Source organism: Sorex fumeus, unplaced genomic scaffold (genome assembly GCF_029834395.1).
Source record: "Sorex fumeus unplaced genomic scaffold, SorFum_2.1 ptg000019l, whole genome shotgun sequence".
NCBI lineage: Eukaryota > Metazoa > Chordata > Mammalia > Eulipotyphla > Soricidae > Sorex > Sorex fumeus.
In genome coordinates, this window is record NW_026606076.1 from 13,026,601 (window position 1) to 13,080,892 (window position 54,292).

Here is a 54,292-nt window from a genome sequence, read left to right on the forward strand (position 1 = left end):
CCTGAGGGTGACCCCAGGTTCTGTCTCATCCCCATTTCTACCCTGAGACCCAGCTTGGGGGTTTGGCCACCCTCAGGGCACCCCCACCCCAGGACTCAGTATCTTCCCCAGCAGCCTGGTCTCCCTTTGCCCTCACACACACCTTGGTTCCAGACTGACCCTCCTCACCCAACACAGGACGAGGAGGGCGCTGACCTTGACCGGGGCTCACCCAGGTTTAATTCCCAGGATTTCCTAGGGTCCCCTGAGCACAGAGTCAGGAGTAAACCAAAAGCCCTGAGCACTACTATGTCCCCCTATCCCCCCCCAAAAAAACCCTCCCACCAAACCAGCAGGGAGATGTCCCAGCAGATTGTGGGGGGGGGGAGGCTTCTTCTGAACACTGCAGGGCCCCCCAGTGTTATCAGCACAGAGAAAGGGGTTGCCTGGAGCACCTAGGCACGTGGTCGCCCCTAAACAAAACAGAACATTTCCTCTGCTCCAGCCGGAGACACGCAGGCCAGCAAGGGCGAGCAGCTGACCCTTCTCTGCACCCGGCCCTAAAGCAGAGCCCCCGCGGGGTGGGGGAGGGGGGCGACCTTGGCGAAACCCCACATCTAGATCCAGAGGATTAGCACGTCGCAAGGGGGCTGTGGGGGGCTACTCAGGAACCGGGGCTCTGCCCAACGGATCCAGAGGACAGAGGGGATATTTATGGAGTTGTTTAGATCCCTGGGCCAGAACCAGTTTATGGGTGAGGGTGAATAGATTTGTGGCTGGCGATATGGACACCACGTACAAACACACACACACACACACACACACTCACACACACACACACACACACTCATGTCCAGGTGTGTGATCTGCAGGCAAGATGCTTTGCTGAGACATTCTCGACTTTGGGAGCAGTTTTGAGAATTTGGAGAGAGGTCTGGATGACAGATAGGGAACTCCCCCCACCCAAGGCAAGTCAATCACCCTATAACCCATTGAAATGCCTCCGTCAAGATATTGGCTCCCCAGGCAGGGGCGAAAGCTGGGGGAAGTCTGGCCCAGCTGTCTCATTGCAAGAGAGAAGGCATTTCCCCAGCTCCCTCTTCTGCCTCTGGGCTCCGCACCCTCCTCCCCGGGCCTCCGTGCCCCCCTCCCCAGCAGGAAAGATCAAGGTCGCAACTTCACAGCGCCAGAGGTGTCTGGGACGGCCTGACCCGCACCCTCGCTCCCAACTGCACAGCCCCGGTTCCTAGACGATATTTTAGGATGTGGATGTGGGTTGTTTTTGTTGTCTTTTTTTTTTCTAAAGGAAAAGGCTGAGAAGCAATCTTGAGACCCAGGATTGCTCAGACCACCTTAAATCAGCCTCCCCGCCCCGGCTACTGTGGAAATTCCTTTCTCCGCGGTGGTTGGCTGGGGGCGCCAGCCAATCCGCGCGCAGCGCTCCCACATGGGCTCCTGACGTCAGGACGGGCACCGACCAATAGCGAGCGGGGAACGGGCAGCCAATGGCAAGAGGGCTTCGGATCGGCTGGACCAATGAGATGAGGGTGAGGCGAGTCCCCCGCCCGGTTAGGGAGCGAGCGCGGCTCCCTAATGAGCACCCAGGACGCTCGCGGGCACCTGCGCCCGGCCGGGGTGGGGGCGGGGCGGGGTGGGATGTCCAGCCCAATTCGTCTCCCAAACCAACGAGACACCCCGGGGGGTAAAAAAAAAAAACCCGTCCAACGTACGCTTACCCGGGCTGCGCCTTACACCCCATGTCAGAGGTAGGTAAACTGAGGCAGGGGGCCTCTCAAGACTCGCGAGGACTTTAACACTTGGCTGGGACGGTCAGCAGAGCTTGGAGCACGACTCCATCTGGTCCCCAAGGATGGGGGGGTGGGGAGCAGCACGGACCCCCCCACACACACACACCCGGGGTGCGTTTTGGCCAGTCCCGTGCCTCAGTTTCCCCCGAGCGCGCCCCAGTTCCGGGAAGGACTACGATTCCCGGCAGCTCGCGCGCAGCGGCCGGCCAGGCTGTCAATCAAAGTAACGTGGGTGCCCGCGGCTCCCGCGCTCCCCCGCCCGCCGCGGCCGCTGCCAGCTCCCGCTCCCTCCCCGCCGGCTCCGGGCCCGGCGCGGTATAATTACAGCCCATTGATCCGACCCGGGCCGGGAAAGCGGCTCCCTCGGGGAGGCCGAGCCTCTGGCTTCCGACATCGCCAACCTCTGCCTACCGGCCCCCCTCCCTTGGCCCCCCTCCGGTCCAACTGCTGGGCCACCAGCCAGGCCTGCCCCCTCCCGCCAGCCCCAGGGCTTGTGGGTGACCTCCGAGCCTCTGTTCCCTGCCCAGTTGGCAGGGAGCTCCCTCGCCTCCCCCCTGGCCCCCGGAAAATTTGCACACACGTTTCCTTCCACCCAGCAACGCCGGGGTTTCGTTCCACCCTCTCAGCCCGGGACTAGCAGGCCACCCCTCCCCTCCCCATCTTCCCACATGACCTTGAGCCTCTGCGAGGCTTCTCCTGGGCCTCAGTTTATCCCTCCTGTCTACCGAGATGTTCAGACAAGACTCGTTTAGGAAAGCGACGTTCCCTGCTGCAGCCAGCAGCTGGTGCTGGGGGCGTGAAGGGGACTCAGTTAGGAGCCCCTCCTGGGCTAGGGAGTTCCCAGCTCAAAGAGATGAGGGGAGGGGTGACGAGGGGGGCACCAGGGCTGCAGGTCCCTGGAGGCAGGCCAGAGCAGGCAGTGAGGAGCCTCCTGGGGAGGTTGGAAAGCCTTCTTAAATGCCCCTGGAGGGCATTCACACAAGGGTTCTGCAGAGACATAGGAGTTTGCTCACCTTCACCCTGCATACCTGTCAACCTACACCAAAGGACCAGAGGAAAGAGGTAGTGGCTTTCAACCCTTCCCTAGGCTGGAGGAGCCCTTGAGCTCTGACATCTCTCTGGGGGGCAGGGGGCTGCTGTCACTTGTCACATGGATCAGGCACAGGTTCAGGGGAGAAAAGAATTCCTGCTCATTCTTTTTTAGTTTTGTTTTTGGGCCACACCTACCTGGTGATGCTTAGGGGATGATGACTCCTGGCTTCCTACTTGGGGGGCTCGCTCCTGGTGGTGCTCTGGGGACCCTGGAGGAGGCGGGGACTCGAACCCAGGTGGGCAGCATACAAGGCAAACGCCCTCCCCACTGTGCAATCACTCAGGGTCCCAGACCTCCTGCTTAATCTTAATGGAGCAGGAGTGTTTGGTCTGCTACCCCTTCCCACGCACCCCTGAGCCTAGAACTGGGCTGTGAGTTTATTCCTGCCCCCCAGAAAGTGGCAAGGACTCACCTAACTTTCCTTTCCCTGTCACCTTCAGCATGGAGCCTGACCCAAGTTGAATCTCCAGCACCTCCTCTCCTGATACCCCTACACTCCAGGGGGGTAGCCCCAGGAGGCCCTGAGCACTGCCATGTGCCCCCCTATCCATTGAATCGCTGGGAGTGGATTCAGCCCCCACAAACAGAATCAAAAGAATTAAAGTTCCTGCTGGCTGGAGAAATAGCACAGTGGGTAGGGCCTTTGCCCTGCATGCGACCGACCTGAGTTCGATTCCCAGCATCCCATAGGGTCCCCTGAGCACCACCAGGAGAAACTCCGGAGTGTAGAGCCAGGAGGAACCCCTGTGCATCGCCGGGTGTGACCCAACAAGCAAAAAAAAAAATTTGAAGTTCCTTAGTTCTGGGCCAGAGCAATAGCACAGTGGGGAGAGCGCTTGTCTTACACAAGTGGTTGATCTGGGTTTGATCCCCGGCACCCCATAGGGTCCCGTGATCCCTGAGCACCACTGGGTGGACTCCCGCCCTCCCAAAAAATCCCCAAAAAACAAAATCACCCACTTCTTCCCGTGAGCTGTATTTCCCTCTTTCTCCCTCGGCTCCAGTCCTAGTTCTCTCTCACACACACCAGGCCTGCCCCAGGGCCTTTGCAAGGCCTTTGCCACCCCCCAGCACCCCAGCTGGCAGGCTGGCCCTCCTAACCCTCCTGACCTCTCCCTCCTGGCTGGCTTCTCCATCCAGACGCCCTCCGCCCTCCCAGCGCTGGAATGATTTATTTGCCCCTGTGGTCAGTGACCCCCAAGGCCTCCCACAGAGCTGGCTGCAGCAGTGCATGTGGGCAGAGTCCGGGGGAGCTCAGGGGCGTGGGTGGAGGGGCACCCGGGGCCAAGCCCCTGCCGGGAAAGAGGTGAGTGCAAACCCTCCTGAGCAGAAGAGGCTAGTGGCTTCTAATGGGTTCCCCAGAACTGCGGGGCCAGGGGTTCTTTCAGGGGGACCTTGAGTGTGAAATGTGCATTTCAATATGGTTGTGCATGTTGTGTGTAGGTGTGAATGTGTCTCAGTGTGCTTGCATGCGTGTGTGTGTGTGAATGTGTGTGCAAGGGTGTGTGCAAATGTGCAGGAGACATACATGTGTGAATGCTGAGCTTGCATGCGCGTGGGAGCATGTGTGAATGCATGAGCATGTGTGTGCACATGTGTGTGGTGTGTGTGTGCATGTCTGCATGAATGTGTGTGACTGAGTATGTGTCTGAATGTGTGTGCCAAAGAGTACGTACGTGGATGTGAATATGCATAAGTGTGCGCATGAACATGTGTGACTGTATAAATGTGTGTGGGGGGAGTGTGTGGCTGTGACATGCGTGTGTGTGCCTGTGCACGTGAGTGTGTGTGTGACAGCAGAACTGTTCACTGCGTCCCGCTGTCCCGTGGGTCCTTCTGAGCAGAGCCTCTTCCCGGCCCTCCAGGTCGTCCCAACCCAGCCAGGGCTGCACTTCCGGTGTCTGACTTTTCTGGAAAATCATCTTTTTTTTTTCTTTTTGGGTCATACCCGGCAATGCACAGGGGTTCCTCCTGGCTCTGCACTCAGGAATTACACCTGGCGGTGCTCAGGGGACCCTATGGGATGCTGGGAATCAGATCGGGTCGACCCCATGCAAGGCAAACGCCCTCCCTGCTGTGCTAACACTCCAATCCCTGGGAAATCATCTTATTCGCTGGTCCTGCTTCTTCCCCCCAGGCTAGGCTGGGGGAGCGGCAGGGGGCCCAGAGGAAGCCTGTGCAGGGGCACCTGCACCCCCAGCTTGGCACACAGCTCAGAGGAGTGACCGGGCCAGGCCCAGGGACAGCCATGGGCTTTAGTGATTTAGGATAAGGGTGCGGGGAGGGGGGGGGTGCGGGGGGGGGGGGGAGGGTTTCCACGTCTGTCTGTCCTTATGTATGACCAGGACTGCAGGTTACAGCAGGGGACCATGGGCACAGCCTAGCCCAGGGATGAGATGGAGGAAGAGCTGGGGGGGGGGGGGGGAAGAAGGGGACAGGAGGGGGCGGGAAAGCAGAGAGATAGCCGGGGGCGGGGGAGCCCCCAGAGTCAGCCAGAGGGTGGGGGGTGCAGCCCCTGAGCCAGACAAGCCCCTTCGAAACCACTTAGGCCTCCCTGCCCCTCCAGCTCCTGCCTCAGTTCCCCTCCACCTAAATGTCTTGTTCTGGGGCTCCTGAGAATGGTTTTCTTCCCGTTCCCCCAGACGGTCACTGAGCACGTCCCAAAGTCCCCAACCCCTAAGGCCCAAAGGGCCCTGATGTCTGGGAACTCAGGGAGAGGCAGAGAGTCAGGGGGTGTCTATGGGCTTCTGCAAAGCTGTGAAGATAAAGGGGAACAAAAGGGCAGCTGGGAGCCAGGGACACTATGTTCTGAGAGAGAGGAAAAGCCCAGAACAGGGCCCAGCTGGATACCACCCGGCCCCAAGAAAGGCTAAGAACTCGGGGTGAAGGCCCACAGCCGGGAGCACCCCCTCCCCCACTCAGCGCCAGCCCCTCTGTCACCTTGAGTCCAGAAACATTTTTGGGGGACCCTATGGGATTCCGGGGATCTAACCCGGGTCAGCTGTGTGCAAGACAAAGGCTCTCCCCCCTGTATTATTTATTGCTCTGGCATCTAAGTCCAGAAACTTCTCCCCTGCCTGCCTGACTTCCCTGGGGGCCTCAGCCTCAGTTTCCCCATCTGTAATGGAAGGGAGGGAGAAAGGGAGGAAGAAGGGAGGAAAGAAAGAAGGAAAAGGAAGAAAGGAAGGAGGAGAAGGAAGGAAGGAAGGAAGGAAGGAAGGAAGGAAGGAAGGAAGGAAGGAAGGAAGGAGGGGCCAGAGCTATAGTACAGCCAGTAGGGTGTTTGCCTTGCACGCGGCCGACCCGGGTTCGATTCCCAGCATCCCATAGGGTCCCCTGAGCACCGCCAGGAGTAATTCCTGAGTGTAGAGCCAGGAGGTACCCCTGTGCATCGCCAGGTATGACCCAAAAAAAGCTAAAAAGGAGGGAGGGAAGAAGAAAGGAAGGAGGGAGGGAGGGAGGGAGGGAAAAGAGAAGGTTGGAGGAGGGGGTCGGTTGGTCGGTTGGTCCCCAAAGGCCTCTCTTGAATCTTCCTGGAGCCCTTGGTCCTGGAGGCCTCTCTTGAATCTTCCTGGAGCCCTTCCTGCCCCAGGTCCTCACAGCCCCTGGGCCTGTCCCCACTTTGTGTGGTGGCCTGGTCCAGCACCCCAGTCTACACATGGGGACAGGGCAAGCCCTTCTCTCCCTCCAAGAAGGGAGGTGCTGGCTGTCCCTGCTGTCCCAGGATGTTTTTCTCCAGGGCTGGGACCCCACAATCCTGATCACGGCCCTCCCTTCTCAGGCTTGGAGCGCCAACATCAGGGGTCAGTGAGCTCATCAGACCATGGGTGGACCTGAGGCTCAGGGAGAAACAGCGGGGGCGGGGGGGGGGGGGGGGTTGTCACAGCCGCAGCATCAGCAGGGGTGGGGGGTGCCTGAACAGAACTTCAGGAAGGGAGGCGGGGTGGGAGTCACAAAAGGGACCTTCCAGAAAGATCTTTGGAGGGGAGGGGCTGAGAGGGATGAGCCCAACCCTTTCTCTCCCCTCCTTTCTGTTTTTTTGGGGGGAGGGGGGGCGGTGAGTACACCCAGAGGTGCTCAGGGCTGACTACGGCTCTGTGCTCAGGGATCACTCCTGGCGGTGCTGGGGGACCCTCCGCAGGCAGCGTGCACAGCAGGTGCCCTCCCTGCGGTGCTGTGGCTCCAGCCCAGCGCCCCCCTTTCCCTCCCCGCCTCTCCCCTCACTCCCCGCCCCCCTCCCTCCGCCCTCCCCTCCTCTCCCTCCCAGCTCTGCCTTTATTCCCTGCCTCCCCCTCCCCTGCCTCCCCCCCCCCCGCCCGCCCTTCCCCTCCTCCTCCTCCTCCTCCTCCTTCCCCCGCTCCCGCCCTCTCCCCCTCCTCTCTCTCCCCCTCCTCCCTCTCCCTCCTCCCGCCTCATTAGGCGCCAGCGCGGGGCCCATTAGCCGATCAATTAACCGAGGTCGCAGGCGCGGGCTGGCGCGGGCGGCTGCGGGAGGGCCGGCCGGGGCGGGCTTTGCACCCGCGGGGTCGCTGCGGTCTCAGGCCCCCTGCCCTGCGGGGGCGCTGCTCCCCCCATCCCTCTGGGTGGGGGGCACCCGCCAGCTTCACCGCAAGAGCAGGGCCTCGGCGCCCCCAACTTCCCCCTAGGCGAGACCCCCCCCAGACTCCGGGCTCAGAGTAGGAGAATCGGGGGCCAGCCCTGCCCGCCCCACGTCCTGGGGTCTCAGCCCAGGCCCCCTACACGGTCTCAGGGTCTCTGTTCCCACCCCTCTGTTCCTAGGGCTGGACCTGGCACCTGCCCCCAGCACTAACCCTGTCCCCCCCAACCTGGTTCCCTTTTGAGGGGGCTTTATTCTGTTTCATCTGAGACTCCAGGAATATCCTGGGGACCCACAGGGAACCCTGGGGGAGGGACGGCGAAGGGAGGGAGGGAGGGAGTTTAGGGGTCACACCTGGAGGTGCACAGCACACGGCTTCCTCCCGGCTCTGCACTCAGTAATCACTCCTGGCGTTGCTCGGGGGCCCCTATGGGATGCTGAGGATCGAACCCTGGTCAGTGGCAAGCAAGTCAAGTGCCCTCCCCGCTATGCTCTGGCTCTGGCCCTCAAATTCATAAGTATGGTTGCCTTGGTTTGGGGGGCGCTGGGTCCTTGGTGGGGCAGAACCCAGCACCTCACATACTAAGAATTCCTACCGCACCCCAAGTTCCCCCAGGAGGCGGTGGGGGAGGACAATGGCCCAGACCCTTCCAGACCCTCTAGGTGACCAGCTTCCTGCCACCAGTGGTCAGGTCTGGGCGCCCTGTGACCCCCCCAAGTGGCTCAGCTGATGGCCCAGAGCCGCAAACAAGGGGTGGGGAGGGCGTCTGCCTTGAGTGTGACCAGTTGGGGAGAGGGGGTGTTCCCAGAACACAGCCTCAAATTCCTGAGTGCTGAGCCAGGAGTCAGCCCTGAGCACTGCTGGGGGTGGCCCCCACAAGAGAAAATCACTTAGGGGTCCCCAAGACTGGTGTGTGCTGGAGCTTCAGCAAGCCCCCTCCCCGACAGCAGCACAGGGCCTAGGAGATACCCTGGTGCCTCCCTCTGCCCCACCATCCCAGCAAGCTCAGACCACCAGCACCCACCCCGGGGGGCCTCTGGGCAACCCTCCCCAAGCCCAATCGGGATGGAGAGGGTCTGACATCCAGGAAATGGGTGCCCACACGCAGCAGTGCTCAGGGCCGATTGCTGGTGCAGTTTGGAGGACCCCAGGAGGTGTTGGGGACCAAACGTGGATCCCTGGCACAAGCTCCACCCCCCCAGCTCCTTTGAGAGGCGGCTTGGGGACCCACACCCAAGGCGATGCAAAAGCCAGCCAGGCTGAGCTCAGCCCTGCAGCGAGCTGCTGCGCTTTCTTCTCCAGAAAACCATTTTCCCCATTTTTTGAAAAGACAAGGGGGGGCGCACACAACAGTACATTCCAGAGTGCTCGAGTACCCTCATCTTTATTTGGGAAGGGGAGGAAGAGAAAGTTGGGGCCCCGCCCCTCCCTCCCCTGCGCTTCCCAGCGAAGCTCCGGGGTGGGCGGCGTCTCTGCAACCCCCCACACCTCCACCCCCGCGGCTCAGGGTGGGGAGGGGGAAAAAACGCTTGGGTAAGGGGGGGCGTGGGCGGTTGGAGCTGACGGGGAAGCAGCTGAGGCGGGTGGGGGAGGGGACGGCTTAAGGGGGGGTGCCCAGGGCAGAAAGGGGGGTGCGCTAGCATTGACCTCGCATGCAGAGAGCCTGGGGCAGGGGGGAGCGGGGGGGGTGCACCCCGCGACTGTGGCTGTGTGTGTGTATGTGTGTATGCATGTGTGTGTGTGCAAGGGCTGAGGTTTGGGGAAACCTGTTCCTCTATATCCTGCGGGCAGGCGGACCCCCATGAGCCTCATCTGAGTCGGAAGATGACCACCCTTGGGGTGCAGGGGAGGAAGAGTGGGGCGGCCGGGAGCGGTGGTCATGGTGGCAGGGGTAGCAGGAACAAGGCGAGGGGGTTGTGGGGGGCAGAGACGGCCCCCCCAGCCTCCCCCTGGCAGGCGGTTAGACCATAAATACTAGCGGGCAGAGCGAGCCCCCCCGCCCTCGAGCTGCTGCACCGCTGCGTCCCAGTCCCGTGTCCCCCGACGTCATCGCCGCCGCCGCTGGCTGCCTCTGTCCCCCTCCCGGGGTCCCGGCGCCCCCTCCCTGCGGCCGCCCCGCCGCCTAATCCGACTTCTCGCAGTCGTCCTCCTGGTGCGCGTCCCCGTCGTGGCCGTTCTTGTCCTCCTTGGACAGGTGCGCCTGCGAGCCCAGCGCCGACAGCGACAGCAGCCCGGTGCCCGCGCTCACGGCCGGCAGCGACGGCGGCTGCAGGCCCACGGGCAGCGGGGTCAGGGGCAGGGCCAGCGCCTGGAGCTGGGAGAGCTGGTGGGCTTGAAGCTGCTGCTGTAGGGCACAGACGGGTGGGGGGAGGCAGAGGGTGAGCCGCGGGGGGAGGGGGGGGGGCGGGTCCTCCCCCGCACACCCGCCCGCCTGCCAGCCCAGCCCCCAGGGAGCCCCAGCTCAGACTCACCCTAATGATGGAATTCAGCTCCGGGGCAGTCACCTGCTTAGCTCTCTCGATGGCCCCCAACACCTGCTGCTGGTGCTAGAGGGGGAGGGGGAGGGGAAGCCCAGTTAAATCCATAGCCTCTGCCTCCCAGATATATATATATATATATATATATATATATATTTTGCTTTTGCTTTTTGGGTCATACCCGGTGATGCTCTTGGTGGTGCTGGGGGGGGGGCGGGGGGGAAGGAACCATATGGGATGCTGGGAATCGAACCCGGGTCAGCCCCAATGCGAGGCAGACACCTATCGCTCCAGCCCCCCCCACCCCCCAATTTCTTTCCCCGAAGTATTTTTTTTTTTTGGCTTTTTTTTTCGGGTAACACCCTTTAATGCATAAGGGTGTGCATTCAGCCTCCTGGCTCTGCATTCAGGAATTATGCTCTTGGCGGTGCTCAGGGAACCATATGGGATGCTGCGAATCGAACCCGGGTCAGCTGCATGCAAGGCAAACACCCCACCCGCTGTGCTACTGCTCCCAGACCCCCCCCCAAGTATGTCTTGAATGCCCCCAGGAGAAGCAATAGGATGGGGGTGCTCACAGAAAGCCTCAGGGATGACTGCCAGGGAGATGCCTCCCAATGGTTGCATTCCAGGCCCTGCACCCCCTTGATACGCCCCCCTCAAATGTGTGCTGGGTTACAAGCCCCAAGCTGGGCACAGTTTGGTGCCTCCCCCACCCCCAAACAGAACAATGCGAGTCCCCACTCCCATAAGACCAGTGGGAAGGACCTCAAGCCTGGAGGCTGGGTGCCAGCAAGTGAAAGTGCAGTGCACAACCTGCCCAACTGTCCAGGGCATGCCTGGGGCTCCTCACACAGTGCGCACCCTTGCACCAGGGGATAAGCAGATTCCCCCCAGGAGATTTTACAGGCCTTAAGTCCAGGGACAAAAATCCACCCAATTCCCTTTCATGCCTCAGGGGCACCCAGGAGGACCCGCGACAGTGCTACAGTGCGTGGGGGGGGGGGGGGTTGGGTTCTTATCTCTGGCCTCCGGGCAAAGCCTTAAATCTGCTGGAGTTGGGTGCCCGGTGCCCTGGGTGCTGGCTGGCACTCATGTTCAAATAAACCTCTGCAGCTTGAGTCTGTGTGTGCACGCGTGCATGTGTGTGCGTGTGTGGGGGTTGGGAGGATGGGGTGTGCCATCCTCTGCGCATGCGCCTGCAGGACCCCCCCTTCTCTGGCTGATGAATCTGGGGGAGGTGCAAAGGCAGAAGCCAGACAGGGGGGAAAGAACACCAAGGAGCTCAGCCCTGGGCAATCTGACATTTTTACCAGCCAAAATGACTCACTGAGCCGGGAATTCCACCGCGGGGAGGGGGGGGGTCCTCCCAAGCAGCAGCAACGCTGGGGTGGGGGGAGGGGAGGGGTCTCGGCATGGGGGGAGAAAGGAGGGGGCGCCCCCTCCCCCATGGGGCAGAAGACATTCCTGCTCACCTCCTGGGACAGGTACGGGAGAACTTGAGCACAAATTCCATTCAGTCTCTTCACGATTTCAGCCTAGAACACACATTCCCGGGCGGTCAGGGGTGGTGGTGCGCATACCCAGGTGAGCCCCTGAGCCCCAGGTGAGCAGCTCAAAGCAGTGACTTGACTCAGGGAGGGGGGCGAGCTCCCCCCAATCACCCCCCCAAGCTGGGGTCCCAGAAGGCCCGGCCCCTCCCCCCCAGGGGGGGCTGGTGACAGCTCCCAGCAAGCCTGGAACTTGCTGCGTAGCCAGGGCAGGGGTCCCACCTGCGTGTGGAGGCACTGGGGGGAACTGAGGGTGCGGGAGGGGAGGCCTAAGGGGGGGGGGCGCAGCCCTGAAAGTACCTGTTTATGCATCTCAATGTTCAAGCCGTAGGACATCTCATAGTACTGCGGAGGGACAGAGACAGGTGACGGAGCAGTCGGGAGTGGGGGTGGGGGCGCCCACACTGCCCAGAGGGGTGGGGGCTGGCAGAGCGGGCACCAGGTCTGGGTACTGCCTCTGCGACACCCCTCCCCATGGGCTGATCTTTGTTCTCTTTGCGTCTCCAGGCAGGGAACTGAGCACAGCCCTGCTGGGTTCCAGCCCCACCACAAACCCTCCGCCCCCCTGGACTGCCTTCTGGTTCCCCCTCTTGGCCCAGCAAGCTCATATTCATCCCTGGAAACCCCTGCTGCAATGCCCCTTGGCCAGGCCCTTCCCCAGGGTGGATCTGGTGAAGCCCCTGCTGGGACCCAGTCCCAGGTCCCACTCTCTGTCCCAGTCTGGTCCCCCTGGGGTACACAGGGAATGGGGGGGGCAGGCGGGGGTGTCATCCTCTGCGCGTGCGCCCTTAGGACACCCAGCCTGGGAAGGTCCTGAGTAGCATTCTTCAGCTGCTTCCTCCAACCAGCATGGGAGAGGGGAGGGGGACTCTCCCCAGTCCTGCACTCTGCAATCCTGCACCCAAGGCCTGGGAGTGGAGGGGTTAAGCCTTGTAGGGCGCCCTGACTCCCCTCCCCCCTCCCTCTCTAGCTTAGTGGCAGCAGCCTGGACAGTGCCAAGGATGGCCGGGCGGCCTGGTGCTGGCAGACGGAGCCTCACGGTGGTTTGGCACGTCGGCCACTGCCCGGGCCAGCAGCCAGGCCAGCACTGCAGGCGCGGCGGCCCTGGGGGCCGGGAAACATGGAGCAGAGCCGACCTGGCGGCACCCCAGAGGCGGTGGCCGTGGGGTGGGCGGCAATAGCTGCTAGGGGGGGGGAGAGAGAGGGCGGGGGAGGAGGGGTCCAGCCGGCCCCACAGACGGGGGGGGGGGGGGGACGACCGGCCCCCCGGGCAGGCTCACCATCACGTAGTGACGCTGCATCTCTGACTTCTCGCTGGCCAGCTTGTCGCATTCCAACTTCAGACTGTGGGTGGCAAGGGAAGACCCTCAGCTCAGGGGCCGGGTCACACAGGTCAGCGTGGGGGGAGGGCGGGTGGGATGGGGGCCTGGGTTAGGCTCCCACCAGGGCACGGCACCCCAGGGAAGCCGGCGCTGTGCAGTCACCGAGCCAAAGATATGGACCCCTATGGAAACAGAGCTGGAGCGATAGCACAGCGGGTAGGGCGTTCGCCTTACAAGTGGCCAACATGATCGACCCGAGTTCAATTCCTCCGCCCCTCTCAGAGAGCCCGGCAAGCTACCGAGTATTCGATATGCCAAACACAGTAACAACAAAGTCTCCAATGGAGACGTTACTGGGCCCGCTCGAGCAAATCAATGATCAACGGGAGGGCCTTTACTTACTTTACTTTATGGAAACAGAGCAAAGGCAGGAGGGAGGGGGGAGAGGGAGGGGCTGGGGGCCGGGGCTCTCGACTCTGGGCTCTGCCAGGGACCCCAACTCTGGGGGAAGACACAGGCCCAGGTGGGGGCAGAGGGCACCTGAGCCCTTCCCGTGAGGTGTGCGGCCCAGATAAGGACATCGGGGCAGGCCTGGAGATAGCACGGAGGGTACAGGGCGCTCACCTGACCCGGGTTCCAGCCGCGGCATCCCACAGGGCCCCCGGTGCACCCCCGCACCCAGGAAGTAGCCCCCCCAAGTATAGAGCCCGGAGTCAGCCCTGAGCACTGTCGGCTGTGACTCCAGGATGAAAATGGGGAACCCAACCCCCCCATACCAGGGGCCGGAGCCCTAGGAAGGCACTTGCCTTGCACCTGGCCGACCTGGGTTTAATCCCGGGCACCCCACAAGGGCTCCCCAGCACCCCCGGGGTGACCCAAAAGCCCAGCCTAGCCCCCACCTCACACACTGAAAAACTGGAGCAAGAACTTCCCCCCCCCCTTGCTGCCCACTGGGTCAGCTAGGGATACAGGAACCCGGCCTCCATCCGGAGGCCTGATGAGGTCCATCCACTTGTTTTATAGCCGAGGTGATGACATCACCCACAACCAGAGAGGCCGAGTAAATGACTCAAGGTCACACAGCCAGGAAGCTGGCTGCCAGGATCAACCTCACTGGCGGGGAGCGGGGAATTTTCCAAGAAGGGAGGGTCAGGTGGAAATGTCAAAGGATGGGGGGGGGGGGGCTGGTGGCAGGGTGACTCTATGGGGCTGGTGGGGCATCTCCAAGGAGGTCCAAGATCCTGGGGTCTGCCTCTGATCACGTTGCTGGGGAGAATCACCCCCACAGGCTAAGGAAGACCAGGCGCCCACATGCATATCTAGGGCTCTCTAAGGGCAACAGGGGTTGGAGCGATAGCACAGTGGGTAGGGCGTGTTTGCCTTGCACACGGCCGACCTGGGTTCGATTCCCAGCATCCCATAGGGTCCCCTGAACACCGCCAGGAGTAACTCCTGAGTGCAGATCTAGGAGGAACCCCTGAGCGACCCATAGAGCCAAAAAAAAAAAAAAAGCTACAAAGATGCTCAGAGCCCCCAGAAGGGAGGATGGAAGGGAAGGCCGGGAGGAAGGACTAGAGGAAACCATGTGTATCCCATTCAGCCGTGGGGTCCCGCAACAGCACAGCAGGGATGCAGCTGGCCCTGCCTACGGCCGACCCGTGTTCTATCCCAAGCATCCCATAAGGGTCCCCAAGCACCACCGAGAGCCTGGGAGAGAGTGAGAGCGAATGACTCCCCTGTGGGAGGCCCAGAGTTTGATCCCTGGCACTGAAAAAAAAATGCTCGAGCCAGTCTATGAACGGGAGGACAGTGCTACGGTGCTATATGAAAAAAAGGCTGCAGCAATAGTACAGCAGGTAGGGTGTTTGCCTTGCATGCAGCAGATCCGGGTTCGATCCCCGGCATCCCATATGGTCCCCTGAGCACCGCCAGGAGTAATTCCTGAGTGCAGAGCCAAGAGTAACTAACCCCTGAGCATCGCTGGGTGTGACCCGAAAAACGAAACAAAAGCTGTTTTGTCCTAAACTCTGGGAGGTCACAGTCATAGAACAGCAGGGAGGGCGCAGGCCTTCCATATAGCTGAACCTGATTCAAGCAGTGAGCCAGGAGTCCGCCCTGAGCACTGCCACAAGAGTTCACCCTACAAAAAAAAACCCCACTAGCTTGATGGATCAGGTTTTTGTCTTAAATGCAAGCAGTTAAAAAGTTCGGGTTCTGGGGCTGGAGCAATAGCACAGCAGGTAGGGCGTTTGTCTTACATGGGCCGACCCAGGTTCGATTCCCAGCATCCCATATGGTCCCCTGAGCACCACCAGGAGTAACTCCTGAGTGCAGAGCCAGGAGTAACCCCTGTGCATCGCTGAGTGTGACCCCCCCCACAAAAAAAAAATTCGGGTTAGGGGGCTGGAGCGATAGTACAGTGGGGAGGGCGTTTCCCTTGCACGCGGCTGATCCGAGTTCAATTCCCAGCATCCCATATGGTTGCCTGAGTACTGCCAGTAGTAATTCCTGAGTGCAGAACCAGGACTAACCCCTGTGCAACGCCAGGTGTGACCCAAAATGCAAAAAATAAAAAAAAAAGTTTGGGTTAGGGGGCTGGAGTGATAGCACAGCGGGTAGGGCCTTTGCCTTGCACGCAGCCAACCCAGGTTCGATTCCCAGCATCCCATATGGTCCCCTGAGCACCGCCAGGAGTGATTCCTGAGTGCAGAGCCAGGAGTCAGCCCTGAGCATCGCTGTGTGACCCAAAAGGCGAAAAAAAAAAAAGTTCAGGTTAGGAGAAGGGGGGTGGGCCCTAGTGGTCCCATAATTCTGCGTCTGTGTGCGGCAATACCCACGCTGACCCCTGTGTGGGCACCGCGTTTGTTGAGATGCTCGGGTGTGAAGATGCTGCCTTGGGAGGGCTCAGGAAGGGCAAGTCTGAAGGCAAAGCCGGAAGCCCTCCCTGCCACGGAACTCCCTCCAAGTTAGCCACCTGCAGGGAACACCTTTTATTTCCCTCGTTTTTGGGGGTTCCACCCCAGTGATGCTCAGGGCTGACTCCTGGCGGTGCTCGGGGAACCCGATGGGATGCTGGGGATTGAACCGGGTCAGCCCGCGTGCAAGGCCTGCGTCCTCTCCACTGTCCTATAGCTCTGGGGGCAGCGCAGGGCACTTTTAAAGTCAGGTGTGGGGACACAGAGTCCCGAACAGGCCGCCCCTGAGAGAACCGGGAACTGTCTGTCCCCTCCCACTGAGATTCCCAGGAGCTGAGGAAAGGAAGCTTTCCGAAGACACAAGCTGCTAATCAGGTCAGCTCTGCTGTGCATCCCAAGGGCACCTCCGCACCTTCTCTGGGCTTAAGTCTCTAACCAGGATGCACACAGGATTTTCTCCCCTTCAGATTCTGCACCCCCGACCCCCAAGAGGCAGGCAAGCCATTTCAAGAAAGAGGGAGCAATAAAAGCCAATGGATGTCCTTGAGAAGCGGCGGGGTGGGGGTGGGGTGCAGGAAACTCTTTCTCCAAAAGTAGGGAGGGACTGAGAAAAATCCGCATTTTTTTTTCCTAGGGGTAGGGTGGGGTGGGTGGGCACCGAGAAGGAAGGCTCTCTCCCCTTTCTAGAAACTGCAGCAGGGGCGTGGGGGAGAGGGGCGCTGAAGACTCTGCAGAGCTGGGGGGGAGGGGCACTTAACTTTCAGCAGTTTTTTCCCCATCTGGGTCGCCCAGGTGAGCTGGGAACACCCCGCGGCGTGGACCCGGGATGTGTGTGTGTGGGTGCGTGGAGGGGGTGCATGTCGGGGGTGGGGGTCGGGGAGAGCCGCGCGCACCCCCCCAGCCCGCTCACCTGTGGTATTGGGCCTGCAGCAGCTGGAACTCGTCTTTGATGCGGTCGCAGGAGTCCGAGGTGGTGAATTTGAGCTGCTGGGGTAAGTGCGACGAGCCCTGGGCCGAGGGGGGCGGCCCGGGTTAGGGCCCCGCGGGCGGGCGCGCGCAGCTGCGGCGACCCCCCCCCTTCCTGCCCCGTTTCCCGGGCGCGCGTTTACAGCCCCCGCCCGCGTTTCCTGCGTCCCACCCCCACCCCCACCAACACCCTCGGCCGACGGGGGGGGCAGGGCGCGCCCTCTCCCAGGCGCCGAGGGGGGCGCGCGCCCCCACTGCGGGGGCTGGGGGAGGGGCCGACGACAGGGGGGCGCGAGGCGTCCCTGCAAAGTCGCCTCGGGGGAGGGGCCTCGCTCTGCGCCTGCAATCTTTCCGGGGACGGGGACCCCCCACCGCCCCGGACCCAGATTCTCGGGCTCGCTCCTTTGCAGGCCGCGCGCTTCCGGCAGGCCGGGCCGTGTGTGTGCGTGTGCGCGTGTGTGTCTGTGTGTGTGTGCGTGGATGGGTCGGGGTCCCCCACAGCCCACGCCCCAGCCCCAGCCCAGGGGAGGCCCCCCGGGCGCGTCCCCGGGCGTTGGAGGTGACCGGAGGGGTGCCGGGGCCAAGGCCGCCGGGGTGGGGGGAAGTCCCCCGCCGGTGCCAGGCCGGGACGCGGCCCAGGAACTCGGGATCCGGGGGTTGGGTGGGTGGGTGGGGGAGCCCCGGGGGCCGCGCGCGCGCGCGCGCATGGGGGGGACCTTCGGAGACGGCCCCCTGCCCCGCACCCCCAGCCGGCCGGGGGGAGGGGGGAGGGGCGCGGGCCCGGATGGGCGCGGGCGGGGAGGAGGGGGCGCCGGCCCCCCGCTTACCGAATGCCTGCTTTGTGGAAACATCATGTCAGTCGCGGCGGGGGGCGCGCGCTGCGCCCCGGCTGTGCGCCCCGGCTCGGGCGGCTCGGGGGGCTCGGGGCGCCGGGCGGCCGCGCCTTTGTCCCGCCGCCGATCGGCCGCTCCGGGGGCCGCCGCCGCCTCCCGCGCCCGGCCTCGGCCGCTTCCTGCGCCCCCTCCCCGCGCGCCCGGCCCGGCGCGCCCCGCGCCCCGCCCCGCGCCCCGCACGCCCGCCCGCCGCTCCTATTGTCTGATGGCGGCGGCCTCGCCTCCTCCTCCTCCTCCTCCTCCTCCTCCTGCAGCCGCTGCCGCCGCCTTGGCCGCCGCCGCCGCCGGTCCGGCTCCACCTGCTGCAGCCGCCGCCGCCGCCGCCGCCGCCGCCGCCGCCGCCCGGGCTCCGTGCGCGCCGCCGAGGGGGGAGCGCGCGCCCGGGAGCGCGGGGGAGGGAGGCGGGAGGGAGCGAGGGGGAGGGGGCGGCGCCGCGCGGGGATCGGGGGGGGGGCTGCGGGGGCTGGGGGTCCCCTTCCCCATCCTCATCCCACCCCGGCCCCCCGCCCCGCGGCCGGCTCCCCCCCAGCCGGGCGCCCGCGCAGTCATGGCGCGCCTGGACGCGTGCCAGGGACAGGCCGGGTAACCTTGGCTCCCGGCGCTGCCGGCGCTGCTGGTGTGCGGCCAGGCCTCGGTGCACAGACACAACAGCCCTGTCACCCCCCACCGTCCTGGGGGCCTGCCGAGCGCCCTACTGTGCGCCAGGAGGGGAGATGGGGTAGGGGGAGGCCCTGCCGGCAGCGGGGGAGCCATGGGGGGGAGGGGAGGTGTGCTGGTCTCAGCCCCCCGGGGAATCAATTGGGATAGTCAAGTAGGCTCGTGGGGGTGGGGAATGCGCAGGCTGGAAGGCCTGGGCCTCGGAGAAGTGGAGGAAGTGGTTGGGAGAGGCCTGCCCCAGGCTTTTGGAGAGCCTGAGCAAAGGCCCTGGGGCCACCCGGGTGGGGTAGGGTGGGGGCAGCAGGCCCTGAGAACTTGACCTTGAGCCAGAAGGAGGTTTCCTGCTTTCTTTCGCAGCGCTGGGCAGTTGCTCCCCGCCCCCCACCCCCAAACGTGGCCCGGGCCAGATGGGGTTCACAGCCAGGTCTGGAAATTCTTTTTGTTTGTTTGTTTTGGGGCCGCACCCATATCAAGGCCTACTCCTGGCAGGGCTCTGGGGACCCTCTTGGCCTCGAGCAGGGCAAGCCCCTTTTCTGCTGGACTTCCCTTTTTTGTCCTGTTTTTATTGGGGGGGTGTTGCGCACCCAGTGCTCAGTAGTTCTGGGGCCCCACCCAGGCTTCTCAGCCCACTGGACTGCTGGGGGGGAGGGGCCACGTGGGGAGGTGATTAGGTCAGACCCCTGTGCCGTGTTGTTGGTACTAGTTGGGCCACACTTGGGGGGGAGTGGGGGACAGCCCAGGGCCTCTCCCATTTCAGGTTGGGTGCTCCCCCCACCCCATGGTGGACTTCCCCGGACTCTGCGATGTTATTTGGAATAAAAGCCATGGCTGGGGGTCTGGAAAGATGGGACAGTGGTTAGGGAGCCGGCCTTGCACGCAGCTGACTCGGCTTCAATCCCTGGCCTCCCATGGAGTGATCCCAAAGCACAGAGCCAGGAGTCAGCCTTGAACATCACTGGGTGTGACCCCAAAAACAAAATAAAACCCAAGATTGTGACTTCATTTTGTTTGTGGAGGGCTGCTCCGAGCAGGACTTGGGGGTCACTCCCAGGGGTGTTCTGGGGCCTGTGTGGTGTCCCCCATGTGTGCTCTCTGGCCCACCGTTGCACCTTTAAAAGAATTGGAATTGAACCAAGTTTCCAGGGGCTGGGTAGTACAGTGGGTAGTGTGCTGGCCTCCCAACAGACTCATATTCAATCCCTGGCATCCCACAGGGTCTCCTGAGCCCCGCCAGGAGCAATCCTGAAGTGCAGAACCAGGGCTCAGCCCTGAGCATTGCCAGGTGTGGCCCCCCCAAACCAAAATAATTTTTTTTTTTTTTTTTTTACAAAAAAAGGCCTTTTGAGCAACCACAGGGAGCTGGAGTCAGGCCCACGCTCGGCCATCGGAAACAGCCACTCAATCAGTGCCTGGATAAACAAGGAAAAAAATACCATATTTATTTTTTGGTGTCTGGGCCCCAACTGGCAGTGCGGTTCGGGCCGAGGGGGGGGGGGGGTTGTTGGTTGTGGCCCAGCCACTGCAGGGGAACGTGCAGGGTCAGACCCAGGTGTCCCTGTCCACATGGTGCCCAGGACCCAGGAGAAGTGACCTGTTAGGGTTTCACTCAGTTTCCAGGTTTTTTTTTTTTTGCTTTTGGGGTCACACCCAGCGATGCTCAGGGGTTACTCCTGGCTCGGGGGACCCTATGGGATGCTGGGACTCGAACCCGAGTTGGCCATGTGCAAAGCCAATGTCCTACCTGCTGTACTATCGCTCCAGTCCCTCTTTTTTTTTGTTTTTTTAATTTTGGGGCCACATCCAGCGGTGCTCAGGGTGGACTCCTGGCTCTGCTTAGGGCATCCTATGGGAGTGTCAGGGAATGGACCCCCGTGGGCAGCAGGGCCTTGGGCCCAAGCCTGGGGAAATCCAGGATGTCGAAGGAAGCAGTGTCTCCCTGCCCCAGCACCCCACTGGCACTCAGCATCTGCTCCCTGGCTGTCTGGCCCGGCAGGCAAAAGACCTGTGAGGACTTTTTAGCCTTGCACCCCTCACTCCCCTCAGAAGCCTCAACTTGGTGCCTCAGACACAGCTGTGGGGAGGGGTGTGTGGGGCAGTGGCTGGGGGTGCTTCCCGCTGTGTATCTGGAACAGGGAAGGATCTGGATGGGGCGACCAGTTGACCAAGGGGGTACCCCTATGAAAGGAGGAGTAGGCAGAGCTGGAGCCATAGCACAGCAGGGAGGGCCTTTGCCTTGCACGCCTGGTGGCTGACCCGGGTTCAATTCCCAGCATCCTATAGGCCATAGGTCCCCCGAGCACCGCCAGGAGTAACTCCTGAGTGCAGAGCCAGGAGTAACCCCTGAGCATGGCAGGGTGTGACCCAAAAAGCAAAAAAAGAAAGAAAGAAAGAAAGAAAGAAAGAAAGAAAGAAAGAAAGGTGGAGTAGGCCTAGGCAGAAACAAGTCTTGAGCCTGTAACTAATTTAACAAAACTTGGAGTGTAGGGGGGAGTCTGGAGTGATAGTAGAGCGGGAGGGCCCTTACCTGACGCTGCTGACTGGGTTCTATCCCTGCACCCCCCCCCAAGCCCTTCAGGAGTGACCCCTGAGCACAGAGCTAGGAATCAGCCCTGAGCACCGCCAGGTGTGACCCCATAATGAAAAAAAAAATGGGGCCAGCCTGAGCGATAGTACAACCAGGAGGGCCCTTGCCCTGGCCCTGACAGACACAAGTTCGCTTCCCGGTACCCCATAGGCTCCCGCAAGCACCGCCAGGAGTAATTCCTGAGTGCAGAACCAGTAGTAACCCCTGAGCTCTGCCGGGTGTGGCCCAAAAATAAAAATTTAAAAAGAAAACGATAGTATGGTGAGCAAGATTGCATCCTACACACAGCCAACTGGGGCTCAATCCCTGGCTCCCATAGGGTCCCCCTGCAACCCTAGGAATGAACCCTGAGCAGAGTGAGATCAGGGGTCAGCCCTGAGCGTTGTATGTGTGTGTGTGTGTGTGTCAGGGGGTCAGCGCTGAGCATTGTTGTGTTTGTGTGTGTGTGTGTGTGTGAGGGGGTCAGCCCTGAATGTTGTGTATGTGTATGTGTGTGTGTGTGTGTCAGAGGTCAGCCCTGAGCATCGTGTGTGTGTTTGTGTGTGTGTGTGTGTGTGTTGGTGGGGGGGTCAGTCCTGAGCATCGTGTGTGTATGTGTCTGTGTGTGAGGGGTCAGCCCTGACCTGAGCATCTGGGTGTGTGTGTGTGTGTGTGTGTGTGTGTGTGTGTGAGGGGGGTCAGCCCTAAGCAATGTGTGTATGTGTGTGTGTCAGGGGGTCAGCCCTGAGCATCTTTGTGTTTGTGTCTGTGCCGGGGTCAGCCCTGAGCATCGTGTGTGTGTGTGTGTGTGTGTGTGTGTGTGTGTGTGTGTGTGTTGGTGGGGGGGGGTCAGCCCTGAGCATCCTGTCTGTTTGTGTGGTGCCCACCCCACCCCACCCCCCTGAAAAATAAAGCAGCTTGAGTGCAAATGAGCTCGGCCCCCAGGCCCCCAGGCCCGGCCAGGGTCTTGCTGGTGCATAATGGATGGGACTGCCAGTCAGTCACTGGGGACATAAGTGGGGGGGGTCGGTGACCAGGTGAAACAGGTGGCCGCGGGCAGCACGGGGACCCAGGCCTCAGCTGCTCAGCTGTGCGGGGGAGGGTGCAGAGGATTTACTGCTGGTGTTGGGGCCCTTGCTTGACCCTCCAGCCCAGAAGGCATCCGGGAGCCTGAGGGTACAGCCCTGTCCTGCCCTGCCAGAGCTCAGCGCTTCAAACTTTTTTTTGGGGGGGGGTGGGAGGGGAGCTGGAGCAATTGTACAGCAGGGAAGGTGCTTGCCTTGCACTTGGCATGATCCCTCCACTGTACTCCATATGGACATCCCGGTCTCCCATAGGGTCCCGCCCACCCCAACCCCAGCACCACCAAGAGTGAGTGACCCCTGAGCGCAGAGCCAGGAGTCAGCCCTGACCACCACCGGACTGGGCGTGGCCCCCCAACAAAAACAGATATTTTTTTTTTTAGGCAACTCGAGAAGCTGAGAGTGAACACTCTCTTAGGCTTGGGGGCAGCGCCCAGCTGAGGACTCCTGATTCTGTCTGTGCTCAAGGGTGCCTCCAGAGGTCCAGAGCTGGGTCCCCTGATCCTGGCTCCAGGGGGTTGCTACAACCCACAGTGAAAGCACATGGAATTGACCACAGGAAACACACATGGAATTGACCACAGGAGCATTGGATATCACTTGACCTTTTTTTTTTTTGGCCTTTTGGATCACACCCAGGAATGCTCAGGGGTTACTCCTGGCTCTACACTCAGGGGTCACTCCTGGCGGTGCTAGGGTCGGGCTGGGCGGGAATTACTCCTGGCCGTGCTCAGGGGACCATGTGGGATGCTGGGAATCGAACCCGGGTCAGCCGCGTGCAAGGCAAACACCCTCCCTACCCGCTGTGCTATCTCTCCCGTCCTGCCTTTTGTTTGTTTTGAAGCCACACCTGGTGGTGCCTAGGGCTGACCCCTGGCTCTGGGCTCCAGGATCACTCCTGAAGACCCCTTCCCTGTGTTCAGCCCCCCCCCCACCCTGCCGCCGGCTGCTGTCCCATCAGTCCCGACCCCTCAGCCCCTCAGGCTGTGCCTCTGTGGCATCTAGTTCCCCTGCATCTCATGACCCCCCAAAAACAGCCCTGGCCCTCCACTGGTTATCCAGCTGACCCCCACCCTCCTGCCTGGTTCTCCAGGACCCCCAAGGCGGTGAGGGGTCTGTTCTGGCCGGTTCTGTTCCAAGGTCTTCACGGGCTGCACAATAGGGGGCCTGTCTGTGGCCTGTCTTCAAGTGTTCCGAGTCAACACCCAGAAGCCGCATGGCTGAGTCATACGGTGACTTCCTGGGTCACCCTGGAGGGCCTGGCCAGACTGTTTGCCCAGGACGCAGCCCCATTTCCCCCAACCGTCTGCCCAGCTCCTGCATCTCTGCAGCTAGTAGGTAATAAGGCCCAGGTTCGATCCCCAGCATCCCATAGGGTCCCCCAGAGCAAAGTCGGGAGTAATTCCAGAGCACAGAGCTAGGAGTCAGCCCTGAGCACCACTGGGTGTGACCCCCTCAAAAAAAAAACCCCTTCAAAAAAAAAACAGCCAGGAGTAACCCCTGAGCATCACCAGATGTAATTTTAAAAAAACGAAAAATAAAAAAAAAATAACACCAGTAAAGACAAAGGACTGATGTGTTTTTCCCCCCTCCCCAGCACAGCAGTAGGGCGTTTGCCTTGCCCGCAGCCAGCCTGGCCGAGCCTGGCTGGATTCCTCCGCCCCTCTCTGAGAGCCCGGCAAGCTACGGAGAGTATTCAATATGCCAAACACAGTAACAAGAAGTCTTACAATGGAGATGTTACTGGGCCCGCTTGAGCAAATTGATGAACAACAGGAGGACAGTGTTTGTTTGTTGTTTTGTTTGGGTCATACCCGGAGATGCACAGGGGTTACTCCTGGTTCTGCACTCAGGAATTACCCCGGGCGTAGCTCAGGGGACCACATGGGATGCTGGGAATCTAACCTGGGTCAGCTGCGTGCAAGGCAAACGTCCTCCCCGCTGTGCTATTGCTCCAGCTCCAACGAAGGACTGTTTTAATGCCCTTTTAACTTTTTTTATATGCAGTGGCCATTCTAAGGGGTATGCAGTGGATTCAAAATCTCTTTGTAGGAGCCTGAGCGATTGTACAGCGGGGAGGGGAGGGCGTCTTCCTTGCGTATGGCCGACCCGGTTTGATTCCTGGCATCCCACAGGGTCCCCGGAGCACCGCCAGGAGTAATTCCTGAGTGCAGAGCCAGGAGTAACCCTTGAGCATCGCCAGGTGTGACCCACAAAGCCAAAAAACAAACAAACCAAAAAACCCAAATCAAAGTCTTGTTGCAGATTTGTTTGGTTTGGGGCTCACACCCAGTGGTGCTGACGGGAGGGAGGCCGGGTAATGATGCAGTGAAAGGGAAATCTAGAATCTAGAATTCTGCTTCCCAGCCTCATTTCTTGGTGATTTTCAGGTGCCTCCTGCAATGTCCAGCCCCGCCCAGAGAAACATTCCAGCTGGAAACCACATTGCAACATTGTGACATTTTAAGGTAGGACAAGGTCAGGGCCTGCGTTCATTCTGCTTCTCCCTGCTTTGACTTTCCTTCACTTCTGGTGTCCTAGGTTGGGCTTGCGGAGTTCCTTTGCTCCCCAAATGGCAGGTCCGGAGAGCGGGCACTTGGGGTTTGTTTTTTGGTGTTGGAGCCACAAGTGGCAGTGTTCAGGGACCACTCCTGGCGGGGCGCGGGACCCTGTGGGATGCTGGCGATTGAACCCTGGAGGAGCGGGTGTAGGGCCAGTGCCCTCCCCGCTGTTCTGTGGTTCCATTCGAAGTCCATTTCTTGTATTCCCCTCACCTGGGCAAGAAAAAGTCCTTCCTATGGGGCCAAGCGATAGTACAGCAGGTAGCTGACCCAGATTCGATCCCTAGCATCTCATAGAGTCCCCTGAGCCCTGCCAAGAGTAATTCCTGAGTGCAGAGCCAGGAGTTAGCCCTGAGCATCACCGGATGTGACCTAAAAAGAAAAAAATTAAAAAAAGACTGCGTCTGTACTTAATTTTTGTTTTTTGTTTTTTTTTCCTTTTTGGTGGGCTGGAGCGATAGCATAGCAGTAGGGTGTTTGCCTTGCGCACTGCCAGCCCAGCCAAGCCGGGTTCGCCCCTCTCAGAGAGTCCGGCAAGCTACTGAGAGTATCTCGCCTATACGGCCACACCCATGACATATTCAATATGCCAAACACAATAACAACAAGCCTCAGAATGGAGACGTTACTGGGCCCGCTCGAGCAAAAAAATTGATGAACAACGGGAGGACCGTGTTTGTTGTTTTGTTTGGGTCAGACCCGGCGATGCACAGGGGTTACTCCTGGCTCAGCACTCAGAAATCACCCCTGGCGGAGCTCAGGGGACCATAGGGGATGCTGGGAATCGAACCTGGTCAGCCGCCTGCAAGGCAAACCGCCCTCCCCACTGTGCTATAGCTCCAGTCCCTTCCTCGTTACATTTTCTTCCTCATCTCGTCGGAGTCTCAGAGTCCTCGACTTCCAGTCATCGTTGTCATCTAATCCTCACAGACACTCTAGCCCTCCAAGACTTCAAAGTCCCAAAGTCTCAGTTCTCATCCCCTTTCTAACCCCCCAAGTCCCAGCGTTTTAGTTCTCATCCTCCAGCCTTCAGTGTCTAGTCCTCCTGGCATCTCTGCCCCCGTCCTTCTGCTGTGCCCGCCTCTGGGATCCTGCGTCTACACAGATGCCCCAACCATCCCACCCCCGGGAGTCTCCCTTCCTCTTTCCCTCTCCAGCAGAGGGACCAGCTCAGAGGAAGCAGGAATGAGATCCTGCCCTGTCCTTCCCAGCCCCAGACCCAAACCCAGGCATCTTACTGCTGTTACTTTTCTACTTGTGTGAAACAAATGATGGACTAGTTGTGAGAAGCTCACAGAACGGCTTGATTTGGGGCTGGAGTGATAGCACAGCGGGTAGGGCGTTTGCCTCGCATGCGGCCAGCCTGGGTTCGATTCCCAGCATCCCATAGGGCCCCCCGAGTACCGCCAGGAGTGATTCCTGAGTGCAGAACCAGGAGTCACCCCTGTGCATCACCGGGTGTGACCCAAAAAGAAAAAAAAAGGGGGGCTGATTTAAATTGTGTTTGTTTATTTGGGAGTCACACCTGGTGGTGCTCAGGGTGGATGCCTGGCTCTACACTCAGGGATCACTCTGGCCCTATAGGGTCGTGGGGATGGAACCCCTGTCTGTCGCTGGCTTTAGCCCCTGAACTGAATCTTGACTCTGTTCATTTCCTTGGAAAAGGCGGTACAGTGGACTCTTTAGTGAAAAATAAAGAAATGGATTTTGTTTGCTTTGGTGTTTTGTTGGGTCACCCCCAGCAATGCTCAGGGCTGACTCCTAGCTTTTCACTCAGGGATCACTCCGGGCCGGCTTGGGGGACCCTATGGGGTGTCGGGCCTCGAACTGGGGTCTGCTGAATCTCTCTGCTGTGTAGCCATGGCTCATCACATTGTTTAAAGTAGCTGCCTTGGACTGGAGCCATAGCATAGAGGGGTAGAGCATTTGCCTTGCACGTGGCCAATCTGGGTTCGATTTCCAGCATCCCATAGGGTCCGCGAGCACCGCCAGGAGTGATTCCTGAGTGCAGAACCAGGAGGAACCCCAGTGCATCGCCGGGTGTGACCCAAAAAGAAAAAAAAATTTTAAAATAATAAAGCAGCTGCCTTCCAGTGCTACGACCTAGTCCTAGAACATTCCACAGCCCTAAAGGAAGCCTGGGCATTGTCTGTCCAGCCCCTACAGTCCCCAGCGCCAGCACTGCAAGGTCTGGCCCTTGGGCCACAGCTGCCCCAGGGCCGTGTTCCCGCCCACCCCCTTGCTTGGGCATGCTCAGAGCAGAGGGGGCGGGCAGCGGTGGGGGTGGGACTGCGGGCTGAGTCCTTGCAGGGGTGGGGAGGGGGGAGGAACTGCAGGGTCGTCCTTGAGTTCCCACCTGAAGGTTTTCTGGGGCGGCTGCACACGTGACCTTCCCCCCAGCATTTGCCCTTGACCCTGTGTCCATTCCACACACACACACACACACAGTCGGGGTTTCATTGCCAAATGGGGTTAGGCCCCCACGCCCCAGGAACTCAGAGAAGCAGTGCTAAGGGCCAGGGCTCAGCTCTGTCCTTGCTGTGCTGTGTGATTCTGGGCCAGTGTCCGTCCCTCTCTGGCCTCTCTGCCGGGTGGGCCGAAAGGGCTGCATGCGTAGGAATTCAGGTCGCCTGTCCTCCCGGATTGCAGGTGCCCAGATCTCTCTTGGCCCCCCTCAGGAGATGACCGCTGTCATTGTTATCTTCCGGGATGAACCCCAAAGGGGGGGAGTGCACAGGCTAGGCTCCTGAATGAGAAAACTGACAGAAACTGCAGGGGGCGCACTTTGCCAAGGGAGCACCGGCCTGGCGGCTGTGACGTGCATGTGCAGGGGCCCTGGGGCCCTTGTGCTGGCGGCTCTGCAATTGCCCCTCCCCATCCCACACCAGTGCCCAGTCACAGGCCAGGCGGCAGCCCGGGAGGGGTGTGCACACAAATGGGGCGAGGCCCTCCTGAGTGTGGGTGCATTACAGCCCCTGACAGCACAGACCACAGTGAAGAGAAGGGGCTGCAGTTTTGGGGGGCTCAGGGGCACACTGTGGAGTACTGGGGGTGGAATCTGGGTCAGTGATGTACAAGGTAAGTGTCGTCCCGGCTGCATTACCTCTCTGAACAGTTGTACTATTTTTTTTTCTTTTTGGGTCACACCTGGCGATGCACAGGGGTTCCTCCTGGCTCTGCACTCAGGAATTACTCCTGGCGGTGCTCCGGGGACCCTATGGGATGCTGGGATCGAACCCAGGTTAGCCTTGTGCAAGGCAAACGCCCTTCTGGCTATGCCATCGCTCCTGGCCAGTCCTGCTTCTTTTGTGTGTGTCTTTAAACCACCTCCAGCAGTGCTCAGGGCTGACTCCTGGCACTGTGCTCAGGGATCACAGTGGGGTTCAGGGAACCAGAGAGGATGCCGCCAGGAATGAAACCTGAGTCCGCCTCATGCGAGGCAAGTGTCCTATGCACTATCCTATCTTCAGGCACCATTTTTCCCCAAATGTTTTGTTTGTTTTTGTTTATTTTTGGGCCACACCCAGCGATGCTCAGGGCTTACTCCTGACTCTGCTCAAGGGACCCTATAGGATGCGGAGGATCCAACCCAAGTCTGCCATAAACACCCACCCACTGTACTCTGGGCATCTCTCTCTCTTTCTTTTTAAGTAAAAATGATTTTATTTGGAGGTTTTTAGGAAGGGGAAGGAGGGAGAAAGTGAGAGCAACACTCCCGAGAGAGAACCGGGCTTCTCCAAGGGTGGAAAGCGCCCCTGCACACATCCCAGGATTAGATATGGGAGCACGAAAGTCCGCGTCTCAAGAGGGGAGTGCTCGGCCACGTGGGCACAAGCAGCACATACGCGATCCCCCAATGTTTTAAATAAAATTTTCTGTGAGCAACACCTGCAGTATTCTTTTTGGGTCACACCTCGAGGTGCTCAGGGGTTCCTCCTGGCTCGGCACTCAGAAATTCCTTCTGGCAGTGCTTGGGGGACCCTGTGGGATACTGGGGATCGAACCCAGGTCAGCCACGTGCAACGCAGAACATTCTCCCATCTGTGCTATGGCTCTGGCCCCAACACCCGCAGTATTCTGCAGGTACTCTTCACGATGCAAATTGATCCCCCCCGAGTTATATATGGAAACCCTAATCTCCTCTCCCCCATCATGGAGAGCCAAGATCAGGGGCTGATTAGCTCACCAAGGTCACCGGGATGGGCCCTGGGTAAGGTTACCGACCCCCTCAGAAGACCAGAGAGCCAGGGCCATAAGATACCAGGGAGGGGTCTTGCCTTGTATGCAGTCGACCCAAGTTCGATCCCTGGCACCCCCTAGGGGCCCCTGAGCATCTCCAGGACTGATCCCCGAGCACAGAGCCAGGAGTCAGCCCTGAGCATCTCCGGGTGTGCCTCCAAAACAAAACAAAAACAGTGCAGAGGGGATGTGGGTGCGATACCCCCTGCCCCCCAGCAGAGGGTGACCCTCAGGGTCAGGAATTCCCATGGAGCCTGGCAGAGCAAACCCTGTATTTAGTCGAAGTCCAGAGTTCCAGAGTGGATCAGACCCCTAGGGGCTGGAGTGATAGCACAGCGGGTAGGGTGTTTGCCTTGCACAGGGCTGACCTGGGTTCGATTCCCAGCATCCGATAGGGTCCCCTACGCACCACCAGGAGTAATTCCTAAGTGCAGAGCCAGGATAACCCCTGTGCATTGCCAGGTGTGACCCAAAAAGAAAAAAAAAAGAATGGACCACTAATCTGTCAGCTGTCAGATGCCCACCATGTCCATCTGGGGGTCCCCTAACCCCCCTCCTGGGGGGGGCTGATGATGCCAGAGTCTTGGGATTTGGAGGGGGGGTCAGTGGATCCCCTAACCCAGTGGCTCGTGTCTGAGGACACTAGGTCCAGGAACATCTGTGGCCGGCACCTACTGGGGAGCTCTGATGGGACTCAGAACCCCAGAAGCCCCCAAGTGGGGGTGGGTCAGGGAGCCGCCAGCAGACACCAGAGCAGGTGTCCACGGGAGCACGTGGACGGTCGCGTGGCCGGGGAAGGAGGGGAGGGGAGGATCCCGCTGCGGCTTGAGTGGGGGTGGGGGTGGGGGGACTCCGCGGACACAGCAGGTGGCGCTGTCGGGCTCCACTGGGCAGGGCGCGTCTGGACAGTCCCCGGAGGGCGCGGGGAGGCTGCGCTCCCGCCGCCGTCCACACGGGGGCAGCGTTGCCCCGCGCGGAGCGGATGCGGGGCTGAGCCCAGCCGGGCCTGCGAGGCGGAGCTGCGTGTGCCCGAGCGTGCGTGCGTGCCCGGATCCGCGCGTGCCCAGAGCAGCGTGTCCTGGGATCTGTGCATGCCTGGGGTGCGTGCCCAGAGCTGTGTGTGCCCGAATATGCGTGCCCGAGCGTGCGGGCCTGGAACACCCGGGAAAACTGCACCCGCAAAAAGTTGCCCAGTTGGAGCCAGAGCGATAGTCCAGCGGGGAGGACGCTTACCTCGCACACGGCAGACCCGGGTTCGATCCTCGGCATCCCAGAGGGTCGCCCGAGCACCGACAGGAGTGACTCCCTGAGCACAGAGCCAGGAACCAGACCTGAGCACCACCAAGTGTGGCCCCCAAACAAAAGCAACACCCCCCCAAAAAAAACAGTGTCACTTCAGTGATCTTTTGTCCCTTCAAAACACATCACCATCGTTCATAAATTCCCACTCCCAGGCGGGGAGGGCGTTTGCCTTGCACTCTGGCCCACCAGGTTTGATCCCCGACATCCCATATGGTCCCCCGAGCACTGCCAGGAGTGATTCCTGAGTGCATGAGCCAGGAGGAACCCCTGGGCATCACCAGATGTGATCTCAAAGGCCAACCATCCCCCCAACAAAAGAGAAATTACCGCTGGGGTTTTAGTTGATCCACACTGTTGTTCTTGCTCCCATGGCCCGGGAGTGGGGTGCACACACTCAGGGCTGCCCTCCCCCACCCTTTTCTGGGCATGGAACCAGTCCGGGTCCTCGTGCATAATCCGCTCACTCTGGGTCTACCTGGGAGATAGGTGACCCCGGGGCAGGGCCCGGGATCAGCCAAGAACCCACTTCCGGTGTTGTCCTGCAGAAGGGGTGGGGACGGGTAGCTCTGAAGAGGGGTTGCCCCTTACTCCTTGCGTCCAGGGTTCGGGGCTGCCGGTGCCCACGTGTCCCCGGTTATCTGCCGGCCTCACCCTTCGCCCCGCGGGGAACCAGGCCAACTTTTACTGCGGGGGTGTGAGGGGTGGGGGCTGATAAGGAGCAGGAACCCGGCCTGGCGGCTCCAATGCCCCCTCAGCCGCCACACCTCGGCCGGGAACGGCGGGGCCAGGCCAGGCTGGGGCCCAACCTTGCCGCGCCCAGCGGCTCTGCCTCTGTTTCCCCTCCAAACCTGGAGCCAGGCCAGAGGCACGTGTCCTGCAGGCCCGAGCTGCTTCCGGCAGAGCCCAGCTGGGTCCCCAAGTGCGGTGTGGGTGTGGGACAAATATGGTGGGGACAGGGTTCTGGGCCCCGAGCACAAGTGTGGAAGCCCCCCGCCCCCCTCCACCAGGGCAGCAGAAGCCTCAGAATGCTGCCAAAGTGGAGCCAAACTGGGGCTGGAGAGATAGCATAGCGGGTAGGGCGTTTGTCTTGCACGCGGCCGACCTGGGTTCGATTCCCAGCATCCCATAGTGTCCCCTGAGCACTGCTAGGTGTAATTCCTGAGTGCTGAACCAGGAGTAACCCCTGAGAATCGCCATGTGTGACCCCAATAAGGAAAGAAAAAGCACTTTAGCTGCCAAGCTCAGGTTGTGTGTGCCTGTACATGCATGCATGTACTTGTGTATGCACGTGCTCGTGTGCTTATCTTTGTGCTGTGCATGTGCCCATGTTCCTATGCGTGCATGCGTATGCATGTGTGTGTGCATATGTGGGCATGCACGTGTGTGCATGTGCGTGTACACAAGTGTGCTTGTGCTTGTGCATGTATCCGTGTGCCTGTACACGTGCAACTGTGCGTATGCACATGTGTGCATGTATGCGTGTGCACGTGTGTGCATGCCTGTGCGCGTGTGCATACGTGCGTGTGCCTGTGTACACACGTGTGCATGTGTGCAAGTGCCTCTACAGGCAAGCGTACTAAATGCCCAGTTCTTGGATCCTCAAGGCCCCCCCACTGTTCCAGAGTGGAATTTCCGAGCTCTAGGGGTCAGGAGAGGGCCAGCACCGCCTGTAGAGAAAACAGTTCCAAGCTCCTCCAGAGCCGTAGGACAGAGAGGAGGCATTTGTCTTCACGCGGCTCACTGGAGTTCGATCCTGGCATCCCACAAGGAATAATTCCTGAGTGCAGAGCCAGGAGTAACTCCTGATTTTTCGATCCCAAAACCGAAAAACAGAAAAGAGAAAACATTTACCCTTGGCAGATGCGGGCACCGGCCCAGCGTCCCCCAGTTCATGTACTCCAGCGACGCCAGCAAGGGAAAGAGGGAGCAAACTGGCCCTGCTGGGCCTGGTTTTGGGGGCCACACCTGGCAGTGCTCAGGGGTTACTCCTGGCTCTGCACTTGGGAATTACTCCTGATGGTGCTCGGGGGACCCTATGGGATCCAACCCGGGTATTTTAATGTTTTAATGTGCAGTTGACATGCTATCCTGCCCCAGTCTCACGGGCTCAGGCGGCGAGGATGCAAGGATTGCATGCTGGATTGCGTGCAGCTGGCATTCACTCCCAGGCACCAGGGACACCCCAGGCAGGGTTAGGTGGGAGCAGCTCTGAGCCCACGGCATGGCTGGACTGGAGGAGAACTATGGCCCTGGGAGACAAGCTGAGCTCTCCTGGACATGGGCCCTGGGTCCCCTGAACACTGCTTGGCACCTCCACTCCCCAATAAATAAATAAGATGCAACCTCGTGGGGTAGGAATGTGGTTCATTAGAGAAGAGTGTGTGCCTTACCCAAACCCAAACCATAAACTGTTCATTTGAGGTCCCAGCTGGTGGTGCTCAGGGGTTACTCCTGGCAGTGCTTGGGGCTATCCTGGGGTGTCAGATGGACCCCAGGACTCCATCATGAAAAGTTCTTTAAGCCACTACCTCAGTTCAAGAAAAAAAAATTCCAAGGGGGGGTTTACCCAGTGATGCTCAGAGGTTACTCCTGTCTCTGCACTCAGGGATCATTCCCGGCAGTGCTTGGGGGACCTTGTGGGATGCCGGGATAGAGCCCAGGCTGCCCGCATGCAAGGCAAATTTCCTTCCCCGCTGCCTTACTGCTTCAGCCCCTTGTTTATTTGTTTATTTATTTGCTTTGGGTTTGGTGCTCACACAGCAGTGCTCAGGACTGACCCCTGGTTCTGTGCTCAAAGATCATTCCAGGTGGTGCTTGGGGACTTATAGAGTGTCAGGGATGGGACTCAGAGTATCTGTGCAAGGCAAACGCCTTACTACTGGCCCTCTAGTTAGAGCTTTTTATTTTATTTTATTTATTTTTTAAAATTTTTTCTTTTTGGGTCACACCCGGCGATGCACAGGGCTTCCTCCTGACTCTGCACTCAAGAATTACTCCTGGCCACCCAAAAGGAGAGAAAGAACAAAAGGGAATGCCCTGCCACAGAGACAGGGTGGGATGGGGGGGATGGGGGGGTGGGAGGAATACTGGGATTAGTGGTGGTGGAGAATGGGCACTGGTGGAGGGATGGGTACTCAATCATTGTATAACTGAAACCCAAGCACAAAAATTTGTAAGTCTACAACTGTACCTCATGGTGTTTCACTAATAAAAATTAAAAAGAAAAAAAAAAAAAGAATTACTCCTGCGGTGCTGGGAGACCCTATGGGATGCTGGGAATCGAACCCAGGTCGGCCGCGTGCAAGGCAAAAACCCTCCCGCTCTACTATCGCTCTGGCCTCAAGCTTTTGATTTTATTTTCATCTAATTATTTGTGGTTTTTTTTTTTGGGGGGGAGGTCATCCGGCAGTGCTCAGGGCTGGCTCCTGGTGAATTCCGGGGACCGTAGGGGGAGGTGGTCCTTGAAGGATTGTGGGTGGACCGTGGGGCTCACGCGCGCCCTCTGGTGGACACTGAGGGGAGAGCGCCAGGGGCTTTCAGTCTAGCTATGCGGAACTGAAGCAGCCCTGTGAAGAATGGGGGAGGGGGACAGGGCGTGGGGGAGGGAGGGAGGCAGCGTAGGGGGAGGCAAATGGAGGAGTGGGGGAACAGCATGGGTAGAGGCCCCGTGGCAGGACCAGATCCCTGGAGCAGAGGGAGGAACCTGGGTTTGGAAAGAGGGAGGGGGTGGCTGGCATGGGGGAGGGGCATGACCTTCCCCCCCCCCCCCCCGCCCCCGCCCCCCGCACGTGGGCATCCTTGGAAGCTGAGTTGCGTTCAGGCAAGAGCTACAGGACAGCGCAGAGGGCTCTGGCCTTGCATGCAGCTGGCCAGGTCAATCCCCGGCATCCTCTTAGGGTCCCCCAAGCACCGCCTGGAGTGACCCCTGAGCATCACCCGGTATGGTTCAAAAATCAAAATCAATAAAAAAAGGCTTGGGCTTGACTCTTACCTGTTGTTATTTTGATTAGTGTGTGAAAATTTCAGGCTGGAGAGATAGCTCAGCGGGGAGGGCACTTGCCTTGCACAGGGCCTACCCGGCTTTGACCACGGCACCCCAGAAGGTCCCTGAGCACCCCCAGGAGTGATTTCTGAGTGCAGAGTCCGGAGTAACCCCGGAACAACTCCAGGTGTGATGACAAAAATGACAGAGACCGACCTTACCAGATAACTACACAGAACCCTTTTCCAGATGCTTCTTGATAGATAGAAATTCTTAAATTCTTGTGTGTGTGTGTGTGTGTGTGTGTGTGTGTGTGTGTGCGGGGGGGGGGGGGGTGGAGCACACCCAGCAGTGCTCAGAGGTTACTCTGGCTTTGTGCTTGGAGGTCCTTCCTGGCAGTGCTAGGGGGACCCAATGGGGTGCCAGGGATCAAACCCTGTATCCAGCTCCAAAGCGTGGGCTCATCTCTGGGGCTACCTCTCCAGTGCCAGGAGACAGAAATTACCGGAGCCGGAGCCATAGTATGATGGGCACTTGCCTGGCATGCAGCCGACCTAGGTTCAATCCTCGGCACCTCAGAGTGTCCCCTAAACACTGCCAGTAGTGACTTCTGAGCAGAATCACAAGTCGGTCCTGAGTAACTCTGGGTATGGCCACAAAACAACATAAAACAAAATATTTGAGGAAAAGGGGGTTCAGAGAGGGCTAGCCACCCTGTAAAGTCACACAGCCTGCCTGGGTGTTTAGGAGGAGAACCAGCTCATTAAAATGATGCTGGTGAGGGCCAGAGTGATGGCACAGCAGGTAGGGCGTTTGCCTTGCATGCAGCCGACCCGGGTTCGATTCCCAGCATCCCATATAGTCCCCTGAGCACTGTCAGGAGTAATTCCTGAGTGCATGAGCCAGGAGGAACCCCTGTGCATCGCTGGATGTGACCCCAAAAGCAAAAAACCCACAAAAACCAAAAGTAAAATGATGCTGCTGCGCTGGAGCGATAAGACAGCAGGAAAGGCATTGGCAACTGACCCAGGTTCACTCAAACCCCAGCACCCCACAGGGTCCTGTGAGCCCCACCAGGAGTGACCCCTGAGTGCAGTTAGGAGGAAGCACTGAGCACTTTTTTTGGGTGTGGCCCCCCAAGTCAAAACTAATTAATTAAGCAAATGAGACCACTTTAAGCGTCCCCATACAAATCTCTGTTGATTGCATCTTTATTTCAGATGGGCAATAAATATCCAGGAATAAGGAGGGCACCGAGGTCATAGGTCAGAGGGCAAGTATCCAAGTGACTTCTCCTCTTTCTTCTTTTTTTTTTTTTTGGGTCACCCTTGGCTGTGTTTAGGGCTGACTCCTGGCTCTGCACTCAGGGATCACTCCTGACAGTATGGGATGCTGGGGATTGAACCCCATCAGCCGCGTGCAAGGCAGATGTCCTCCCACTGTGCTGTCACTCCGGCCTCTGAAATTGTGACTCAGACACCTGTGGACTTTCTGCAGTTTTTGTTTTTGAGACGCAGGGAAGGAAGGAGGTAGGCTGGAAAGATAGTACAGAGGGTAAGGTGGGTCAGGGCCCCTCCGCGCTGCCAGGAGAGACAGTACAGAGCCAGGAGGAACCCCTGAGCACCGCCAGGGTGAACTCAAAAATAGAAAGGAAAGAAAAAAAAAGGAAAATAGAGAAGGAATCGAAGAGCTGCCCCTGGTGGCCAGAGAGACAGGACAGTGGGGAGGGCACTTGCCTTGCATGTGGCCGACCCGGGTTCAATCCCTGGCATCCCACCTCAGCCCTGCGAGGGGTGATCCCTGAGCACCACCAGGTGTAGCCAATAATAACCAAAAAAGACAGAGACTCCGGCTTGGGGGCTCCGGCGTGCCCCACCCTGATCTCTCTGCCTGCATGTCTGCGTGGCCCTGGCTGGTCTGGCGAGGACCTTGGGGTACCCTCCGCCCCCCCACTTGGCAGGGATGTGAGACTTGTGGAATCTGCTCCCAGCTGGGCCATCACCTTTGCTCCTGACTTGGTGCCAGGAGCCGGCCTTGGTCTCAGGACCTGGGTCCCCCCACACCCCTCATAAACCCCACTCCGCAGCCTGAGTCCTGGGGGGGTTGGGGAGCTGCGGGTGGGGCCCACAGCCACTGGGCACGACAGCACCACTGGACTTCGTCCCTCTGGGTCCTGGGTGGGGCAGCCCGTGATCACCATCTCCATGGGCGGAAACCGGCTGCACCGCCTCGTGCCTGGGCCTCAGCCTACCCCCGGGCTTTTCGGGGCTCCCTGCATCTCGAGGCACCCACGCGGCCCCCCACTTTGTCATCCTGAGCCGGGGGGGGAAGGTGGGACCTTCACTGTGTGTATATGTATGTGCGTGTATATGTATGTATGTGACTAACTGTGCGTGTGTATAAGTGTGCATGTGTATGTGCATCAGTGTGTGCAAGTGTGAATGATGCATGTATGTGTGTGCATGTGTGTGTGCATGGTGTGTGTGTATATGTATCAGTGTGTGCATGTGCACCAGCATGTGTGTATGTGTATGAGTGATGTGTATATTTGAGTGTGTTTGGAGTGTATATATGTGTGTGTCCGTGTGTATGTGTGTGTCAGTGTATTCCTATGTGCTCTCTGGCTCTGGTTCATTCTAAAACCACAGCTAGCTAGGCGGCCAGAGCAAGAGCACAGGGGAGAGGACGCTGGCCTCGCATTTAGCTGACCTGGGTTTGATCCTCGGCATCCCATAGGGTTCCCTGAGCCCCACCAGGAGTGATTCCTGAGCACAGATCCAGGAGTCAGCCCTGAGCATCAACAGGTGTGACCCCAAAACCAAATCAAGCCCAAACAAACACAGAGACCCTGGTCTCTGTCGGAGCAGGAGGTCTGGACTCCGGCCCAAGGGGACTACACCGGGCTGTCCCCAAGAGACCTGTCCTGTCTCCAGGCAGCTGGGCCTCTCCAAGAAGAAGGCGGGGGCTGACAGCATCTGGAATTGCGTCTGGTTTCGTATGTGGCATGTTTAGTGATTGATTTGGGAGTGGGGGGCTGGGTCCCAGCAGACTGATGACTGGCTGCAGGGCCCCAGGGCAGCTGTCCCAGTTCGGGAGAGGGGGGCTGGCACCCGGAACCTCATGCCTCCAGGGCGCAGGTGCTAACCCTTGAGCCATCTCCTTGGCCCTTGTTGGTTGCTGGAGCCTGGCTGGAGCCTGTGCTGTAGAGCCGAGGGCTGGGTTTCGTCCCTGCACCCCCAGATCCCCCAAGCTTCCCCTTGGATGAACTCTGCGCTCAGGATGTGACCAGAGAAATGGAAACAAAGCAAAGAAGGAAGTCATTCTTGGAGTCCATTTATTTCTATTTTGGGGGCTTTCTTGGGGCGGGGGTGTGCCCCAATTGGAGATTAGGGAGTCCAGGGGTCACTTCCTCCCTGGCATGGGACCCCCTGGAGGTGGAGCAGAGGATGGTGGTGCCAAGGGAAGAAGTTGGGTCTGGAGGCCTGGAGAGAAGGAAGGAGTACATTTTGGGGGTCCCCCAGAGCTGCCCCCTACAACACTCAGTCAACTAGGATACACTGTCAGGGCCCCAGCCACTGGGCCACGGCAGGTGACCCGGCGACTCTGGTCCATGAATGAGCAAGACCAAGGCCAGCCGAGAGACAGACTGAGCCACGGTGAGTCAGAGAGATACAGACAGACAGACAGACATAGAGACTGTGACAGACAATGAGAACCAAAGTGAATCAGAGGTCAGAAAGAGAGAGACAGAGACAGTCAGAGACAGAGACAGAGACAGAGATGGAGACTGACACAGACAGTGAGAGACACAGAGTGAATCAGGAGAGACAGAGACAGACAGACAGACAGAAAAAAACAGGGCTCAGACACGTGAGTGTGCCCTCAGGGGACCCAGATCCTTCTGGGATCTCATGATCTTGGACGTGACCCACTGTACAGTATCAGGCTGTCTGTCTGACTGTCTGTCTGCTTGTCTACCTGTCTCTTTGCCTGTCAGCTTGCCTGCCCATTTGTCTGTCCCTGGGAGGGTTACACCTAGTGATCCTGGCTCTGCCTGGCTGGGTGCTCAGGGGCTCAGTCCTTGCGGTGTGGGGACCGCGTGGTGCCTGGATGCCCCGACCCTGCGTGCCGAGTCCCCGGAATCCTTCCTTCGAGTCGCCCGAGTTCCCGGAGACCAGCCCCGGTTCCCAGGGGCTGCAAAGAGCCTGGGCAAAGAACCAAGAGGGTCCAGTGCCTGCGCCCCGCCCCGCGGAGACACGCACTCACACAGCCGCCACCGTGCCCGCCATATTCACGCGTGCACGCCCCGTATACCCGCGTGCACACCCCGTATACACGCGTGCACGCCCCGTATACACGCGTGCACACCCGCATGCATGCCCATATACACGCGTGCACACCTGTATATACACGTGCACCCCCGTATACACGCATGCACGTCTATCCATGCCCCCTGCACGCACCCGTCCGCTGTCCACGCCTCACACACGTACACAGCATGCTGTCCACGCCCCGCACACGTACACGCGGCCACGTTCACGCCCCACGCATTTACGCACGCGCGCACGCATGCAGGCCGTGCTTGGCAGCAAGGGGCACCTGGCCGCCTGGGCGCTGAGGGAAGGCCCCGGGATCTGTGCTGGCCTCGGAGTATCCCAGGGCCCCCTGGACAGATCCACAGGCCCCTGGCCCCCGGCGGGTGATAATGCAGCAGTGACAACGTGCGCCCTAGGGACTCTGCAGCCACCAGCCTTTATTGAGCGCCGACTGTGTACCTGGCGGGGGTGGGGGAGGGGCAGGCACTGACAGACTGAAACACAGCATCCTGCGGCCAAGGAGAGGGGAGGGAGGCAGAGAGGGCCCCGGGCCGGGCTGGCGTGTGGGCAGCGCATGTGGGAGCCCCAGGTTCGAACCCCGCTCCGCATGGTCCCCCAGGCACCCCACCAGCAGTCGCGCCTGAGCCCGGTTGGTGTCGCAGAGACAGACCCACAAGGATTTCAGGCCATGGGGAGAGCTCTGGGGACAGGCGGAGAGGCCAGCCCGGTTCAGGGGAGGGCGGTTGCGCCGTGGGCAGCAGCCTGGCCTTCGCTGGGTCACTTTTCCCGGCTGGCCATTCTCCGGGGAGCGCTTCCAGCTCTCCGTGGGGGCAGATCGGGAGCACCCCCACGCCCCAGCTGGGCCGAGTGGAGGGGGAGGACAGGTGAACAGGCAGCCTGGGAAGAAGATCTTCGCAGCAAGGAGCCTTGCCTTCCCCCACACCCAGTCAGCCCAGAAACCAGACTTTGACCCTTCCTTGGGGCTTATCTGGAGTCGGAGAACAGCGTGTTAAGGGTCCGCTGGGAGGGGCCAGGTGGGGAGAGGAGGCGCGGGACGGGGGCCCCCACCCCCGGTCAGGGCTGGGACAGGTGTCATCCAGATCCAGGTTCCTGGTCCCAGCGCCAGGAACGCCAAACGATCTTCTTACCTTCTCTGCCCAGCACGCAAAGGTTTGCTGAACCCTGTCCAGGAGGCTCAGCATCGATCCCAGACACCACCAGGCGTGACCCCTCAGTACCAAGCTGGGTACCTACTGTGTGGTACCCACTACCACCACCAAAAAAAAAAAAAAAAGGCCACTTAAGTATTAATGACAGCCCCGCTGGAATACACCAAGCATTGCTCTATTTGCTGGCCATGCTGGGTTCACATACACTAATTTCACACCTCGTCTGTCGTAGGCGCATTGTATAGCTGCATTATGCCCAGCGCACACCAGATACACAGTGAGCGCTGCACTAATGTCTGGGCCCAGGCCTATACATCGATGCTACATATTTTTGTTTTGGGGTCACACCCAGCGGTGTCCAGGGATCACTCCTGGCAGGGCTCAGGGAGACGCTATGGAATGCTAGGGATCGATCGAGCCCCGGTGGACCACGTGCAAGGCCGGCAGCGCCCGCCCCCCTGTGCCATGGCTCCGCCCCCCCCCTCCCCGCATTACGAATGCGGGGTTCACACCGGGCACACGGCAGGTGCTGGGGACGACAGCAGGCGTCGCGTGTCTAGCAGGGTGGTGCCTGGCTACACCGCAGGTGCCCTATGCCGGAGCCACAGAGGGGTATGCAGGAGGCGCTGCCTTCGTGCCTGGTGCACACCTGGCGTGCAGGAGGCTCGGCCTTCACGGCTAGTGCGTGCATGCGGCAGGCGCTCCGTGTCCCTTCATCGATGCCCAGGGCCCGGTATAAGGGAGGTGTCGCATGCATGTCCCCACGCATGCTCCGTGTTAGCAGAAGGCACGCTCCCATGTGAGCGGAATATGCACGCTCCCAAGCATGCTCCCCCGTTCCCAAGTTAGCGGAACGAGGGTGGGTGTAGAGCCGGCTTCCGGTCAGGCGCCGCCAGGGTATCCCGGGAAGGCTGCGTCCGGCCGGCCCCCGCACGACCCTCCGCCGCCGCTGCGGCCCGGCGCGGCCGGAGCGCCGCCCCACGGGGCCTCCGGGTCCGCCACATTCCCACAATCCCGGGCGGCCCCGCCCCGGCTCCCGGAGGTAGCGTCCCTCTTCCCACGTCGGCGCAACCAAACCCGCGGGCGCGGCCGCCCGCGCCGCGGCCCCGCCTCCCCCGGGCCGCGGCCCCGCCCCCGCAGCGCGCCCGCCCCCGCCATTGGCCGCCCAGCCCGTCCGTTGGCGCGTCGCCCCGCCCTTCCCCGCCGCAGTCCCGCCCCCGCCGCCCGCGGCCCCCGCCATTGGCCACGCCACCCGCCCGTCGGCACCGCTCGCCGCTCGCGTTCGGTTGCGCGGCGCTGTCGCTGGCTCGGTCGCGGCGGCTGCAGTTGGCGGCGGCGGCGGCGGCGGCGGCGGTGGCCACGGCGGCGCGGGCGGCCGGCGAGCGGCGAGCGGCGCGGGCGGCGGCGGCGCGGGCGGCGGCGGCGGCGCGGGCGAGCCGGGCGGGCCGGGGCCCCGCGAGCGCCGAGGGCCGGGCGGGCGCGGCCGGGGCGGCTCCGGGCCAGGGCCCGGCCGGGGGGCGGCGGCGGCGGCGGCGGGGGCGGCCGGGGCGGCCGGGGCCGGGACGATGACCCTGGAGTCCATGATGGCGTGTTGCCTGAGCGACGAGGTGAAGGAGTCCAAGCGCATCAACGCCGAGATCGAGAAGCAGCTGCGGCGGGACAAGCGCGACGCCCGGCGCGAGCTCAAGCTGCTGCTGCTGGGTGAGCGGGGCCGGGCCTGCGGCGGGGCGTGTGCGGGGCCGGCGGGGCGTGTGCGGGGTCGGCGCGGCGTGTGCGGGGCCCACGAGCCTGGCGGGGCGTGTGCGGGGCTGGCCGGGCCGCGGGGGCAGCGGGCCGTGCGTGGGGGTGGGCGCGGCCGAGAGGTGTCCGCGGGGGCCCCTGATTCCAGCTGCCCCTGGAACCTTGGCTGCAGCGAGGTGTCCGCGGGGACCCCGACCGACCCCGAGGACTCTGCCCAGGCGCCGCCCGCGGGGGCGCTGGCGGCAACTTGCCCATGGGGACTCGGGGGGGTGGGGCGGTTCGGCAGGGGCCCAGCCTGCAGCGCTGCCCTCATGGGGGGACCTGGTCCCCCCTCAGGCCGACAGGAGGGGTCCCCGCCCGAGTTTGCCCCAGCAGCTGACCTCAGCCCCTGCCAGGTCGCCTGGCTGCGTGGTGAGGGGCGGACTCTGCAGTGAGCGGGGGGTCCAGCCGTGTTCGGTCTGGTCAGCCGCGCGCGCGCAGGTGTCTGGGTCCAGCCAGGTTGGCCCCTAGGCCCTTCCACCAGTGGCGCTGCCCCCCCTCCCCCGGGCTCGCTGCACTATCGTGGGGGGAGGGAGGCCAGTGGGCGGGAGCATCCCCTGTCCCTCTGCAGGTCCCACCTGCTGCCCCAGGCGAGCTGGCCCAGCTGTGGGCCAAGTGTTTGCACCCCAAATACTGGCGTTTACCAAACACACGGGGCCCTGCCCTCCTGCACCTTCTGGGGTCCCCGCCGCGGGGAGGAGGGCCACCCCCAGGCCTGGACACCCCGTGGGAGTGTCCCTGAGGCCTCCTGACTCCTGGGTCTTTACTGGCTTGTGCCTTATTGGGGGCGGCACCGCCTGATCCTGATCCTCAGCATTGCGTGATCCCCGCCCCCCACCTGCCCATCCTTGCCCCGATGACCCCCCCCCCAAGACTTCCAGGTTCCCAGGCCTGGGGGGGAGGGACGCGTCCCTGCTGGGGCCAACCAGTTGCGACCCATGGGGGACGCACGCACAGGGGAATGGACGCTAGGAGCGGGGGGGACGTGAGCCCAGGGGCAGCGGTCCGGTGGCAGGTGGCAGGGGGCCGCCTGGGGGCATCTGGGCAGCCCTAACAGGACAGGTGTGGGACCCCACCTGACCCGGGTACGGGTGTGGGCGGACTCCTCACTGGGGAGGGGGTTGGTCGTCGTGGGGAATGTGACCCTGTCTAGAGGCTGCTGGCCCTGCCCCCCTGGACACTGGAGACTAGGGGCCCCCACAAACCCCAGTGGTCTGTCCCCCCTCTCTGCACCCCGAGGGGCCGCAGTCCAAGGGGGCCCTGGGGGTGCATAAGCCGGTGTTCCTGAGCGTCCGCCTGGCCCGCCCCTGCTTTCTCCTCGGTGGTCCCCGTTTAGTTAGGGGGCCTCAGTGCTGGCGTCCCTCCCCCAGGACCTTGGGGATGGGACCGGGTGTGTCCCGGGCCAGGGAGGCCCCTGAGCCCTGCCCCGGCTCTGCCCTCTCGGGGCATTTGTTTCTTTCTGGAGGGGCTCCTTCTAGCTCAGGGCGCCCCTGGCATGGGGGGCACTGCTTCCGGGCCAGACCCCGCAGTGACCCCCCCACGGGTTCCCCCTCCGCCCCTGGGGTGGGACTAGGAAGCCCGCGGTCAGGGGCTGTGTCGGGAGGGGCGGGGGTCCGGAGACCCCCCTGTGCAGCCTCCCGGGACCCGGGCCCACCCAGAGCTGCTAAATAAAGCCGAGCGCCGGGCACTGGCCCTGGGCTTCCTGTCCGCCCAAGGGCAGCGGAACGGCCGGGAATCGGGCAGCGGGGTGTGGTGGCCACGGGAAGGGAGGGCAGCCAGGCGGCGCCCCAGGCTCAGGGGCGCGGGGCAGCGCCACCCGGGAATGCCCGCGGGCCTGGCCCAGGTTCTCTGCGAGGGCCCCCCCACACTCCAGTGACCCGGGTCCCCCGTCTCTGCTCCGGTTCTCCGGGGGGCTGCTTCCGGCCGTGCCTCCAGACCCCCAGTGTGGGCTCGGGGTCAGGCCTCACGACCCTCAGTTTCCCTGCCTCCCTGAGGGGGCCTGGCCAGGTACCCAGCCTCCGGGCTTGCCCCCTCCTCCACTGCGGGCGCGGGGGCCCCCCAGGTGCTCTTCTCCTGGTGTCTGGGGCTTGCCGAGAAGGTTCAGGAGAGCCCGGCCCGGTGCCCTTTCCTCGTGTGTGGCCCCAGGGCCCCTTCCCCCAGCTGCGGGGGCCCCCAGCTGCTGAGCGGGGTGGGCGGGGCATGGACCACCCCCTCATGGGAGCTCCAAGCCCAGTGCGGGACCTTCAGGGGCTTCTGGGCCCCTTGAAGCCCTGCGGGCCCCGACCAAGGGCCCCAGGTACACCCGAGGGTCGCCGGCCCCGCTCCCCTTTCTAAAGCCCCTCAGTCTCAGACCAGACCCATGTCGCCTGCAGCAAGCGGTTCGGGGCATTGGGGGGGTGTCCACATTTTGGGGGGCAAGCCTGAGGTGTGGCGCGGAGTGCCCACCTACCCTGGGGGTACCTGCTAGGCGCCCCCCACGCAGCGCCGTGGCCAAGTCCGGGGTTCTTGGCCCCAGTCTGGAGGTCGCTGATGCCTCATCCAGGGACGTGACCACCGGGCTCTGGGCGGGCGCCCCCCACACCCTCCTAGGGGAAGGTCCGCGCGGGGCCTGGGGTCCAGCTGGTCTGAGGCCCGGTCAGGGTGGCTTGGGGCCCTGGGGACTGCGGGGAGAGGTGGGGGGCTCCCTGGAGAGGGGCAGAGGGTCGGGCCCAGGGTAGGGGCGGGCGCTGAGGTTCCCCCGGCTGCACCGTGGGCGCGGGACCGGCCCTGGCGACCGGTGGCGCCTGGCCTCGCGTGGCAAACACACCCGGTTGCTCCGGGGCTGCTGGGCGTGGCCGGGAGCCCGCGGGCCACTGGGCCCGGCTGCCCGGGGTCGAAGTCCCGCCAGCTGCGAGCTGTCCCGGGTCCCCGCAGCTGCCCAGCGCCCACGCCTTGTGCCCGTCCCTGCGGCTCCGGAGTTGGGCGCGTGCACGTGTGGGTACGTGCCTGGGTGCGACTGTGCGTGCGGGTGTTTGCGTGAGTGGGCACGGTGGGGGGGTGCGTGTGTGCCTACAGGTACGTATGGGTGCGACTATGCGTGTGGGGGTTTGTGTGTGAGTGCGGGTGTGTGAATAGGTGCTGTTGTGAGTGGGCACAAGTGCTTGTGGTGCACGTGTGTGCGTGCGGGTGCGTGTGAGCGTGTGTGTGCGTGCATGGGTTCGTGTGAGCATGCGGGTGCCTATGGGTGCACGCGCGTGTGCCTGCGTGCGTGAGGGTGCGTGTGTGCACATGCGCACATGCCTGTCCCTGGCCCCGCGTTTACTGGGTGTGCTCTGCAGCGCCCCCTTGCGGCGCTTGTGGCGGGCCCCTGGTGCAGGTGTGGTAGCCGCTTCCTAATGCTGTGACACCCCCAAACCTATAGGGGGCCGTAGTGTTCGGACAGCAGGGAGGGCCATTACTTTCCCCACGGCCAACTCTTGGTCAGCCCCCAGCATCCCAAAGAGCCCCCGAGCACTGCCTGCTGTGGCCCCCAAAGCTAAAACAAATTAAAAAACCCCCACAGGGGAGCCACGTGGTGCCCAGGGATGGGGACCCAGGCCCCTGGGCAGGGCCAGCAGGAGTGTTTTGAGCTCTTGTGCTGTCCCTGCCCGGCTGGTCCTTGGTTCACGCGGAGCCGCTGCTGCCCTTTGGCCTCCTCAGTACCAGGAGCCCGGGGGGCGCGTTTTCCTTCAGGGCGCTCTGCCCTAAGTGGTGGTGGCGCTCCTGTGGATGCTGGAGCCCCCCAGCACGTGGGGGTGCTGGGCAGTGAGCTGGGTTCTCCACGTGCAGGACTCAGACTTCTGACCCTTTCTGGGGTGCCAGAACTTGAACTCGGGTCACCCCCTTGCAAGCTGAGTGCCCTCTCTGCTGTCCTGTTGCTTCGTTTTTTTTTTCTTTTTCTTTTTTGGATCACACCCGGCGATGCACAGGGGTTACTCCTGGCTCATGCATTCAGGAATTACTCCTGGCGGTGCTCGGGTGACCTTACCCTATGGGATGCTGGGACTCGAACCCAGGTCGGTCACTTCAAGGCAAACGCCCTACCCACTGAGCTATCACTCCAGCCCTATTCCTTTTTTTTTTTCTTTTTAAACCTCCTTCCCCAAACGCATAAACTTCACCGCCACTGGGCCCATCGTCATTAGGCCCCTCACACCGCCAGCGAGGGTTTTCCAAAACCCCATGGAAATGCCCCCATCCTGCCAGCCACCACCACTCCATCCTGTGGGGGGGGTCCCCAGGATGAGCTTCCCCACATTGCCCTGGTGTGAAGTCAGTGTCGGGGAGTTCTGGCCCACCCTATGCCAGCCCCAGCCGCCTCACCTAGACTTGGTGATGCTGCGCCCACCCAGTGTCCCTGCTGCGGCCGTGGGTCGCAGCTCCCCACGAGAGCCCAGCTGCTCGTGCTCCCGAGGGTCCCCCACTCCTGGCGCAGCTGGGGTGAGAAGTGGCCCTGGGCCGACCTCCACTCACAATTCGGGGTGAAGCTTTTTTTTTCTTTTTGGGTCACATGCTCAGGGGTTACTCCTGGCTCTGCGCTCAGGAATCACTCCTGGCGGTGCTGGGGGGACCATATGGGACGCTGGGGATGGAACCCAGGTTGGCTGCGTGCCAAGGCAAACGCCCTCCCTTGCTGTGTATCGCACCAGTCCCTGGGGTGGAGCTTTGAGAATCTCTGAATGCCCCCGGGCGAGGAAGCCCCTTGTCCTGCTCAGCCCCACCTGGCGGCGTTTCTTGCCCGCTGCCTACTGGGCATGTATGCCATTCCCCCCTCTGGCCCGGCACGCGCCGGACCCTGTCTGGCCACCTCCATCTCGGGCGAGCGCACATGCACGACCACTCTGTCCCCCTCTGTCCCGGGCGCATGCACGTCCCGCTTTGACCCAGATGGGGCTCAGGGTGCCTCTGCGCACCCACCCTGCGTGCTCACGGCGGTGCATGGCCGCTGCCCTGTGTTCCGTGTATCCGCGTGTGCACGTGTCTGCGGCGGTACTAGGCTTGCGCGTGTGGGGTGCGTGTCAGCGTCCCGCGTGCGCCTTCTGCGAGGCGTGTGCCCAGCGCCCCCGCGTTAGGACTAGGGGGCGTGAAGGACCCCGCCCCACTTGACATCACCCATCCCGCTCCCGCCTGAGCTTTGCCCCCACCCCACTCCCGCTCTGGCCGTCACCGCTAGAGGCCAGACTCCTGGTATCCAGAGGGGGTCTGCGGATGCAATGTCCCCCCCAAGAGTTGCCCCCACCCTGTCATGCAGTGAGGTGGACCCTCCGGGGTGCACGCCCCCTCAGTACCACCAGGGAGGGGTGTTGCAGTCCCGCATGTGTGACGGAGCTGAGTGCATTGGGTTGGGGTGAGTCCACCGGGGCTGACGCATGGGGCATCCGCATGCAGAGACCCCAAGGACCCGGTGCGTGGAGGGGCTTCCTGGGGTGCAGCCGTGGGGTGGGGCGCCCCTGGCCTCTGGCATTGTCGGGGCTGGGCAGAGGGGCCCAGAGGTTCTGAGTGGCCCCATGCACGTGGGGCTCTACCGGGGGCTGGCCTGGGGACCCAGGGGCCACTCTCAGGAGTGCCAGGCACTGCCTAGAGCCCTCGCTGGCGCTGCAACAACGTGGGGTGCCATCCCTGCCCTGCCACCATTTCTCCTGCAGGCGTGTCTGGGGTCGGTGTCCAGGGTCTCCTGGGGAGGGGTGGGGTGCAGGGCGCGGGCGCCCTCCTGTGGCTGCGGGTGGAACTGCGGCCCCTCGCTGTGGGGAGGCAGCTCCGGAGGGACTGGGGGTGCACGCCTGGGGAAGGGGGTTCTGGAGCAAAGTGGAGCCGCAGCTGTGCTCGGCTCCAGGAGGGAGGCCTCTTGGCGTTGGTGGGGCTGGGTGTGGGTTCCGGCTATGCGACCCTTGCCTTGGTTCCCAGCCCCCGGGGGGGGGGTGGTCTCGGAGGAAGCGGGCGGGGAGTGGGAACAGGGCACGGGCGCATTGTGTCACACCAGGGAGAGAGCCACATGGGGTCAGGGGGCCTTTGTGCCAGGGCAGGGGCCCGGCCCTGACCCCCAGCCTCCCGCAGGCACGGGCGAGAGCGGGAAGAGCACCTTCATCAAGCAGATGCGCATCATCCACGGTGCCGGCTACTCGGAAGAAGACAAGCGCGGCTTCACCAAGCTGGTCTACCAGAACATCTTCACGGCCATGCAGGCCATGATCCGTGCCATGGACACGCTCAAGATCCTCTACAAGGACGAGCAGAACAAGGTGAGACGCCCTGGCACCCAGACACAGGCCCCGCCCCGTCGCTGGCCCCGCCCCCAGACAAGGCCCCGCCCCTACACTGATGCCCCCATGCCCTGGCACTGGCCCCACCCCCCGGAAGCTGCCCCGCTGGCCTCACCCCCATTCCACAACATTCCCTCAGGGCCAGGAAGCCCCAGCAGCAGCCCCCGCACCCCGCCCTCCAGCCTCTTCTAGATGTTTCAGTTCCGGCAAGGTGTAAGGGGTCTGGGTCCTCCTCTGAGTGTTGGCGGCCTCTGCGGGGGTCCAGGGGGAGCACGGGGCCGTGGGTGGGGGTACAGTGGGTCACTGAGGGGTGGGGGGGGAGCTGGTGGGCGCCCGGCGTGTGTGCTGAGTGCATGTGCAAACGTGTGATCGGTGTGACGCGTGTATGTGACGTGCGTGCGTGTTTGACGTCTGCGTGGGGCCGCGCTGTATGATGTGTATGTTGCAGCATGCTGCGGGTGTGGTGCATGTGCAGGCCAGGCTGCCCAGCCCTGCCCAGTTCCCAGCTTGCCCGGCTTCTGCTGGTTGGTTTGGTTTGGGGGGGGGTTGCCAGTGCTTCAGTCCCAGAAGATGTTGGCGCTGGGCTGGCACTTGGCGCGGGGATCTGTGCTCCGCCTCCCCTTGGGGTTGCCCTCCTGTGGCCCCCAGAGCGCAGCTGACCTGCGTTGGGATGGCATTGGCTGCGGGGGAAGCGCCTGCGGGAGCCTCTTCCCTGCAGCCGGGCATCGCCCAGCCCGCGCCGGGCGAGGGACAGCATGGCTACTGGAGGCCGGGCCACGCCCACTCATCCAGGTGGGGGCCAAGGCCTCCAGGTGCACCCTCCCCGTGGGCCCCGCTGGCACCCCGTCCGGAGGCTTGGGGGCTGTGTGTGCACACATGGGCGCCCCATGTCACGGGGCACGCGCGTGTGGAGGTGTGTGCTTGTGTGGGTGTGACCACGGGTGTGCTGTGTGGGGTGGGAGGACCCAGCTCTGGGCAGATCCGGGTGCCTCTGTCCCGGGCCCACGGTTGCCCGGGCCCGGCCCGGCAGTGGGAGGCTGTGTCTGGAGTGGGGGGCATCGGGGCCCGGCCGGGTCCTGAGAGCCGCTGTTGGGGGCCGCCCGCCTGCAGGCCAATGCGCTGCTGATCCGCGAGGTGGACGTGGAGAAGGTGACGACGTTCGATCAGCGCTACGTGGCGGCCATCAAGACGCTGTGGAGCGACCCGGGCATCCAGGAGTGCTACGACCGGCGCCGCGAGTACCAGCTCTCGGACTCGGCCAAGTAGTGAGTGCGGCCCCGCCCCCACCCTGACCCGACCCTGTCTGCCGCGCCCCACCCTGACCGTGCCCTGCCGTCCCCCGCAGCTACCTGACGGACGTGGACCGCATCGCCACCTCGGGTTACCTGCCCACCCAGCAGGACGTGCTGCGGGTGCGTGTGCCCACCACGGGCATCATCGAGTACCCCTTCGACCTGGAGAACATCATCTTCAGGTGGGCCGGCAGGGGGCGCCCGCGCGGGGCTCGGCGCCACGCCCGGAGACCATCGGGGTGGGGGTCAGCGCGGCGGCCCCTGAGCCCTGCCTCCCACCTGCAGGATGGTGGACGTCGGGGGGCAGCGCTCGGAGCGCCGGAAGTGGATCCACTGCTTCGAGAACGTCACGTCTATTATGTTCCTCGTGGCCCTCAGCGAGTACGATCAGGTGCTGGTGGAGTCGGACAATGAGGTCAGTGCAGATGGGGGTCAGTGCGGGAGCTGGGTCGGTGCTGGCCCGAGGGGTTGGTATGGGGGGGGGTCAACGTCAGGGTGGGGGGTCCGTGTGGGCGGGGTCAGGGCGGGGTATGGTCCTTGTGGGCGGTTGTCAGGGTGGGAGGGGGTGAGTGCGAGAAGGGGTGGGGGTCAGTGTGGGCAGGGATGGGGTCAGGGCAGGGTATATGGTCCGTGGGGGCGGGGTCAGTGTGGGCGGGGGAGGGGTGGTGTCAGTGGGCGGGGTCAGGACAGAATATGGTCTGTGGGGCGGGGTCAGAACAGGGTCGGTCCCTGAGGGCGCGAGTCAGGGAGGGAGGGAGTGCGGGAGGGTGTGGGGGTCAGTGTGGGCGGGGGAGGGGTGGGGTCAGTGGGTGGGGTCAGGGCAGCGTCCTGCCCGGCTTGGGGGGGCTGCCCATCAGGCCCCCCCGCGGCACCCCAGCGCTGCCTCCCGCACCCGCAGAACCGCATGGAGGAGAGCAAGGCGCTGTTTCGCACCATCATCACCTACCCCTGGTTCCACAACTCCTCCGTTATCCTCTTCCTCAACAAGAAGGACCTGCTGGAGGACAAGGTGCTGCACTCGCACCTGGTCGACTACTTCCCCGAGTTCGACGGTGAGTGACGGGCGTGTGCGGAACTGCGGGCGTGGGGCGTGTCACATGTGCATGCACAGTGGTGTAGCTGGCGTGTGCTCTTTGCGTGGGGGGCCGTGTGTGTGGGGGGTGTGGCGTAAGCAAGGCGCATGGCTCTGCATGTGTGTGGGCATGTGTTGCATGCATGCAATGCATGCATGTATGCGGCGGGTGCACGTGTGTGGTCCGTGCCTGTGTGTGTGTGTGTGTGTGTGTGTGTGTGTGTGTGTGTGTACACGTGGGGGCGGGGCGTGCCGGGGCCCGGCTCGGGGGGCCAACGGGGGTGTCCTGGCCTGGGGGGGGGGCGCTTGCATGCGTGCCCTGGGCAGGGGCCCCCCATCACCCCGCCCTCCCCTCGCAGGGCCCCAACGGGACGCGCAGGCCGCCCGCGAGTTCATCCTGAAGATGTTCGTGGACCTGAACCCCGACAGCGACAAGATCATCTACTCGCACTTCACCTGCGCCACCGACACGGAGAACATCCGCTTCGTGTTCGCGGCCGTGAAGGACACCATCCTGCAGCTCAACCTCAAGGAGTACAACCTGGTGTGACGCCACGCGCCGCCGCTTTTCTACAAAACAAAAAGGAAAAAAAAATCAGCGAGGAGGAGGAGGAGGAGGAGGGGAGGAGGGGAGAGGCCTGCGCCCCGCCGGCCCGGACTGGGATGTTGGGCCTGTTTTTTTTTTTAAGTTATTGGCGATCACACCGCGGTTTGTTCACGGACTCCAAGAAGCGCAGGTGGGGGGCGCCCCGCTGCCCGCCCCGGGAAGTGCCTAACTATTTTTTTCTTTTGAGGAAAAAAGATCCGAGAAATTCTCCCTCCCCCAGTCGGCGCCCCCCCCCCACCCCGCGGCCTCGCCCTCCCCCCACCGCCCCTCTCCTGCCGTGCCCGACTCCCACCCCTCAGGCACAGTGCTCGGGGGCCACGGCTGGCCAGCTCGGCGCTGGGCTGGGGGGCCCCTGGGGACGGCGCCCGCCCCCCTCGGCATGACCCCCCGGGGGACCGAGAAGGCCAACGGAGCCCCGAGCCTGGGGCCGCGCCTCTGCTTGTTTCTGTGACCAATTTGGGGGGCCGTGGCAGAATATTCTCAGGTTTGTCTCCCGGGGGCGGGGGGGTGATGTGAGGAAGAGGTCCCCGGTGCAGGCGGGTTCCCGCGCACAGGGTGCCCATCCCTCACCCCCCACCCCCCCTAGCACGGCGCATGCACCCGCACTTTGCCCCCCGCAGTCCGGGACCCGGCGACGGCCGGATGGAGCCACACTACAAGTATAGACGCACTACAGTGTTTCGGGGCGCCGTGGGGCTCAGGGTGCTGTTCCTTTGCGCGAACGCAGCGGAACCCCCAGCCCCCGGGGTAGCCCCCCACCCCCGCCAACAGATGCAGAGGAAAGGCGGGGAACATGAAAGCGACCCTCGGGGCCAGCGTTGACACCCCCGCACCCCCCCCCCCGCCCCGAGGCCCCCCATCTCCCCAGCTTCCCTGGGGTCCCTTGGAAGGCCCCCGACTGTGCCATGTGTCCCCCTTGGGAGCCCGCGTGCCACGCGCCAAAGCGTCCCCCACTGAGGGCACCTGGGGGTCCCCCGCCCCAGTCCACCAGGAGACAGGCGTTGGCGCCTGCGCGCGGGGGTGGGGCGCCCGCAGTATTAACTTCCCAGGAGCGCGTGCCAAGGCCCGGCCCGCCAGGCCCTGTGGTCGCCGGACACCTGTGCCAGTGCCCCTCGGGGTTCCCCGGGTCGGAGTCGTCATGGGGGGGCTTGGCCTCCGCAACCCCACCCTCCAACCGCATGTACAAAATTCCATTTTTCACCCAAAGCGGGGGGGGGGGGGAGTGCCACCTCCGCCCCACCTGCACCCCAGTGTCACTGCGCCCCTGCCCGGGGCTCTGCTAGTGCCAAGGCCGCCCCCATCCTTCACCCCTGCTTGGCAGGGAGTGGGCGGGGCTACAGCAGGCCCCGCCCCTTGTACAATGACACCGCGCTGTGTTCCAGACTGATTTCATGATCCTTAAAGTATTTAAAAGACTTCTATAAAAAACAAAAATGCTCTTTTTAAAATCTTTTCTCTCCTTTGAAATGCATGTCTGGTCACGCGCGCGTGATGGCGGGGCCGAGGCCACCCCAGGGGGCCCAGCTGCGTCCCCCTCCGCGCCGGTCGGGGCTCTGACCCCCTAATCCAGAGACACTACAAAAATCAATTTTTTCATATATTTCTCCTTGAAATGAATTGTTTTAAATTGGAATAAATTTTGTTCCTAAACCCTGTTCTGGCTTATTCCCTGGGCGGGCACAGGGGGAGCTGGGAGGAATCAGAGTGGGCTGGGGGGGGGGTCGCCTGGTGCCCCGTGGCTGCTGGGAACCCCAGCACCGCTTGCCCAGGGCTGTGGCCCCCAGGGGCCTGCTCCGAGTGGCCTCACCTGGGCCTAGTTTCCAGAGCAGGCTGGAATGTTCTGGGCGGGGAAAAATGGGGGGGTGGAGGAACACCCCTCTTCTGGGGCCAGCGGGTCAGTCCCTGAGCCAATGCTTTTCCTTCTCTTTGACCCTGGACAACGCAAAACTGGCCCTCCCAACCTGGTCCAAGCTTCCAGAAAGTTCTCTTCCCACCTCGGGAACTGGGGCCCTCCTCAGCCACCCCCCCTCTCTAGCATACCTCCCCTCCTGGGCACCCCAGGATATGTCCTTGTGTGTCTGGCTCCGGCCTCCCAGATCGGCCCCGCGGGGGTGACCCAGTTGGGCTGAGTCAAGCGCTTGCCCTTTCCATGTGCGTCTCTGATTTGTTTGGGGGCCACACCTGGCAGTGCCGGGGGCTGACGCCTGGTCTTTGGGGGTGCGTGGGATCAAATCCGGGTTGGTCACGCGCACGGCCAGCGTCCTTCTGCTGTCCTATGGCTCCAGCCCGGCACCCACCTTTTGCCCCCACTGAAGAGCCCCCATTTCAGCATCCCGTGGGGGCAGACCCAGAAGCAGGGGAGGGGGCAGGCGGGGCCTCCCCACTTCCCCGCCCACCTGCCGTAGCCGCCTCCTGGGGAGCTTTGTCCGTGGGGCTGGGCGGTGGGGCAGGCCCCTAGGGCCTTGCGCCCAGAGTCCCCGACTTGGAGGAAGACCTCCAGCAGGAAAGCAGGAGGTGGGGCGAGGGCGGGTGACGGGGCAGGGCAGGGGCGAGGCTGGGCGGGTCCTGCAGGCCCGGGCTGGGAGCAGAGCACGAGCTCACGCGCGCCCTCTGGTGGCCGCCTGCAGCGGACGCGCCTGGACACGCCTGGACATGGGGACCTAGGCGCGCCCGCGAGCAATGATGGAGACGACCGGGTGGCAGGAGCCGGGGGAGCAGGGTGCAGCCCCTCACAGGTGCAGGCGGGGCGAGGACGGCGCGGAAGCTGGGCCCAGGAGTCCGAGATGGAACCGGACCGGGTGTGGCGGGCCGAGCCCAGGTTTCCCATGCGCCTGGACGTCGTGCCGCCCGCGGCCGGCAGGTGGCGCCTCTCGCTCGTGCGTCCTGCCAGGTGCGCTCCGGCGGCTCTGGATCGGATCAGTACCTGGTCAACACTGACAGGTCAGTGGGCTTGTCCTGCGGTCAGGAGGGCGCATCCCCAACCTGGACACCTACCCGAACCATGCCGTTCAGATCATGTCGCCACAGGGTCGCCCTCCCCGCCGCCAAGAATCTGGTGCCTTTAAAACGCAGATTGGGGGGATGCAGCCAATGGGACCGCGGGGAGGGCCTTCGCCTTGCGTGCAGCTGACCCAGTTTCAATCCCCGGCACCTCAGAGGGTGCCCAGAGCCCCGCCAGGAGTAGTCCCTGAGAGTAGGGACAGGAGTCAACCCTGAGCCCTGCCAGGTGTAAGCCCCCCCAAAAAAACAAAAGCTATTTTGCTTCTTTTTTTAAAAAAAAAAAAGCTGTGTGGGGGCTGTAGCACAGCAGGTAGGACGTTTGACTTGCACGCGGCCGACCTGGGTTCGATTCCCAGCATCCCATAAGATTCCCCGAGCACCGCCAGGAGTCCTGAGTGCAGAGCCAGGAGTAACCCTGGATGTGACCCAAAAAGCAAAAAATAAATAAATAGATAATTTTTTAAAAAAGGTGTGTGGAGGGATATTGTGGGAAGAACCTGGCCAGGAGGGGCTTCTGAGTAGAGTCAGGAGTGAGCCCTGAGCACAGAGCCAGGAGTCACTCCTGAGCACTGCCGGTGTGGCCAACCTGCAGCCCCTCAGGGTCGCAGCAGCTGCAGCAACAACAACAACAAAAAAGAGGCAGGGAGGGGCTGAAGTGATAGCACAGCGGGTAGGGCGTTTGCCTTGCACGTGGCTGACCTGGGTTTGATTCCCAGCATCCCATATGGTCCCCCGAGCACCGCCAGGAGTAATTCCTGAGTGCAGAACCAGGAGTAACCTGTGTGCGTCTCT

General features: G+C 62.1%; 2 protein-coding genes across 3 annotated transcripts; one reads left to right on the plus strand and one right to left on the minus strand.

Moving 5' to 3' along the window:
- Nucleotides 1-9,573: 9,573 nt before the first annotated feature.
- On the minus strand, nt 9,574-17,731 carry TLE5 (TLE family member 5, transcriptional modulator). Of its 2 annotated transcripts, none has more exons than XM_056112916.1 (7): nt 17,536-17,731; nt 16,653-16,750; nt 12,786-12,849; nt 11,806-11,850; nt 11,431-11,493; nt 9,950-10,024; nt 9,574-9,819 (listed from the first exon to the last, which is right to left on the minus strand). In XM_056112916.1, exons 1-7 carry the CDS (start codon nt 17,560-17,562, stop codon nt 9,601-9,603), a joined length of 591 nt encoding a protein of 196 aa, XP_055968891.1. In that variant the 5' UTR covers nt 17,563-17,731; the 3' UTR covers nt 9,574-9,600. The 2 variants fall into 2 exon arrangements, with proteins under 2 accessions (XP_055968891.1, XP_055968890.1); XM_056112915.1 differs by having other exon boundaries at nt 9,575-9,822; nt 17,536-17,717.
- Nucleotides 17,732-40,975: 23,244 nt separating this feature from the next.
- Nucleotides 40,976-52,150, plus strand: GNA11 (G protein subunit alpha 11). The gene is made up of 7 exons (XM_056112884.1): nt 40,976-41,173; nt 47,324-47,508; nt 48,640-48,794; nt 48,875-49,003; nt 49,107-49,236; nt 49,720-49,873; nt 50,253-52,150. Exons 1-7 carry the CDS (start codon nt 41,038-41,040, stop codon nt 50,441-50,443), a joined length of 1,080 nt encoding a protein of 359 aa, XP_055968859.1. The 5' UTR covers nt 40,976-41,037; the 3' UTR covers nt 50,444-52,150.
- Nucleotides 52,151-54,292: the final 2,142 nt, after the last annotated feature.

Excerpts from the sequence above, each read along its gene's own strand:
- TLE5 (XM_056112915.1), bottom strand. The coding sequence starts at position 17,562 with ATGATGTTTCCACAAAGCAGGCATTCG. Across the intron at positions 12,850-16,652 it reads CTGCAGGCCCAATACCACAG|TCTGAAGTTGGAATGCGACA; the intron begins GTGAGCGGGCTG and ends TGCCACCCACAG. Across the intron at positions 11,851-12,785 it reads TGCAGCGTCACTACGTGATG|TACTATGAGATGTCCTACGG; the intron begins GTGAGCCTGCCC and ends GTCCCTCCGCAG.
- GNA11 (XM_056112884.1), top strand. The coding sequence starts at position 41,038 with ATGACCCTGGAGTCCATGATGGCGTGTTGCCTGAGCGACGAGGTGAAG. Across the intron at positions 41,174-47,323 it reads GCTCAAGCTGCTGCTGCTGG|GCACGGGCGAGAGCGGGAAG; the intron begins GTGAGCGGGGCC and ends AGCCTCCCGCAG. Across the intron at positions 49,237-49,719 it reads TGGTGGAGTCGGACAATGAG|AACCGCATGGAGGAGAGCAA; the intron begins GTCAGTGCAGAT and ends CCGCACCCGCAG.